The sequence below is a fragment of the Dermochelys coriacea genome, chromosome 3, assembly GCF_009764565.3.
Source record: "Dermochelys coriacea isolate rDerCor1 chromosome 3, rDerCor1.pri.v4, whole genome shotgun sequence".
Taxonomy (NCBI): Eukaryota; Metazoa; Chordata; order Testudines; family Dermochelyidae; genus Dermochelys; species Dermochelys coriacea.
The window spans coordinates 109,077,667-109,149,755 of NC_050070.1; the positions used below are offsets into that span (position 1 = coordinate 109,077,667).

Sequence of the window (72,089 nt, forward strand, 5' to 3'; positions counted from 1 at the left end):
TTAAGGCTAAGAAGTGTCAAATAGGCCTTAACAGAGTGACTTACCTTGGACACCAGGTGGATCAAGGAACTATCAACCCCCTACAGGCCAAAGTGGATGCTATCCAAAATTGGCCTGTCCCAAAGTCAGAGAAACAGGTCCAATCCTTCTTAGGCTTGGCCAGATAATACAGGCGATTTGTACCGCAATACAGCCAAATCGCTGCCCCACTGACAGACCTAACCAAAAAGAAACAGCCAAATGCAGTTCACTGGACTGAAGAGTGTCTGAAGGCCTTTAACCAGCTTAAAGCAACACTCATGTCTGACCCTGTGCTAAGGGCCCCAGACTTTGACAAACCGTTCCTAGTAACCACAGATGTATCCGAGCGTGGTGTGGGAGAAGTTTTAATGCAGGAAGGACCAGATCAAGAATTCCACCCTGTAGTGTTTCTTAGCAAGAAGCTGTCTGAGAGGGAAAGCAACTGGTCAGTCTGTGAGAAAGAATGTTACGCCATTGTCTATGCTCTGGAAAAGCTATGCCCATACATATGGGGACAGCGTTTCCACCTGCAAACTGACCATGCTGCGCTACAGTGGCTTCATACAGCCAAAGGAAATAACAAAAAACTTATTAGGTGGAGTTTAGGTCTCCAAGATTTTGATTTCAACATACAACACATCTCAGGAGCTTCTAACAAAGTGGCTAATGCACTCTCCTATGAAAGTTTCTCAGAATCAACTGGTTAAAATCATCCTTGAGATGTGAAAAATATTGTTAGTGTTTATACAGTTGGTAGTATATTTAGAGGTGCATGTGCCTTATTAACTCTGTTTTTTCTTAGAGCTCCAGGAAGAAATCACAGCCAGTGTTTTCACCCTATCTGTGATTTGGGGGGCATGTCATAAAAATAAAGGGAAGGGTAACCACCTTTCTGTATACAGTGCTATAAAATCCCTCCTGGCCAGAGGCAAAACCCTTTCACCTGTAAAGGGTTAAGAAGCTAAGATAACCTCGCTGGCACATGACCAAAATGACCAATGAGGAGACAAGATACTTTCATATCGGGAGGGGGAGGGAGCAAAGGGTCTACCTGTCTGTGTGATGCTTTTGCCAGGAACAGATCAGGAATGCAGTCTCAGAAACTTCTGTAAAGTTCGTAAGTAATCTAGCTAGAAATGAGTTAGATTTCCTTTTGTTTAATGGCTGGTAAAATACGCTGTGCTGAATGGAATGTATATTCCTGTTTTTGTGTCTTTTTGTAACTTAAGATTTTGCCTAGAGGGATTCTCTGTGTTTTGAATCTGATTACCCTGTAAGGTATTTACCATCCTTATTTTACAGAAGTGATTCTCTTACCTTTTCTTTAATTAAAATTCTTCTTTTAAGAACCTGATTGTTTTTAAGATCCAAGGGTTTGGGTCTGTGTTCACCTGTACAAATTGAGGTGAGGATTTTTATCAAGCCTTCTCCAGGAAAGGGGGTGTAGGGCTTGGGGGGATATTTTGGTGGAAGACGTCTCCAAGTAGGCTCTTTCCCTGTTCTTTGTTTAACACGCTTGGTGGTGGCAGCATAGGGTTCAAGGACAAGGCAAAGTTTGTACCTTAGGGAAGTTTTTAACCTAATCTGGTAAGAATAAGCTTAGGGGGTCTTTCATGCAGGTCCCCACATCTTTACCCTAGTGTTCAGAGTGGGGAAGGAACCTTGACCGTAGTAGATAGTAACATGCTCCTTCTTTTCATAAAAACATAACTTTTTCTACTAACATTATTTATTTTGCTCTATTTAACCTTTGGGGTTCTTTGCTCACAATTTTCTATACTTCAAACTACTTAACTCAAAATAATCAGCTTCTGGTGTGAAAGTATAATGGATGCATTATGTGTTTTTAATCCAATATATTTTTCATTTTTTCTCCTCAGTGTTCTAATAATTTCAGATTTCTAATGAGCAGACGTAGGGATGAAGGAATAATTAGTTCATAATGTGAGTCATATTACTGTGCAATGACTAGATGAAAAGTTCAGAAACCACATACTGGTGAAGCATATATGACTTTGTTGGCTTGACCCTATTTGCTATTCACTATGTATTAAATTTACATTTTGGTGTCCTAGTGAATCAGGGCTGCTATGGCAACCCTGAAAATGTGCCGTTCCTCCCAATTGGAAAACTGCTCAACATGCTTTTGCGTCTTCAGGGAAGTAATTCCTGCAGCTCTCTTCTTTTCCTGATAAAATTCAATGGTGTTTGCATGTAGCCTTTTACCCTCCCAACCCAGAAAACAACCATGAATCTTAAACTTTGAGCTGTCTGGATCAAAGCTTGTCTCTCCATTTTACTCATTTCTGCAGTGCCTAGAACAATAGGATCTTTTTCCACTGGGAAAGACATTGGGTTTACTTCTAATAATTTATGAATATTCTCCATGACATCATTATTGAGATAGGTACTTATGTCTATATCATAAGTTTACTATACTCATATTTTTAAGAGCAAGGCTATTAGAAAACAAACAGGAAGGCATCAGAATGGCTCCAGATGAGCAACCTCCTGGTAAACACATTGGGGATTATTAAGACAATGTCTGAGCTGTTGGTTGGGAAGACATTACTTCCAGGCTCCGGCCAATATTACAAGACTGGTTTTGGTCAGAGAGACAAGCTTTTGAGCTACCCAGAGCTCAGAAGAAGCTTGTCTCTTTTCACAACAGAAGTTGGGCCAATAAAAGTTGGCCAAAAGTTGGGCCAAAATAAAATTATCTCATCCACTTTGTTTTTCTAATATCTGAGGACCAATATGGCTACAACAACACTACAGATAAGACTTGTTTTGTCTGGGCTGGGAGCCAAAAAATCAGAAGGACAATGGGGAGTTAAAGACTGTCTCTGACTAGAGCAGAAAATTGTCAGGAAACTGTGGAGAACAAACTGGTACAGACTCTTGCTTGAGTTTCTGAAGAAGGTAAGCCTTCCTAAGTGTCTGGGAGATGCTTAGCTTTAGGTAAGATAGTCATAGGTGTAGGCTTTCTATTGTTTTAAAAATCCATTTTCAGCAAGCAGACAACAACCAACAAACTAACAGACAACAAACTCAGCCCAAGGGTAATGTAGTCGCTCCTCATTCAGCTGGAGAACTCCTGTGCAAAATTCCCCTGTTTGCTGTTCCCCTTTTCTAGCTTTCACTAAACAACACTTTGTTTTAAGAAGGCTGTTCGGGGTCACTGCACTCACCACTGCTCCCAAGCTCCCAAACGGAAGACTTGCATGTGTGTCTTCAGACCTGATCTTAAGAGTGGGAGAATCACAAAATTCCACTCTGAGAAAAGTTCAGGCACAACACCCAATACCTCTAGGTGACCAGAGAAAGGTTAAGAGGTATAGTTAGCTCTGAACCAGGACATCCACAATATAATCAGTAATAAGATTCAGAATATTGCTGCCAGTGTACTTCTGAATATGGTTCTCAGCATATGTTACTTCTGCTTTGTAATTGTTTCACTAGCTTTTGATTTACACATTGCATTGAATACAGAATCCCTCTTTTGGCTTATAAACTTGATACAAGTCTTATGTCTTCCAAGCTGCAGTACTGAATTTTATTTTAGTATATGTACTAAGCCACTTTGCCAGATCAGTTACTTACTCATTCATTAAAATATAGGTTTTATGCTATCAGTTTATACTTTTTTGAACTTATGAAAGAACACAGGATGCCTACAGAAAACAAATCTATTTCTGGTTATAATATACAATAGGGTTGCACGCTTCCAGAGACAGTGTTCTCTTCTACTGACAAACTTCAGTCTCAGAGACATAGCTTCTCTTGGTCATAATCTACTGATGGGATAATAGTAGAATCAGATCAAACAAATATGGAGCCCCCTGCAAAATCATTCATCTGGACTCACTGTCTGCTAGAAAGGTTAAGTTTCAAGATGTGACTTCCTAGTTGCTCCTCTACTCTCCATGGCAGCTGAGAAGCAAAGGACAGAACAGAGGGGAAAGTAACTTGTGGGGAGAGATTGAGACTGTCATTAGAGAAATAGTGGATCCAGATTTCCTGATAAACAAATGGTAAAACCCCCTTTGGCCTCAGTGGGACCATGATTTCACCCCTGATTTCTAGTGCACAGCTTTTTTAAGGGGGAGGAGAACAAACCCTGAATTGTACACTTGGGTTTTATATTTCGATTATGTGGACAGGGCAGTCTATTTGATTTTCTTTCTTTCTTCCTGAGTAACTTACACTTTAGATTCCATGAGGGTGAAACCATCTACTGAGTTTTCAGTATTAGTTTTGAATACTTAATAACGGGATCTAGTTTTGGCAAGTCCTAAGAAATTAAAAAAAAAAACCTTTTCCAGTTTTACTCATTTTTAGCTGGGTTTGTTTCCCACTCTGAGAATCATCACATTACACTAAGTAAGTCTGTGCTAAGCACACAAAAAGAAAAGAATCTAGAGTCCAATTCAGTGTCTACTGAGGTCAATGGAAATTCCTTCACTGACTTTAGTGGTCTTTGGCTTAAGCCCCTAATGTATGGTTTGGCAGGGTAGAATCCTCAAGTCTAAATCAACTTTTGTCCCTAGACTTTATGTCACTTTCATGATTCTCAATCAAGTATATTTTACATTTATCCATCCTTGATGTGAGAGAGGTCACTTATAGTTTTGAATGTAGGAAAATAATGTAGCATATGCATTGGTAACAGCTGTTTATTTTTTGAGCTATACCAATGAGCTCTTGCTTATTTGGAGTGAGTCACCTCTGCAAGAGCTTGATCCAAAGCCCATCAGAGTCATTAGGAGCCTGGGCATTCCATGGGCTTTGAACCAGACCTCAAGTATGAAACATACTATGCACAGTAAAATTAGAAAGTAATTAAATAGTAACTCATAGCAAATGGACATGCAGTGCAAAGGAAAGAAATGTAAAAGAAAAGGTGCTAAGGTACAATTACAGAAATGTCAAGGAAACATGAAATATAACACTGTCATGGCTTCTGCATCATTAGGAAGATTGGAGAGAGATTTTTTTTCAAAGGCACAAAGTAGGAGATGCCTAGCACTCACTGAAAGGCACCTAACTCCCATTTATGTCTTTGAAAATCTCCCCTTTAAACTCACCACCCCAGTCCCCTTGTCTCTTCCACCCATTACAGCTTATCTCTTAGATTGCAAGCTCTCTGATGCAGGGACTGTCATATATGTTTTTACAGTGCCTTGCACAATGGGGTCCAGGCCTGTAGGTGCATCTGCAGTCTAAATGTTTAATAATGATATGTTTCTTTGTTGGGAGATAATGAGGTGACAGTAGCACAGGAGCCTGTATCATAGTCTAATTTATTTACAGTTTCTCTGTGCTTCTTTCACCAAAGAGAAACAAAGTAGGTGAAACAGTATCTTTTATTGGACCAAATTTTGTTGGTGAGAAAGGGACAAGCTTATGAGCTTACACAGAGGTTGAGAAAGGACCAGGAGACCTAAAATCTTTCCTACTTTACTCCAAAAGCAGAAAGAACCTCTATTCTGGAATTAAGGGCCCCTCCCTCTTAATCTTCACAAAATAATTCAACTCTGCTGACTGGTTAACCATTCCTGTGGCTGCTAACCCATCTCAAGTAATTATTTTAATACATTTAATAGTGTCATATCTTTATCACTTTGCCACATTATAGATTATAATGACATATCATTAAATTGATACACCAAGAGCTATAATGTTATCAAAGGGTTTGAAATTTTGGGAACTGAGTCACCACTCCATGAAGTTACTCTGGCATAAAACAGGAGTAAAGAAGTGGCTGCTCATGTCAAAAAGGGTAACAGTATATTCATGTTTCTGTAACCGAATACTCATTATGATGTTGGACCAGGTCCTCAGTATGTCAGAGCAGTATTCTGTGCAGCTTGTTTGAGTTGCAAAGGTGTCACCCTAAGATGGTTTTAGGATAATAAAAAGCCACCCCCTTCCCACCTGGCCAGTCCACCTGCAACCCCACCCTTGGTGTAGGTGGTTCTGAGAGACATGCCTTGAACCCTCTGACATAGATCTAATTGAGCTACCTCTTCTGGACACTCACTACTCACTTGCTGTGAGGGAATCCAAACAGTGAACGTCACATGTCCTATGGTTGCTGAGGCCGGTCATGGTTTAGGCACTGTTCCTGGATTTGGACCTCTAGGCACACATTCCAGGTGCAGACCCCATATCTGATGCCCTCTCATAGTGAGGACCCCTTACCCTGCAGAACTTAATTTGTTCTGGGGCTTGCCAGGGCTCCAGCATCTCTTCTGTCAGTGGCATGCAAGGTATGAGCTCACACGCATGGTAAATGCAAGCTCACATTAAGAGGAGGATGCCATCATTACTGGAGAACCCCGGCACCTCTTCTTTTGCAAATTAAGCACTGGGGTTCCCATGATACAATTTCCTAGGCGTTGAAACTAGTCTCGTCTCACCTAAGCCTCCCCAGGAGCTCTTGCTCATTTCCCAGAATCCCACTACAGATGTGTGGCTTCTGGTTGACAGGTTAGCTCTTCAGGAGCGCATGCTAGTGAAAGCCAATGGACACAAAGACTTTACACCAGGATTCGAAAACCCCATTATACTTTTTACTTTATAGCATGAGAATACACAGATCAGTATGATATAATAAACACACCTGTACTCATTTCCCTGCCTCAGTTCTCACCACTCTGGAAAGCTCTTTCACTTTGAGCAGATACTGCTGGAGTAGCAGTGATTTGTTTTCCAAATCCATGCAGTCTTTCCAGCTCAGCTAGCTTTCTCTGATCTCAGCTGATCCACTGTTAAACAGGACCCCTTTGCTACCAAAGCATGTGCACATCTGCCTCTCTCTTGCCCAAAGCTTCCTATTCCTATCTCAGTCTCTTGAGTTCCCTCTACCAACCCCTGGTCTTTGGTGGTGTTTTTCAACTCTCTACTTCACCAACTCCCTGCTGACAAGTTGTTGTCACAACTTCAGCCAACCTCCTTAGAATACAAATTGTTCAGTCTAGAAGACAATCATTAAGGTTGACTCTCCATTATATTTGGTCTACGAGAGACATGCTTACAGCCTTGTCAGCAACTGGTGGATTCCACATCCATATATAGGCCTTCCCTGATATGAATTCTGGTAGAAGTTATTACTAAGTTGTACAGACAAATTCCCCATAGCATCACGCCTACTGCACTTTTTGTTAAATTTCAATCTAAATTCATGGGACATTTGTTGCAAAGTTACCTTCAATATGCCTTTTAGAATTCCTCACTCCCCCACTGACATCAACAAACAGATGTCATATTTTCAGGCACAGAGATTGTTTCCTAGTCTGAGTCAGAGCTCCATGGATGTAATGAAGTAGCAACTTTTTTTAACCTGGAGCTTTCTCATCATCCTGACAAAAGAGAATTCCCTCTCTGGACTAAGATACTTGGTCTCCAATCTATTAATTTGCAGTTGTTGTTTAAGGCAAAATAATAATTAAGACTAATATTAATTTAAATTCTATTAAAAATATCACAAGCTAGTTTTAATAGCAAAATAATACAATTAGTTTGAAATTACAAAAGTTAATTGATCTCTTAAATTGGATGAGGCACTCAGGAAAACATTTTTAATATTTGTAACAAACTGAATAACAAACATGAACATGTACTATAGCTATATTTTGAGATCCTAATAGAATTATTTGTTTTAATTTATTATAACATTGCTTACTTCCCAAAACATAGTTAAATCCATTTTGTTATAAGAAAAGGAGTACTTGTGGCACCTTAGAGACTCACAAATTTATTAGAGCATAAGCTTTCATGAGCTACAGCTCAAAGTGAGCTGTAGCTCACGAAAGCTTATGCTCTAATAAATTTGTGAGTCTCTAAGATGCCACAAGTACTCCTTTTCTTTTTGCGAATACAGATTAACACGGCTACTACTCTGAAACCTGTCATTTTGTTATAGGCAGTCAAACAAAAAATGAAAATCTTTATAATACTCTAAATTGTTAGGAGGGAGAGTTATCCTAGTGGTTCAACATAAATCAAAGTGCTCTGTACCTGTAACTCTAGATGCTGTGAATTTAAGTTGAATCTTAATGTGTGACCAAATGATGTAATGTGTGTGATCTCTTGCTTTGACCCCACTGACTGGCACTAAAAGTGACTAGATGTCCCGTAAAGGACTATTTGTGACTGATAGGGAATACTTGTTGTTGCAGATGTTTTCTGTGCTTGAGGAGATAATGACCTACTGAGTCATGTTTTTAGCTTGTTAGGAGTTGCATGTTGTCACAGTGTTTCTGTAATAATGACTTGGTTGAAGGTGTCTCTACGTTATTGGTTGTTAACTGGGATGTCTTGAAAGGAACTCCTAAGTAGCAAAGTTGTGAGAGAGAAAATTTCTTTGTGCTAAACATAGTAAATAAGGAGGAGAGTTTCTGAAAGTTAGTTAAAAGAAAAGGAGTACTTGTGGCACCTTAGAGACTCACAAATTTATTTGAGCATAAGCTTTCATGAGCTACAGCTCACTTCATCAGATGCATTCAGTGGAAAAGTTAGTTGAGAGACTTCTCCAGATCTGTTGGGTAAAATGTGACTTTCCGTTCTGTATTGTGCTGTATCAGTCGTTGACTAGTAATCTTTCATTGGTAAATACTGATTGAGCCTGGGTTATTGGACCTATAAATTGAACCTAACAAGCATGTGCTCCAGCTCTGCCCTCAAAATGCCCCCATACGTGGGTTGAGGTGGGTACATGTGGTGTAGAGCTGCCTACATCAGGGTAATCCTTGGCTGCCTCTATAGGGCAGTTTTTCACCTGCTTTGCACTGCCTCAGAAGTGCAAACAGCTGAAACAGACATTAAAGAGCTATGTGTGTTCTCAGACACATCTCAGAGGCCAAAACTTTCAAACTTACCCAAGGGAATTTTGGCACCTATGTGAGTAGAACTGATTTTTTTTTCAGAGGTATTAATTTTTGTTTGCATTATTGTAGCACTTAGTCATGAACTGGAGCCCCACTGTACAAACCTAGAGCAAACAAATGGTCCCTGCCCCAACGAGTTTACAACCTAAGTATAAGATCAGAGTGAAGGAAGTAAGTGTTGGGAGTAGGGCTGTCCCTAGGAAGTTGCGGGGCCCGGGACATTAGAAACATGGCACCTAGCTGCTGGAGGGCTGCTCCCCCCACTGCACCCCTTTCCCCAAGGCCCCACCCTTCCCCGCCCTACCTCTTCCTGCCCCTGCCGTGCCTCTTCCCCGCCCAGTTCTGCCCCTCCTCCAAGTTCACTTCACCCTCGCTTCTCCCCACAGCACCTCCTGATGCCGTGAAACAACTGATCCACAGCAGGTGGTAGGTGGTGGGAGGGAGGGGGAAGTGCTGATCAGCAGGATCCGCCAGTGAGCAGGAGGTGCTGGGGGGAGGGGGAGGGAGGAGGTAGGAGGGATCCACCTCGATCCTTCTACACGCCTGCCCACCTGCCGCTAGCCTCCCTGTTCGCCCCCATTCATCTCCTCACTCTGCTCACCCACTTGCCTCACCTCCCCACCCACGGGGCCCCTCAAAGTGCGGGGCCTGAGGTAGTCGCTCTGATTCACTGTACCCAAGGGATGGCTCTGGTTGGGAGTGAGCCAGGGCTTGGGGTTTCAGCCCCGCGGCGCACCTGCCGGAGCTCAGGGCTTCAGCCCCACTCCTGCTGAAGCCCTGAGACCTCCCCTCTTCCCTGGGCAGAAGACCCTAGCCCCATCATCACACTTCAGGGTAGATGCCATGAGCTCACCCCTTCCCCCGTCCAGTAGGCAGAGAATAGGGAGGAAAGTAGGGGCTCCACCAGCTGCACTTCAACTGCACTTCAAAAGCCACATGCAGCTCATGAGCCATGGTTTGGCCACCCCGGTATATAGATTAGATCTGAAAATCGGGCTCCATGGATTTGATTCAGACCAGCACACAAGCACCAAAATGGAAGTGCTGTCTGAGGTGGCTGATTTGGAAGTGGCTATAATATGGGATGTTAGTAAAGGTGAAGATATGGCCAGGATGCCAGTGCAGTTCCTGTGTAGTCTCAACATGCCCTCTGGGGAAGCCTTGTGGTCCAGCTGCTTCAGAAATTGCACCTCTTTGCACTGGTGAGGAACAATCAAATTCTAGCTCTTATAAACAACCCCCCGAGCTATCAAATCCCTCACTGTCCATATTTTCCTGCTGAGGGTGGGTAGTACCAATATAATACCCTTAGCGTGGATTTTATTTTCATTTTAAAGCTATCCTCAGATTATCTTTATTCCATGGTGCCAGAGTCCATGATCAGTCACTCTTTTACAAAGGCTTTCATGTGTATTCTGATGGGACACAAATAGACAGCTGTGAATTATGGAAAGAAGTCCCAGTTCAGACTGGAACCAAGGTTTCCAAATCCGTAGCTTCCCATAAAGGATTCTGCTGCTGAGGTAAAGCAGAAGATATGATGCTGTAGCCTAGCAACAGAGACTCACTTCTGTATGTAACTTTCTAATTTGACACCGCAGATATGATAGAAAGAATTAAAACTAATGCAGAGGAAGCCTATAGGCAGCAGATCATTACATCCCTCATGTCCTCTGCCAAGCAAGCCTGGCAACTTGGAACAGATCAAGGTTTGTCTAGGAGCATTTTTAACAGAAAATTTATTTTTAATCTATTCTGCTACTCTGAATGTTAACTCATTAATGACAGAAGTTTGAATTCTGCTTTCTTTACAGCACTCACAAAATTAGACATCTCACTACAGAATTTTCTCACTACAGAAAAATAGTGGTGGTTTAAAAGAAACATTTGTAGGGTTGCTCAGGAATTTTTCAACAAAACATTTTTTGTCAGAAAACTCTAGCTTGTTGAATCTGAAACTTTTTGCTGAAACATATCAGTTTGGACTAAAATTTTCTTGGGAAACCATCTCAGGGCCAGGATTGAATTTTGAGAGAGTGAGGGATCCAGAATAGCCAATGCCCTGGTGATTGGAGTACTCACATAGTTTGTGGGAGACTTAGATTGAAGTCCCTGCTGTGAATCAGGGTCTCCCACATCCCAGGTGAGTTCCATAACCATGAAGCTATGCTGGCGTGAGTTTCTCTCTCTCTCTCATTTTCTTTCATGAAAATATTTTAAAGGTCTCATTTTTATTCTGATGTGGAACAAAAACAAATTTTGAAGCCTCAACATTTTTTCTAATACAGAATTCTTCTTTTCCAGCCAGCCCCAATTATAGTGTTATGTTGAAAGGTGCCAACATAATAGGTGATTCTTGGATCCAAGGACAATCACAAACCTCATTAAAACCATGAGCCAAGCAACTTCATCCAGCTACAACTGCATCCAGTAACAACGATAGACTACAAGGGGGACAGCACAAAGCGATAGGCCAGAAGGCAGATCAGAGCCAAGTCACGTGCATTCATGGGTTTCCCTGGTGGTTAGGGGCTAGGATATTGGGATGTTGGCACTGTGTGGAGAAGGCAGAGAACCTGCAGAAGCAGTTGAGTATGACCTTGGGAGGAAGTAGAGGGACAGGGCTGCTTGACCTAGAGCTCACCGGAGTGGCAGGCTTGGGAATGTTTCAGCAAGAAAACTGCCTGCTGTTGTTTGTTTCTACTGTGTTTAGGGAAACAGGACTTTGTGTACATTTTTGTTAATAAATAGGATTGGACCAAGGATATACCTGGCTCATGTTTCTCATCCTAACAGAAACAACCCTGAAAGGCCCCAAATTTTGGCTAACCACTCAAGCCAAAAGGGCACCAGTATGAATGCAATAACTTAATTCATATCGAACCTGAATCTTGACAGCCTTACGCACACCAGGAAATACCTCATTTGGTGAGTAATCTTATTGACCTTACTGGAGCTATTCATGGAGTAACTTACTGCTCACACCATAAGAGTGGCTGAATCTGGCGTATTGAAGATATTATTTTTGTTTTCTACATGCAACCCAATTTTCTAGTCTAAATCCTAGTGTGATACATTTCTTAAGAAACTACTTCAGTGGGAGCAGGATGAGTCCAATAAGTATCAGGTCCCAGTGAAGTCAATCCCAGCAGCCATAGATCACTGGAGTGCTTTGTCTTACATTGAGTTCTTTGTTACATCTGCAGCTTGTGTATGTACCTATCTCCAGTTACAGCTAAAGAGGGAGAGGCATTCATCATAGGGACTGATCCCACAAAGTGCAGAGCCCACCCCCGTCCCAATAATGTCAATGAAGCTCAGCAGCTCATAAGACTGAGCCCAGAGAAGCAAATGAACAGCACTTTATATTGTTTTGTTAAAGCAATATCCTTATTTACACTAAGGTGCCTTTATACTACTATGGCAGAGCTCACTTTAAGGCCACTTTTCACTGCCCGAGTGGTGTAAAGGGACCTTAGAGTAAATGAAAATCAGAACCATTGTATTTCACCAGTTCATATTACAGCAAGGACAGTCCATGACAACAGATTCACACGATTCACTCTTCTGCATTAGCTGCCTAACTAAAGGAGACAGCTTCTTCACTGTCATTTGACGTCTTTCCTGTTAATTTTAATCCAATATTATTAAATATAATAACTGGTGGAAATAAATCATTTATATTGGATTGGAGTGTAATTTTCTCTGCTTTCAAACAATATAAAAGTACAATATAAGAAATCTAGAAATCTCCCCTTCTCCCATAATATAGCATTGTTTGTAAAAATCCAAGTGGATGCAAACCACATTTATTTCAGGAGTAAATACATATGTAGGGTCTGCTACCACTGTATGCATCTACTTCCATTGGCTCAGAGCTCTGCCAAAAGCAACAAGCTGTAGAGTGTGACACAAGCACTTCAATTTGGATGTTCAGCTTCAGATTTTCATTTTGAAGCTATTAGAAGAGGTGCTAATTGTAGCACACTAGGTAGAAAATTAATCTGAGACTCTGGGCCTTATTTTCATAGCAATTGCAGAGAAGCAGAGTTTGAAAGTCTGAGTTATATGAGGATCTAAAAGTCACAGTGCTTTAAGAACGACTTAACCTATCCACAAAGCTTTGGTATTCAATACCCAAACATTTTATTTACTAAGGTGACCAGATGTCCTGATTGTATGGGGACAGTCCTGATTTTTGGGTCTTTTTCTTATATAGGCTCCTATTAACCCCACCCCGTCCCATTTTTCTCATTTGCTCTCTGGTCACCCTATTATTTACTAAATAATTGTTTTACAAACATGCAACAAAAAGACATTTTGATCTGAAGACAGAGAGATTTGTAGTGTTTCACAGATCTCCCAGCAATGAGTCCAACAGATACAGGCCACTTGCCAAGGAAGTTCTGCCTATCTCCAGTGTATACAGTCTAACTCTTGAGACTGACAGTTCTTTGGTTCCAGTGGAGCACAGCTGTCATGAGAGCTCATGACCTCAGAGAATGAGGCAGTCCCTCAGGTAGTTTGGGCCAGTCTGATGGCGGAGTTTGAAGATGAGGAAGGAAATCTTGAATCTTCCTCTGTATTCAATGGGGAACAAAGGCAGACCATCAGTATGGTGTGGTTTCAGCAGCCTATGTTCTTGAATATGCAGGCTGCTTCATTTAAAAACAATATAGAAGCTTTTTTAAGGTCAGCAGTTTCAGTACTGTACAATCTTAATTCTTCTACTTCCATTCTGTGCTCTGAATGAGGCAGGGGTCTGTGAGAAAAATAGTAAGTGATTAAGCTGTTAAATATGGTATAATAATGCACATACATTAAAGTCAAATATGAATTAAAGTTGGCTGAGGAACTGTAAATGTCACTTCCTGGTGTTCAGGTGCTTGATTTTTGCAATCTAATAATAATTCTTTTAATGTTTTTATGTGCAATTTCCTAGGGTTGTTTTTTTTAAGGAAAAAGGTAAAGAAAATTCTATTATGTGCAATTATAATACTGCTGGTACTATGCATCATCATCAGTGGGGTCTGAACTCTGAACCTGTAGCACTGCAATATAGAATACTACTATTACTACCACCTGAGCTATAAGACTACATTAGCTCATGGCAGCAAAAGGCTGTGACCCCAGAGGAGGGGCTAGACTGCTAGGGCCAGATGTAAGTTCAGGAGGTTGGGTGGGAGGAGCCTGGTTTGTATCTTTCTCTCTCTCTCTCTCCCTATCCTCCTCATACACACTTTGGGAGGTGGGGGCAGGGCCAGTTTTAGGGATGGAAGAGTAGAGGGGGTTGTCCTGGGCACCAACCTCTGGGGGGCACCACATCACTATGTTGCTTGGGCTTTATTTTTCACAGCCACTCTAGGGGATGGAACCGGGGTGAGGCATTGAACAAAAAAAAAAATTCCACCTTAACCTGGTGTCAAGTGTGGTGCAAGGAGAGGGATCCCCAGCCTTGCTCCCCACTCCCCACAATTTAGAGCTGCTCTGTCAGCTCCCAGCTGTTCCCAATGTAATGAGGACATCATCTTCTGCTGACTGCTACTTTGTGAGCCTGGCCTCTTGGAATGCTGGTGTGTTCAGTTTGTATGCTGGCAGGCTGTTAACATTTTCCTGAAGAATGTAAGTGAGAGGGGGAAATGGCAACTTTTTTAATAGTTTATATATCAGCAAATGCTTCATGGGACGAAGTAAAAGCACCTCTATAGCCTGAGGGCATTCCTTCAGCTCTGCTGCAAAGGAGGCATGAGAGCTTCTTAAAGAAAAGATTACAAGAATCCTTTATCATGAGAAGTGTTGGGCAATCTAAATTTTAATTAAAGGGGTTGCTACCAGCTCCCCCCTTTAATGTTAATACTTGACTAGCTTTTAATTAGCACCTTTAAGATTGTCTCCCTGATGATTTCTCCATGTACACTTACTGACAGTGTTTTCTACAAATACCATATTGAGAAAATAAGATGATCGTCAGTCGTTGCCATTAGATTTTATAATGCATTTAACAAACAGAAACCTCACTAGTCATAGAGCACAAGCATGAAAAACATTGATGTCAATACTACACCAGTCTTGGAATACATAATGGCCAATATGGAAATGAAATGTGAAGTTAGTGACCAAACTAATCAGAATATAGAATAATTATCAGCACTCTAATCCTAAGCACTTCCAGTCAGACAGGAGAACAGATATCCTAAAGTTTTTAATTTCACTTTAGGCAGATTATCAGCCATTCTCAGTTATCACACTAAAATAATTATGCTGGGGAAAATATCTTGGATACAGTTAGATACATTTAAAAATTGATGTGCTGAAATCAAATCTTCATAAGACTTTTTTTTCTCTTGTCCCACATGCTAGCACCCATAAGCTGGTATAGGAGTCCCTGCAATGGCTTAGTGTCCCTCAAGAATGTCCCTACCATGGAGAAATCCTCCAGTGGCTAGTGTAAAGCTCCCCCAACATACCAATGAATCAGGCCCTATACATGATGGTGATAGCCATATGACAAATTATATTTAAATTAATCTCTGACTACCTCATTTTCTATCTGCCCATTCATCTAGCTCCCAGGGATTAATTCTGGCATTCCAAACCTCTGAGCAGCTTCAGATAGCTGTTGTTAAGAAATATCAGCCATCTGCTAGAGAAATATTTCCTTTTCCCTACTCCAAGATGTAGAATTCTTTCCTCAAATTGCATTTGCCCAAGATGAGCCATATTTATTGCTGTCTCAATGATTGGTTTAAAGTCTAATGTCTTCCCATATCTGAAGAGCTATGGAATTCCCGGAACTACTAGAGGATTGGACCCTTGAGTGCATTCACTTATGTGGGCCAGATTTTTCCAATGTGCCAAATTCACCTTTCATCTGTCGTGCAGCGCAAAGTGAGCTTAAAATGGTGGGAGCTTGTCCCAGTTGCAGGGGAAATCTCCACTGGTAGACCATTGGTGCAAAGCTGGTGGAGGTGGTGGAACAACATCCAACACCAACACTGCAACCCTGACCAAGCACTACCTCCCCTGCCTGCTGTAATGGGGAAAAGGACCGTGTCAGACAGGGCTGGCTCCAGCTTTTTTGCGTCTCAAGAGGCAAAGGAAAAAAAAAAAACCCAAGCCTGGTTGAGCTGCCGCCGAAGTGCCACCAAAGAGGAAGAGAGGGACTGGAGGGCCCGCCGCCAAATTGTCGCCAAAGACCAGGACGTGCCGCCCCGATGATGGACGGAGTGCCGCCCCTTTCTATTGGCTGCCCCAGGCACCTGCTTCCTTCGCTGGTGCCTGGAGCCAGCCCTGGTGTCAGGGAAGGGCAGAAAGCCCTGATCTTTGGCTGGTATAAGATTTTACACCAGAAGTTGCTCCACTAAAGCTTTAACTTATACTGGCAGCTGAGAATCAGGGAGCTACGACCAGTTCCCTGTCAGCTCTCTTCAGGCACAGTGGAAACTTAAGCCCCCTTCGTACAGAGGTGATGTGTTATTGTTTGCAAACTAGAGGAAAAAATACAGTAAAACTGTGATTGGCTAGGATGAGTTATCACTTGCTGTTGCCATGGTTTCCTCTACAGGAAAAAATGGCTTCCATTTCCAGTAACTGTGGACTTAAGGACGTGATCCAAAGCCTTTTCTAGTCAATGGGAGTCTTTCCAATCCATTAACATTACTGGGCTTTGGATCAGACCCGAACAGTGAAAAATCACATTGCATCAGTACATGGCTGCTAGAAAAGATAACATGTATCACGATTCTGAAGGGATTTAAAGGAACACAGAAGCATGCTGATTTTTTCCTCCCACCCCTTAAAATGCAGTGGTTCTGCATTTCAACTCTGACTTTTCATTCATGGTGAAGGAAGTTATTTCAAAAGACGTGCTAACTAGTGAGGCACTAAGTATCCACTTGGCTTTGCTAACTGAATTATTTCAAGTTCAAAGATAATAATCAGTTAGATGGGAGATGAAAGGATGATCACCATTATCTGTCTGTATAACTGCCCCTAGAGTAGCATTTATTTCACCTTAGAGATTCTTCAATAAATATAGCCTCAAAACATATAAACATAAACTATGCTTTAAAAATAATTCTCAGCTTGAAGAGATTTTGTTGGTAATTTCTCTCTCTCATTTCTTGGCCTCTAATAATAAATCTTTCATCATTCTCTTCTCTTGGGTGAATCCAGATGTAATTTTTATACATCTCTGCAGTGAATCCTTATGGCAGTAAGGAACCTATAAAGTGATTTTCTTTCTGACAGAAAGTGGAGTGTTTTGGGCCTAATCCTGCAAGGTGCTTAGCATGCTCAACTCCCATTGACTTCCCAGAAGAATCTGGGCAAGTGAGCAAAACCTTAGGTGAGCAAAGAGCTTGTAATATGTTCAAAATCATTTCTTCCCTGCCACTATTAGTGGTGGATAGCAAGTTAAGATCAAAGTTCCTGTTTGTCCCAGGAAAAGAGGGTTATGATTCTGATTTCCTTGTGAGAAAAGAGGTGGAGGATGAAATCCTGGAGTGGGAAGCCTAGGTACCAATGAAGATTCCTGTATTTGTAAGAATTAATGCATTCATGGAGTTGGTTGGTTTGTTTTTAGAGAATGAAGCCTCTTAACAACGTGATCACTGTACAACAAGACTTTTAAAAAAAAAAATACACCTGAAAGACACTCATTAGGAAAAATGAGTGTAAACAGAGTGTGTAGAAGATGGCCTCAGGCCCTGGCAAGGGAAGAAGATTCTGTAAGGTAAGGAGGGCAGAGTTAATCAGAGAAAGAAGCAGATGTATGTCATATAAACAGGCTTGTTTTTCCTGCAGAAGGGAAAGTAGCTAAAAGAGAAGGTAAAGGAAGAATCAGACCATGGCAAGCACAAAATGATTATACAAAAAATGAAAAGAGAAAATTAATAATTTACTGTACAACCAGAACATTTTAGGATTCTGCATCATAGCAATGTAGTTAAAAATAAAAACAAAGAGGGAAAACATGTTTCTAGAGACCATTCTTCCTTACCAAAATACATCCAGCACAAACTTATGCTCTTCATTCTGAAGGAAACCATCACTCAAATAGCTTAGCAATTGGTCTAAATTTAACATACATTGCCTTGCTTTCATTTATACAGTTAAGACTGTTAATATATAACAACATTAGGCCCAAATAACATATCACAATAACAACTTTCCATGTAGTTATTAAGAATAGCCTGTTGAAACATTCTTGGCATAAAATGAGTATTGTTGTATGATCATTGTGATGTCATTTGCAAGTTTATACTAATATTAAAGCCTAGGATAATAAAATCAAACAATTGATAAGTGATACATACAGTGTAGCAATATGTTTCTGAAGGGATATGTTTCACTAAGACTTCCTAAATATTAACAGATAGAAAAATATAATCAGAGAGCCGGATCATCAACTGTCATAAATTGGCAAAGATCCATAGACATCAGTGCAGCTACATTGATTTGCACCAGTTGATTTGGCTTTGAATATGTTATTTTCTCATTACCAATCACCTAGTATAATCTTATGAGGACACACAGTAGGGAGACTGAATTACCTAGTAGATTGAACAAAGCTGGGAGTCAGGAACTCTTGAGTACAAATCATATCTTTGCTCCTGATTTGTTGTGTGACCTTAGATAAGTAAAAAGAAAAGGAGTACTTGTGGCACCTTAGAGACTAACAAATTTATTAGAGCATAAGCTTTCGTGAGCTATAGCTCACTTCATCGGATGCGTTTGGTGGAAAAAACAGAGGGGAGATTGATATACACACACAGAGAACATGAAACAATGGGTTTATCATACACACTGTAAGGAGAGTGATCACTTAAGATAAGCCATCACCAGCAGCAGGGGGGGGGAAAGGAGGAAAACCTTTCATGGTGACAAGCAAGGTAGGCTATTTCCAGCAGTTAACAAGAATATCTGAGGAACAGTAGGGGGTGGGGTGGGGTGGGGTAGGGGGGAAAAATAACATGGGGAAATAGTTTTACTTTGTGCAATGACTCATCCATTCCCAGTCTCTATTCAAGCCTAAGTTAATTGTATCCAGTTTGCAAATTAATTCCAATTCAGCAGTCTCTTGTTGGAGTCTGTTTTTGAAGCTTTTTTGTTGAAGGATAGCCACTCTTAGGTCTTTAATCGAGTGACCAGAGAGATTGAAGTGTTCTCCAACTGGTTTTTGAATGTTATAATTCTTGACGTCTGATTTGTGTCCATTCATTCTTTTACGTAGAGACTGTCCAGTTTGACCAATGTACATGGCAGAGGGGCATTGCTGGCACATGATGGCATAGATCACATTGATAGATGCGCAGGTGAACAAGCCTCTGATAGTGTGGCTGATGTGATTAGGCCCTATGATGGTGTCCCCTGAATAGATATCTGGACAGAGTTGGCAACGGGCTTTGTTGCAAGGATAGGTTCCTGGATTGGTGGTTCTGTTGTGTGGTGTGTGGTTGCTGGTGAGTATTTGCTTCAGATTGGGGGGCTGTCTGTAAGCAAGGACTGGCCTGTCTCCCAAGATCTGTAAGAGTGATGGGTCGTCCTTCAGGATCGGTTGTAGATCCTTGATGATGCGTTGGAGAGGTTTTAGTTGGGGGCTGAAGGTGATGGCTAGTGGCGTTCTGTTATTTTCTTTGTTGGGCCTGTCCTGTAGTAGGTGACTTCTGGGTACTCTTCTGGCTCTGTCAATCTGTTTCTTCACTTCAGCAGGTGGGTATTGTAGTTGTAGGAATGCATGAGAGAGATCTTGTAGGTGTTTGTCTCTGTCTGAGGGGTTGGAGCAAATGCAGTTATATCGTAGAGCTTGGCTGTAGACAATGGATCGTGTGGTATGATCTGGATGAAAGCTAGAGGCACGTAGGTAGGAATAGCGGTCAGTAGGTTTCCGATATAGGGTGGTGTTTATGTGACCATTGCTTTTTAGCACCGTAGTGTCCAGGAAGTGGATCTCTTGTGTGGACTGGTCCAGGCTGAGGTTGATGGTGGGATGGAAATTGTTGAAATCATGGTGGAATTCCTCAAGGGCTTCTTTTCCATGGGTCCAGATGATGAACATGTCATCAATGTAGCGCAAGTAGAGTAGGGGCATTAGGAGACGAGAGCTGAGGAAGTGTTGTTCTAAGTCAGCCATAAAAATGTTGACATACTGTGGGGCCATGCGGGTACCCATCGCAGTGCCGCTGACTTGAAGGTATACATTGTCCCCAAATGTGAAATAGTTATGGGTGAGGACAAAGTCACAAAGTTCAGCCACCAGGTTAGCCGTGACAGTATCGGGGATACTGTTCCTGACGACTTGTAGCCCATCTTTGTGTGGAATGTTGGTGTAGAGGGCTTCTACATCCATAGTGGCTAGGATGGTGTTTTTAGGAAGATCACCAATGGACTGTAGTTTCCTCAGGAAGTCAGTGGTGTCTCGAAGATAGCTGGGAGTGCTGGTAACGTAGGGCCTGAGGAGGGAGTCTACATAGCCAGACAATCCTGCTGTCAGGGTGCCAATGCCTGAGATGATGGGGCGTCCAGGATTTCCAGGTTAATGGATCTTGGGTAGCAGATAGAATACCCCAGGTCGGGGTTCTAGGGGTGTGTCTGTGCAGATTTGTTCTTGTGCTTTTTCAGGGAGTTTTTTGAGCAAATGCTGTAGTTTCTTTTGGTAACTCTCAGTGGGATCAGAGGGTAATGGCTTGTAGAAAGTGGTGTTGGAGAGCTGCCTAGTAGCCTCTTGTTCATTCTCCAACCTATTCATGATGACGACAGCACCTCCTTTGTCAGCCTTTTTGATTATGATGTCAGAGTTGTTTCTGAGGCTGTGGATGGCATTGTGTTCTGCATGGCTGAGGTTATGGGGCAAGCGATGCTGCTTTTCCACAATTTCAGCTCGTGCACGTCGGCGGAAGCACTCTATGTAGAAGTCCAGGCTGCTGTTTCGACCTTCAGGAGGAGTCCACCCAGAATCCTTCTTTTTGTAGTGTTGGTAGGCAGGTCTCCGTGGGTTAATATGTTGGTCAGAGGTGTGTTGGAAATATTCCTTGAGTCGGAGACATCGAAAATAGGATTCCAGGTCACCACAGAACTGTATCATGTTCGTGGGGGTGGAGGGGCAAAAGGAGAGGCCCCGAGATAGGACAGATTCTTCTGCTGGGCTAAGAGTATAGTTGGGTAGATTAACAATATTGCTGGGTGGGTTACGGGAACCACTGTTATGGCCCCTTGTGGCATGTAGTAGTTTAGATAGCTTAATGTCCTTTTTCTTTTGTAGAGAAGCAAAGTGTGTGTTGTAAATGCCTTGTCTAGTTTTTGTAAAGTCCAGCCACGAAGAAGTTTGTGTGGAAGGCTCAGATTTTGAAAGATGACCACAAATTTTTGTTTTCTCAGATTTTGGGTACCCATATCGAGGCACTGATAGCTTGATTTTTTCAGAGATGCTGGGCATATTACGTTAGAATGAATCAGTTAATCTTCCATCTAGTCCATTTTTGCTAGGCCTCAGATTTAAAAAAAAAACTTCAGTTAGTTACATGCAGGGAGAGGTCACAATGTTTTAGCTATTTCCATTTAGTTATTCCAAGACATCTCACTTTTGAAAATTGCCATCACCATTTCAAAATCTTATACACTGGGTAATCTTATACACTCTTGTACAATGCAATCCCCCTGGCAACAGGAAACTGACTGGAGGGGGTTGAATTATTGACTGAGAATTTAATGTACGTCAGAGACCCACCTATTGCTGCACACCTGACAAAGCAAAACAATGATGAAGTTCTCCTGGCTGATTTTTCTTACCACTTAGATAAGGTAAGAGGAAGAGACAAGGGATAGAATTTTACTGTAATGCACGTTCTGTGGGAATGGGTGATAATAGCAGAGGCAATATAAAGAGAAAAGGGGATTGAGATCTTTCTCTTTCCAAATTTGTAAATTTGACATCATTCTGAGTTTTTCTTCAATCAGAGAATTTTTTAAAGAGAATTTACAAGGAATTTCCATGTCAAAGCTGAAATATTTCCATGTTGGATTTTACAAAAGAATGTATACAGCTATTTCTGAGTTGCTCCTGGAATAAATCAACATATAGGAAAGTCATTTAGGACTAGATAGATTGTGTCCCTAGGACACAGATCATAGTAAAGTATGTTACATTACAGCACCACCTCAGGAGAAGGGAGCTATAATTCCCTCCGTGCTCCCAGGGGATTGTAATTTACCTTTTGTCAGCAGTAAATTACTAGTCTTGGCATGCAGACTCAGCTGCAATGGCTGATGCATTTGTCAATTCCCCTCCCCTCCCTGCCCACATACCAAAGGGAGGGAAGAAGTAAGTGTATGTAGAGGATCTCTTATGCCTATTGTGACAGGATCGGGCCGGATGGCTACAGGAGAGTAATAGCAGGCAGATACATTGGCCCCAGGTTAAGTTGGTCCCTTTTCCCTGGGTAAGGGAACAGGGAAGGTTCCAGAACAATCAGGAACCTTCTGGAGACAATTAAGACAGACAGGCTGATTAGAACACCTTCAGCCAATCAAGAGCCTGCTAGAATCAATTAAGGCAGGCTAATCAGGGCAGCTGGGTTTAAAAAGGAGCTCACTTCAGTTTGTGGTGCGCATGTAAGGAGCTGGGAGCAAGAGGCACTAGGAGCTGAGGAGAATGCACACTGTTGGAGGACTGAGGAGCACAAGCATCATCAGACACCAGGAGGAAAGTCCTATGGTGAGGATAAAAAAGGTGTTGGGAGGAGGCCATGGGGAAGTAGCCCAGGGAATTATAGCTGTCACACAGCTGTTCCAGGAGGCACTCTAGACAGCTCCATTCAACAGGGTTCTGGGCTGGATCCTGGAGTAGAGGGTGGACTCGGGTTCCCCCCAAATCTCCCAACTCCTGGTCAAACACAGGAGGAGTTGACCTGGACTGTGGGTTCACGAAAACGGCCAAACTGAAGGCTGCCGTGAAGCTCCAAGGTGAGCAAATCCGCCAATAAGCGCAAGACCCACCAAGGTAGAGGAGGAACTTTGTCACAACTGGTGTTATCAGTGGGATCTGGTGTCCACAGCATGGTGGAAGAAGGACGGTGTTTGGAAGGGGAAAAAAAAAAAGAAAAGAAAAAAAAAAAAAAGGGAAAGCGTTTTTTTTTTTTTCACCACAATAGAGGAGGTAATGCAGGCACTGATACAAGCCACAGCTGCCCAGCAGGAGGCTACCTGTGTCCAGGCAGCCACCCAACAGGAGGCAGAGCGGCTGCAACAAGAAACTAATCACCTGCCGATGGACCAAGCTGCTCTAGACCGGGCTATGTTGTGGGAACTGGTAAACCAGTAAAGGCCCTTTCAGAGCTGAACCACGGCCATGATGGGATGCAGATCATATGGGCCAGCAATTGGCTGCAGAAAATAACGCAGGAGGATGATATAGAGGCATACCTCCTGGCCTGCGGGAGGCTTGACCCCGAGAACAGTGGTCTGGCATCCTCGCTCCATTCCCGTGTGGGGAGGCTCAGAAGGCCTACTATAATTTGCCTGAAGAGGCTACGGCAGACTACCCCCAACTGAAAGCAGAGATCCTGGCCAGATCTGGGGTAACAACCACAGTGCTGGCTCAGCAGTATCATGAGTGGAGGTACCAAGAAAACAAAACCCCCCGGTCCCAATTATATGACCTCATCCATCTGGCATGAAAATGGTTATGAACTGAGTTCCGGAGTCCAGAGGAGATACTAGAGGTTCTTGTCATCAACTGGTACATGAGAGGACTATCACCAGACCTTCACACCTGGGTAAGCCAGAACGAACCCTCCACCTATGACGAGATTGTCACGCTAGTAGAAGGGCGAAGGACAGCAAGGGAACTGACCCGACCACTTAAGGAAGAAGCACCCCTGGTTAAACTAGCAGCACCAAGCCTTAGAGCTTATGTGACTGGGCCACGAGGAAATCCCACATGGAAACAGAGAGGGGCTGAAGGCCCACCAGAAGCCACAAAAAGTTGGAGCACTGACAGGGAAGAGGATTGTGATGTTAGGCTACCCAAACCAAGAGACCAGGGAACGCCTAGGGCTCCATACAGATGTTACGCCTGCGGGGAATGGGGACACATAGCTGCACAGTGTCCCAATGCCGAGGAGCCTATGCAGTGTAACCTGGGGAACTGGGCAGATCCATGTTCCCTAATCCATCTTGTGGGGGTCTCACTAACCCCACATGTGTACACAAGACCAGTGAAGCTAAATGGGGTAGAGACCACAGCAATGGTTGATTCAGGGTGTGCTATCACGCTTGTCTCGGGGAAGCTTGTGAAGCATAGTCAGCTGCTGGGGATAACATGCATCCATGGGACAGTTGGTTATTACCCCACCATCCCAGTAAAAATCGAGATTCAGGGGAACACTACTGAAGTAGCAGCAGGTGTAGTCCCTAAACTCCCATACCCGGTGCTCATAGGGAGGGACTTCCCAGGGTTTGGAGACTTACTCCCGGTAGGGGAATTGGAGAAAAGGAGAAGCCCCTGCATCCGATGAAGTGAGCTGTAGCTCACGAAAGCTTATGCTCTAATAAATTTGTTAGTCTCTAAGGTGCCACAAGTACTCCTTTTCTTTTTGCAAATACAGACTAACACGGCTGCTACTCTGAAACCTGAAAAGTAGTGAGGCATCCACAGTAGACTGTCAACCCCAACCTTCTCTGAAATATCCCCAGATTTGTTCTCCACTCTCAGACAACGTAGAAAGATGAAAAGGGAAAGTAGGGCAGCTAAGGCCTTGGGAACCCAAATACTGGCCCAAAGCCAGAAGGTCGCTCTCATAGGTAGGCGGACCCGAGCAGCTGAAAAGGAGGCTACCCAGGAGGGAGAAGCACCCGAGTCTGACCCACACCCTAACGCCTCTGAACAGTAGAGGCAACAGAGACTGGCCCCCTAGATCTTGGGCAGATTAGCCCCGGGAGAGGAAATTTTGGACGGGACCAGGCTGAAGATTCAAGGTACGACAACATTAGGAAGGAGGTGACCAAAATAGATGGGGTCCCCGTGGAAAGGAAAACCCAGGGACCAGGATCCTACTTCATAATGAAGAAGAATCTCTTATACCAGGTTGCACCAGTACAGGGGCAGAAGGTAGAGCAGATCCTAGTACCTCAAAAACACTAGAATGCTGTATTAAGTCTGGCCCATAGTCATCTTTTTGGGGGGCATTTGGGGGTAGAGAAGACCCTGGCATGGGTCCTGCAATGATTCTTCTGGTCTGCAGTACATGAAGAAGTGCGGAGGTACTGTGCATCCTGCCCGGAGTGTCAGCTGCACAGTCTCCATCCCCACTTGAGGGCACCTTTAGTACCCCTTCCCATCATAGAGGTCCCCTTTGAGCAAATAGCCACGGACCTAGTGAGACCCCCTGGAGAAGACAGCCCGGGGCCCCCAATATATACTTGTCATTCTGGATTATGCTACTCCCTACCCAGAGGCCGTCCCCCTGCGGAACATGGCCTCTAAAACGATAGCTAAAGAGTTGGTGGGGATCTTTGCCCGAGTGGGGCTACCAAAGGAGATATTAACAGACCAAGGTACCCCATTTATGTCGAAGCTAATGAAGGACCTCTGTATGCAGCTCCATATACATAGACTGAGAACTTCAGTCTATCCTCCGCAAACCGATGGGCTGGTAGAAAGGTTTAACCAAACCCTCAAGGCAATGATAAGGAAAGTGGTAAGTTGGGACAGGAAGGATTGGGACACCCTACTACCCTACCTTATGTTTGCAATCCGGGAGGTACCTCAGGCCTCAACTGGGTTATTCCCCTTTGAATTATTATATGGACGCCACCCCCGTGGCATACTAGATATCGCAAAAGAAATCTGGGAAGAGGAACCCAATGAGGGGAGAAATATAATTGACCATGTGTTGCAGATGCATGAACGGATAGCCCGGGTCACCCCTATTGTACGGGAACATTTGGAAAAGGCGCAGGAGGCCCAGCAAACCCATTACAATCGCCAGGCAAAAGTCCGACAGTTCCAACCAGGGGATCGGGTGATAGTGTTGGTACCCACGGCAGAAAGCAAGCTTTTGGCCCAATGGCAGGGGCCCTATGAGGTGGTTGAGCCCTGGGGGAAGTAACCTACAAGGTGCGGCAGCCAGGACACTGGAAACAAAAACAAATTTATCACATTAACCTCTTAAAGCCTTGGCACAAATGAGAGGCGTGTTTAGTGGCCCAAGACACCCCGATCCAGGGAAATAACATGCAGGAGCAGATCAGGATATCCACTGATCTGACACCAAACCAGAAGAAGGAGGTAACTGAGATGATCAACCGATATCAGGATATGTTTTCAATCAAACCAGGTCGGGACCACTGAAGCCTATCACCACATTATCACAGACCCTGGGGAAAAGGTAACTTTAAGGCCCTATCGGGTCCCAGCAGCAAAAAGGGAGGAGATCAAGGCAGAGGTAAAAAGGATGTTGGAGCTGGGAGTAATCGAAGAATCCCACAGTCAGTGGTCAAGCCTGATTGTGTTGGTGCCCACACCCAATGGCACCACTAGGTTTTGTAATGACTTTCGCTGGCTGAATGAGAAATCCAAATTTGATGCATACCCCATATCGATGAGTTAGTTGACCGCCTGGGCAATGCCTGATTTTTGACCACCATTGATTTAACAAAGGGATACTGGCAGATTCCCCTTGCCATAGATGCGAAAGAAAAGATGGCATTCTCTACCCCAGAGGGTCTGTTTCAATATACTGTTCTTCCTTTTGGACTGCATGGGGCACCTGCCACCTTCCAGCGTCTTATGGACAAGCTCCTTTGGCCCTATACCAGTTATGCAGTGGTTATTCACACCCCCGACTGGGAAACCCACTTAGGAAAGATGGAAGTGGTTCTAGACACACTAAGATGAGCTGGCCTCACAGCCAGTCCGGCCAAGTGTGCTATAGGGCTAACCAAGGCTAAATACCTTAGCTACATTGTAGGAAGGGACATGGTCAAGCCCCAACTAAACAAACTAGAGGCTATCCAAAATTGGCCCTGGCCGAATCGGAAAAAGCACATTCAGCCATTTCTGGGTGTGATGGGGTACTACTGACGATTTATTCTCCATTTTGCGACCAGAGTGAGTCTCCTGATAGATCAGATAAAAGCCCAGGGTCCAGACATGGTGAAGTGGACAGATGCCACAGAGAAAGCATTCATGGATCTACGGACAGCCCTCTGCAGTAACCCCATGCTTATAGCCCCAGATTTCAACAAAGAATTCATTTTACAAACAGATGCATCTGAAGTAGGATTGGGAGCTGTCCTATCACAGATGGTCGGATATGAAGAACACCCAATCCTCTAACTCAGCAGGAAACTCCTCTCGAGAGAGCAGAAGTATGCCGTGGTTGAAAGAGAGTGCCTAGCTGTGAAATGGGCCATGGAAACACTATGTTGTTACCTTCTGGGATGATGGTTTACCCTTGTGACTGACCATGTACCCCTCCAGTGGATGCAGTGAAATAAAGAGAAGAATGCAAGGATGACCAGATGGTTCCCGTCCCTTCAGCCTTTCCAATTCACCATACAACACCGGGCTGGAAGCCACCATGGCAATGCAGATGGCTTGTCAGGAGTACACTGCCTGACGTCCCAAGTTGCCCACCCCATAGTGTTGAGCAGGATGAGGGATAGTGACAGGGTTGGGCCGGATGGCTATAGGAGAGTAATAGAAGGCAGATATATTAGCTCAAGATTAGGTAGGTCTCTTTTCCCTGGGTAAGGGAACAGGGAAGGTTCCAGAACAATCAGGAACCTTCTAGAGACAATTAAGACACAGGCTGATTAGAACACCTGCAGCCAATCAAGAAGCTGCTAGAATCAATTAAGGCAGGCTAATCAGGGCAGCTGGGTTTAAAAAGGAGCTCACTTCAGTTTGTGGTGTGCAGGGGAGGAGCTGGGAGCAAGAGGCGCTAGGAGCTGAGAGTGAGAATGCGGACTGTTGGAGGACTGAGGAGTACAAGCATTATCAGACATCAGGAGGAAGGTCCTATGGTGAGGATAAAGAAGGTGTTGGGAGGAGGCCATGGGGAAGTAGCCCAGGGAGTTATAGCTGTCACACAGCTGTTCCAGGAGGCACTCTAGACAGCTGCATTCCACAGGGTTCTGGGCTGGATCCTGGAGTAGAGGGCGGGCCCGGATTCCTCCCAAACCTCCCAACTCCTGGTCAGACACAGGAGGAATTGACCTGGACTGTGGGTTCACAAAAACGGCCAAACTGAGGGCTGCTGTGAAGCTCCAAGGCGAGCAAATCTGCCAATAAGCGCAAGACCCATCAAGATAGAGGAGGAACTTTGTCACATTACACACCCAGCCCCAAGGTCCAGGTAGCCTATGCAGGAGAATTAGGGAAAGTCTTCCTCCCTCTTAGGCCATGTCTACACTGCAGAGTTTTGCTGCTTTAATTAAACAGCTGTTGCATGTCCACACTGTGCTCTTTGTGTCAGCAGAGCGCATCCACACTAGCAGATCTTGCATCAACACAGAGAGCAGTGCACTGCGGTAGCTATCCCACTGTGCAACTGGCTGCAGGGTGCTTTGGGGAGGGTTTGCAATGCCTCCTGAGGCAGGTTCAGTGTCACATGATGCAGGTTTCTCAATTCCATTGTTAGGAGAGTGTGGAGCGCGTGTGTGGGGGAGGAGAGAGACAGAATCAGAGTCACTGTTCCCACTAAGCTGTGCACATGTGCGCGTGCATACAGATCCAAAACCCCATGCACACGGCGAAACACCGCACACACACAAATTTGCACAGATGAAATTTTTTGCACACACGGCCTGTCAAAAATTAGAGGGAACGTTGGTCAGAGTGTTTGTTGGGTGGGAGTGAGTGTGTCAGCACGCTGTCTTGTAAATTCAGACAGCTGCCAGAAGCAATCAATCCTGAGGCAAGGGGAGGGGAACACCCCTGACATCAGCCCCCGCCTCCCTCCCTGGCTCTGCACAGCACAGTAGTCTCATCCCCCGTTCTCCCCTTTCCCCACAGCAGCAGCCTGCCTGCTGCGGTGTTCCTATTGCCTGGGGAGAGCAAGATTTGCAAGTTAATGATTTGCTGTTTGCTGCTGGAGTGAAGCAGCGCGCTCAGTTATCAGAACTTTCCAGAGCTTTGAAAGGGAAGTGGCGCATGCCTGTGTAACTGGAATGCAGAGCAGCTGAGTTCAAAACACTGAGCAGAGCAGTCAGGCTAGTATTGTGGGATACGGGGGGGAGCCAGTTATGGCGATATAACGAACAGCAGCGTCTACACTGACACTTGGAAGCTTTAACTTCACGGCAAAAGGCTTTATGCCTCTTGTCAAGGTGTTTTTATTTTGTCGTCAAAACAGCAGAGTTTTGCTGACAAAACCAGCTTTGTAGTGTGTATATCTCCCCCGTTTTATCAGCAAAATCTGCCTTTTTTTGACAAAACTCTGTAGTGTAGACAAGGCTTTACTCACCTGTCTAGGTGCAAAGACTGAGCTACAATCTAGAATACTACTGCAAATCTATGCTAATCTTTTGCGTTCTGAAACACAATGGCAGAAGTTCTGCAAGTAGATTTATAAACCAAAATGTTAAAACCACATTTAGTACTATTAACAAACAAATCATGTTTTGTGGCAGGTAAGGTTGCATCAGAACACATCCCTTCCACCTCAAACTTTAAAAGCATGAAATCAAATTAAGGGGAAAGATATGTTCATTCTTTTCCTCCTTCATGTTCCCTACAACACTATTGATGACACACGCCATCACTCTAAAGCTTTATGTGTACCCACCTAAACAGTGACCTCATCTGCTTTTATAACAATTGTATGAACAAATCAGCACATCTGACTGTCACAGGTTCCATGCATTGGGGAAATAATTTTGCCTTGGCACTGCTGAAGTCACTAACCTCTGTATATCTGATATTCTCAGAAGCACCGCATGAGGAGCAACAGTGTGGACAAATGGACACATCCAGACTGCTTTAGAATTCTTGCAGAAGGGATGCAAAAAGAGTGAGATAACCAATGAAAAATTGCCAAAAAGGTAATTTTGAATTCTTATTTTACTCTTATGTTAATCCATTTTTCATCAACCTACCATGAAAAATTCAAATAGAAATTTTCAAAAGCTTACATTCAGTGTTTTGGTTTTTGTCATTTCAATGAGACTTTTACAAAATAAAGGTTTAAATCTCCTGTTAAGCTGAAATCTGTAACACAACTTTAACTATGTTGGTACCAATCCATCATAGAAAATCCTCAAAAAGCTCTGGATATCCCTGTAAAGCTCTGAGCTATTTCATTTCTAGTGCATGAAAAATATCTATAGTACAATATCTCTGCTAATGAAGAAAAATAAACACTTAACCATTGTTAATATTAGAAAATTATGTGCCAATTGAGGACTTAATGTAGGTGATGGAATCAGTAAATCAAGCAGCACATCTATATGCATGGAAAGAGAAGTCAGTATTTTTTTTAAGAAAATGGGGTAAGGAAAATTTCACATAATATCACTCCTGGTTGGTAGTGAAGTACACTCATTTCTATTTGATAATTGATGGCTCCTGAGAACTGGTGGACTCATGAATGAAAATCAGAGAACTGATTCAAGAAGTTACTCATCAGATAATTTTTCAAAATACGTTACACAGGATTAATTTAATCACCACTAAATTCACTAGAGATCCTAAAGAAGTATCTCTCCTCTGCCCCTGGTATCTGAAACTGGCCCTGAAATATAATTCCTGTTATGGGACTGTATGTATTATTGTATGCTTTCTCTTATGGGAATAAAAGGTGCCTTCAAGAAGTCTTCACAAAGTAATTTCAGGTTAATATGGTGAGATGTGAAACTGGGGGTATGCCAGATTTCCAAATGAGAAGGATACATTTCTTTGCCATAATCAATACCAAATGGATTTAAAACAAATAAAAGGAAGTATTTCTGCAGTGTTAACCTGTGGAACTCCTTGCCAGAGGATGTTGTGAAGGCCAAGACCATAACAGGGTTCAAAAAAGAACTAGATAAATTCATGGAGGATATGTCCATCATTGGCTATTAGATAGGATAGGCAGGGATGATGTCCCTAGCCTTTGTTTTCCAGAAGCTGGGAATGAGCGACAGGGGAAGGATCGCTTGATGATTACCTGTTCTGTTCATTCCCTTTGGGGCACCTGGCACTGGCCACTATCAGAAGACAGGATACTGGGCTAGATGGACCCTTGGTCTGACCCAGTAGGGCCATTCTTATGTTCTTATGGATACGTTTCTATTTCCCTGTCATATGTAAGATAAAAAACAATTTTAAAATCTCAAAATATTTTACTTTTAGGTTAGAGCCTACAGGCCTTGAATCAAAATACTATTAATTTGGGACAACATTGGTTGTAAAGCGTGAGCTTGTATTTATTGAAACACTGATGGTTTGCCAGCAGCTTTTGGCATTAAATGGAACACTTGCAATGAGGGTAGGTGGTAGTTTTGGATTCTCATTCTAGTACTTCCTCTCTGTTCCAGTTTCCTGGCTTCCTCATTTGTAAGTGCTTCAGACTTAATTGTCTCTTAGTTAATCTACTCTATAAAATTACACTGTGTTAGAACACTACCTTGAGGAGTTGTGATAATTAACATAATGTTAAGCACAATTGAGCACTAACTATAGTCAGAGCAGTTGTGCTCAACATTCTCTCATTTGGTTGTGGTTAACCCTAGATATGTTAACATGCCTGTGTTCTACACCGGTTTGATGATTTGTATTTGCTCTTCAAACCATGTATACATGGAACTTCCCTTTCCACTCTTTCAAACTCAACTGCTTGATATTGTTGCTTGTCTAGCTATGGCAGTATAGCTTTGAGACATGGACTCATTTTGTGATAGCTGTATGAAATAAACTAAGTTTTTGTCAGAGGGATTGGATGGCTTTGTGTGTCACATATTTGCCAAAGATTCATAGGTTTAATAAATCTGAAGTCCAGAAGGGGGCTATTATGATCAGAACACAGGCCACAGAATTTCATACAGTGACCCTTTAATTCAGTTTTCTTCTGATGCCATGTACTAACAGTGTGCCATGGAAGAATGCTTGTCAAGAGACTGATTTTTGTTTATATTCCCTGTCATATTGCATAACGTGAGCCAGATTTACACAGGACAGGGCTCAATATCTACTGATTCCAAGGGCTGCTGTTACTGCAGCGCTAGACTAAACCCAGAACTATTCTCCACCCTCTCCTGCAATTATAGTTGTTAAGAGCTTTATAGTGCTTTTGAGATAAAAGCATCTAATTAAATGTAAAAGGTTTTTAATGATTATTCACAAAATGTCACACCCAGGGACAAAAATTTTCCTGTCCCTGTTCCAGTAGCTTGTCCATCAAGAGTATTGGCTCTTAAGGGTACAATTTTATTTCAAATCCTGCCTCTTATGTTGAATGTCAGTGAGTAATTTAGAGAACATTTTTACACATGAGGCTGAGAGATCTTCAGATTCATTCATCATGTTGTCCTGGTCACTGTTGATAAGTGGAAGGATAGAAATGTTGTTGTGTGTTTCTTTAAGAGTCTCTCCTCGCTGCAGTATCTGTTAACATTCCAGACTCTCCTCCTCCTTTGATATTTTACCATGAGTTACTGTGAAAGTTCTGCAAATATGGTTCTAACACGGAACACTCATCATTGCAAGATGGCACCACAAAGCAATTTTGCTTTAGTCTACTGACAGTGTAACTACTAATGACTAGTAATGTTGTGGGCTAATGCATTTGTAATATAACCGTTAGATATGTTATGCTATCCTAGAATGGCTTTAGCTGACTTTCAATCCTTAAAACAGTCTTTTAAAAAGTGATAATTTACATATAAGTGACTATAAATTACTAGAAAGCATTTTCCACTAAATTTGAGGATGGCAAAAATTAGTTGTCATTCTTTTCTGAAGTGAGCAGAGCAATTAGCTCATAAAACTGTCTGTGAATATTTGTTCACATTCAAAAGCTCTTTTTGAAGGGCCCATATTCACAGCATTTCTATACTTACTTTCTACTGTGTTGGTTACATACAGAAGATATCCAGTCATGGAACAGAAGCAATACTATGTGCCTATTCCCAATCAGGTGTTAGTGAATAACTTGCAGACCAGGATTTATGTAGCTGAACGAGTTGATTTTGTGAATAATTTTGAACAAGTACATTGGAGAATTTAGCGATTTCCACAGTCAACCCCTCCACACACATTTTATCTGTTACAAGTGATTCATTCAGCTCTAGTTAAGGGAATTAATAGGTGGCCCTTTCAGGAGTCTCAAGAGCTTGATACGAAGGCGCAAGATGTCTTGATCTGCAACTGTGCAACTTTAATTGGTTATTATTTACTTTCAGCTCTTCCCAGTCATTAGAGTTAATGGGGCAGATCCTCAGGTAGTGTAATTTGCCATAGCTCCACAGTGGAACTATGGCAATTTACACCAAATCAGGATCTACCCCCATGTTTAGAATGCAGCATTCCTTAAGGTCATTTGATTTTATTAACGAAGAATGTGTATACTAAATACTAATCGTAGGAGAAAGAGGTTACAATATCAGTTACAATATCAGTCTCAATGGAAAACCTATCCAGTGCTTTCTTTCCAGAAATATTCTTCTACTTATTGTTCTGCTTATCTGTTGACTTGTGAGTCTGCTTCTTTTGCTTCTTATTTTCCATCTCTTTATATATCAGCAAAGGAGACGATACATACTATTACTGCCCTCGGATCTTTCTCTTCTTAGAATATTGTTTTTACCTGTAATTACTGTTCCTGCATTGTTAGGATGACAGCAGATGTCCTTCCATAGCAGCACTTTATGACTATCCTCCATGCACCTTATATGTTCAAGATCAAGAGGGCATTTCGTTTCCTCTAATCTTGATTCTTACACAGCACAGCTCAGTATATTATTCGAACAGCTCGATTTTGCTCCCTCTTTCCTTCTGTTTTCTGTTGAGTTCTTCTTTATGTAATATACCTACCCTGTATGTTTCTTGTCTGCTATTGAATTTGAACAAACTTAAAGCAGAATATCCCCAAATGCTACATGGCACTTTATGCATTTTGCAAAAACAATTTTTTTTTTTTTTTTTTGCAAAGATCCCCACCTTGTCTCACTGGCTGCCTAAGGTTTGGCATCTGCCTATCAGGTGGAGTACTAGACATTAACCTCATTAAAGCAGGGGAAAATACAATTCTGCCATGTTACTTTGTGGGGAACAAGGTGGGCAAGGTAATATCTTTTTATTGCTTCAAGCTCTGTTGATGAGAGAGACAAGCTTTCGAGCTACATAGAGCTCTTCTATGAGTCTCTTTCTGTGTGATACTGTATGACATTCCAGGATGCAATCCAGACCTGTGAGGGCGTTGTGTCACCACTTGCCTTGCAATTTGGGGTGCCTCACAATGCTTCGCTTCTGTAGTTTCCAACCTGGGCTCCTCACAAGCAGCCTGCAGGTTACACCCTGAGTGTCTGGGTGTAACTGCAGCCCTGATTCAGCAGCTCTGACCCCAGCAGCCTGTTAGGAAACCCAGCCACACTCTGGCTTCCAGCAGCCTTGGTTACCACTTGCAGGGTGTCCCCAAAACTTCCCATCCCAGATTTTCCCAAAAAAGTGTGTTTTGCATTGTCCATTCCTTTCCTGGATAATCCAGATATATTAGGTCTAAGGGGATCAATATACAACTTTCTGCTACCTTAAATAATGTTATTCAAACAATTCACAACACTGGATTAGTTTTGATTAATGAATAAAACATGTTTATTTAAAGAGATATGTTTTAAGTGAATACAAGTAATGAGACATTAAATTCAGAATGGTTGCAAGAAAAATAAAGATTAAAATGCTTTCTAAACTTAACAAGCTGGACTTGGTTTAAGGTGAAGTTCTTACCACAGGCTTACAATAACATTGCTGACCAAGTTTCAGATCAGGCTCTGCTCCAGAAGTCCATAGGCTGTTTCTTTTTGTTCTTAGATGAAAAAAGAGAGATGTATAGGGAGAGAGAAACTGGAGTGATTTCCCCCTCACTTTTATAGTCCAGTCCTCCTTTGACATGCATTTTCATAAAGGTTACTCAAAGCAAAATTTATCTTCATCACAATAGTGAAAAAGGTTCCATGACGTTTCTTATTACTTCTGTTTGCTGAAATGCAGATTTTGCTTGTTTTCTGTCCTCCCCCTCTTATTGTCTGAGGACCCTGTTTATATACAAAGTATTTGGAAACTGAGATAAACACACAGTCCTTCGTTTAAGATCTATTTGACCAGTTCTGCCTAACTGCAGCTACGTTTGAGTTTGAAACGTTCCACCAACATCATTTAGGGGGAATTCATAACTTTATATATAATGTTGCTAAATACATTTCACCATTATATTATTGACCAGTAAGTTATTAGTTTTCAAATGATACCTTATAGGGCAAAAATTATTATAATAGTGTATAGGATATGAATATAGGGGTGCATTCTGTCACATAGTAATACTGACATGCCTCCAACTAGATCATGAAAATTTGGATATGTAGATGATCTTGCCATGACAATCCAAGCACCAAACCTCCATAATACTGAGAAAGCATTAACTCCAAACTATGGAACAATACTTCTGGAAATGAAGGCTCACACCAAACCCTGGAAAAACAATAGTAAGCACATTTCATCTTGATAATAGTGCCAAAAACCTTGGAGCGAAACTCGACCACACCTTCCCCTTTCATGATCACCTGGAGAAGGTATCTGTAAAGATAAAAAAGAAAGGCAACAGAAACCTGAAACTATTAGGTGCAACCTGGAGTTCATCGGCATCAGTTGTGCAAACGTCTGCAATTAGCACCTGTATATTCAGCCGCTGAATATTGTGCCCCGGTATTAAGCAGATGCAGCCACACACAACTTGTTTACACCCCGCTGAATAGAGTCAGTTGGCTCCATCACTATGGCTACCTGTTCTGTCTAACATCGTTACACCAAACTGGTGCAACAGTCCACAGAGGTCAGCAAATCCAGGAAAACAGATGCCTTCCTATTCACCAAAACCTTTGAAAACACCAGCCACCCTGCCCCAACATCTTAAGTCCCACAAGCCTTTCTGGGAACATTTGCTTGGCCTCATGCAATCAGACTATGATCAGAAGGAGTCATGGAAAGCACATTGGACTAAACAAGACTTTAAAAATAAGCACCTTGTGCCAGATCCCACACAGAAGGCTCCTGGGTTCGACCTTCCATGGTCACTTTGGTCAACTCTGAACTGAATCCAAGCCAACCATGGTAAATGCGACCATCTAATGCACAAATGGAAAATCAAGGACTCCTCAGCATACACGTGCAGATCCCCATGATAGACCATCAAACATATCACCAACTATTGCCCAATTTATAATTATTAAGGAGGCATTAATACAATAAATTCTGCTACTCCTGATGTAACCATTTGGTTCAATCAACTTTGGGTGAAATTGTTGTTGCTGCTCTACACCAGCCATACAAAAGAAGAAGAAGTGACAAGAAGAATAATGTATATTGTGTCTATAAAGTTGTTAATGACTAAAGCATTTTACTGAAGTAATTGTATAAAATTTCAACATTGTTTAATTAGCTAAATGCTTTGAAGTGTTGCAACATCAGCAATGGTAAAAGCAATGCAACACAAGAAGTGATAGCACACCCTGGGGTACCATGATGGCTCATTTAGCTAATCATTCTGTTTACCATAATTATACAATGAAAACAGGACACAAATATATTGTGAAAACAAAAATATTATGTGCATAGATTACCATAATTTGGCCTACAAATTAAACCTCCCTTTTGGCCTTCTTGTCATTAGGTTGACTAAATAAACTCATCATCCATGTCATTCTAAAAGCCATTAAGTGGATAGAATGCTATGAATGGTATCTTACGTATTTGCAGTATGTTTAGTTATTTTCTGAGTCAGAACATGACTGCTTTTTCCTTAAAGTGCGTTGAAATAAAATACACTGGGAATGAGTCATACTTAAAATTTATAGGACCTCAGGGGCTTGTTCCAAAGCTCAGTGAAGTCAATGGAAAATTTTACACTGAATTCAGTGGACTTTGGACCTGCCATGAAAGGGAACTTAAATAGTACTTATTCACTGTCATTAATTGGTGTTTGAAAGGGACTGAAATTAGTTCTTGATACATGCGTCCTCAAATTTAGGGAGACAAAGTCTCATAATCAGAACCCAGATTTAAATCCAAACTTTTAAATTCTCCGCATCTCTGTAATGAGTTGAATTACACCAGTGGTTTTCAACCAGGGGTACGCGTACCTCTGGGGTTACACAGAGGTTTTTTGGGGTACATCAACTCATGTAAATATTTGTCTAGTTTTACAACAGGCTATATAAAAAGCACTAGCAAAGTTAGTACAAACAAAAATTTCATACAGACAATGACTTGTTTATACTGCTTTATATACTATACACTGAAATGTAAGTATAATATTTATAATCCAATTGATTTATTTATAATTATATGGTAAAAATGAGAAAGTAAGCACTTTTTCCATCACCCACTTTGAAATGTGAAAAAGTTAAGTTTTGGAAGGAAGTTAAGTAATGTGCACCTCTGCATTTCCAAGACCAGAAACAGAAGTATTGAAATAACGTGAGAGAGAATGCTTTACTTGTTATATTTTCAGTCTCCGTAGAAATTGGAATGCTGGAAATCTTGCAATAAAATTTGTTTTGAGCTCTCCACTCAATCTTTGCTTATCCAGCAGATTTGTATAGTTTGAATAAGCAACCAGACTTCTGCAAGTTTATCTTAACTGAACTTCACAGCTTTATGACTGAGGTTCACTCCTCCCTAATATTTAGCCATATCTTTAGAACTACTTCACTAGCAAGTTCCAGCTACCTTGTGCTTCAATACAAGTGCATAGATGCTTTAAACTGAGTTTACTCAGGTTTCAGAGTGGTATCCATGTTAGTCTGGATCAGCAAAAACAACAAGGAGTCCTTATGGCACCTTAGAGACTAAAATTTATTTGGGCATAAGCTTTTGTGGGCTAAAACCCACTTCATCAGATGCATGGAGTGGAAAATACAGTAGCAGGTGTATATATACACAGTACATGAAAAGATGGGAGTTGTCTTACCAAATGTGGGGTCAGTGCTAACGAGACAATTCAATTAACAGTAGAATACCAAGGGAGGAAAAAGAAAAGGAGTACTTGTGGCACCTTAGAGACTAACAAATTTATTAGAGCATAAGCTTTCGTGAGCTACAGCTCACTTCATCGGATGCATTTGGTGCATTTTCCACCAAATGCATCCGATGAAGTGAGCTGTAGCTCACGAAAGCTTATGCTCTAATAAATTTGTTAGTCTCTAAGGTGCCACAAGTACTCCTTTTCTTTTTAAGAAGGTTTGAGTAACAGTATGGAGAAATTAGTTTTTGTAATGACCCATTACAAAATGAATTACCCATCATTAGTCAGGTAGTTAAGCCAGGTTTCCAGCTGCTTTGCAGTGCCAGAGCAGCACAAAGTAGCTAGACCACAATGGTGAATCTCACCCTTCATTTTCAATCATTTTAATACTATATTTTTTTCACTAGATTACTACACGGAATACTTTCAATGATAGGCAGTTTAAATGTGTACTTGATGTAGTTATACTTGTTATCAAGTGACAACTGGTGGAAAATTATATTAGCAGACTTTAATTGAATGTAATTTTTCATCTTAAGGCATCCTGATAGTTTAACTTTGTCTTTGTGGTAAGTTGAACTTGAGGATAAGTGCAGCTACATAAGATATCCTTGAAAATTTTCATGAATATATATATATTAGCACAGGCACAAAATCTATTCACTCATCTTTACAAACAGGATAATATTAACTAAAAACTAATACCTTCATTCAGTCATCAGAAAAACTACTCCTTCAGGTCGAGGGAACAAGAAGAATTTTGCAAGACTGTAATAAGATGTCTGTGCTATAGGGAGGTAAGATCAAAGTGGTTATGATCAATAAGAAGAAGAGAGAAATATTTGTTCTGAAAATCTAGAATATTGGCTATTATACCAAGCAAATAAGTATAGGCAGCTTTATGATCTAGGTGCTCTTACTCACCTAGTACAACTGAAATGGAAAACTAACTGACTAACTTGATGCTCTATTTTACCATCTATGGTCAACTTGGAGAGTATTCTTAAGTTCTGAATTAGAATTGGTGACTAATACTTTTGTATGCAGACTCTTCTTCATTTACAATGGTTTAATAGGCAAATTGAACCTCAGTGATTTGGAGCCAGTAATTGCCAGTAAACACCATTTCAAATCCTGGAAGAGCCAAAAGAGTAGAACTGGTCAGAAAAATTTCAAATATTTCCCCCCCCCCTTATTCTAATTGACAAGACAGAAGAATTTAGGTACACAAAATATCTAATTGGGAAACTTGCCAACTAGCATTAACATTGTAATAGTCTGATTGTATTTTAATTGTAGCACCTTGTGGTAATTGTTCAGAAACAACATTTATATAAGTTAACTAGGCTAAATAGGTGTAGAGAATGAGGGAGTCCTCTGTATTATTTTTATGACTATCATATATATCTGAGTTTACCAGCTTGATATTATTCTGCCTGACTTCCCAGAGTTAAATCAAAGAATCTGTTGGGGAGAATAAGCAGGAAACAAAACAATTACAGAGATAAAAGATACCTCTAGAGAAGATACTAAGGGCATTAAGAGAATAATAGAGGGACTGTTAATTGGGATCACATATTTACTTTCCTAAGGGCCAAGCTGAGGATCAAAGGGTCACTCCGACAGAGAGACACTGGAGAATAAAAAAGAAAAGGAGTTCTTGTGGCACCTTAGAGACGAACAAATTTATTTGAGCATAAGCTTTCGTGAGCTTCATCGGATGCTGGAGAATGTGGCAGTGCAGTGTGTTTCTCTCAGTCCAGAGGTAGGGGTCCAGCATTGGTGGAACTTACCAAACACTTGCATGGAAAGGATATGGTTTAGGTAAGACTGAGTCATATAGAACACTTGTTGTTTTAACCCTTTTCTCTGCTCACTATGTACCTTTATGTGAATAAACAATGTTTGTGTTGATACCTTGTTTTGAGACACTGTTAATCTGCCACTGGTCACAGACTCCTAGAGAGTTTACTTGACGGTGTCAAATACAGTTGGGCCTGTTAGGTTTTTACACTGTAGGGAAACAGAAGGCCTGCAGTCCAGAGATCCAGTCTATTATTGTTTGAATGGTTCCACCTTTGAGAGAGGTCAAGGAAGTAAAGTCTGCCACCTCAAAGATGCATTTGAGAAGGACTGCAAAGGGGTCTAAAATTCAGCTCACCTAGTAACTATGACACTGGATAATTATGAAATGATACTTAGGGATGTCATTGTAGTACAGTGAAGGAGTACTGGTGGCACCTTAGAGACTAACAAATTTATTAGAGCATAAGCTTTCGTGAGCTACAGCTCACTTCATCGGATGCATTTGGTGGAAAAAACAGAGGAGAGATTTATATACACACACACAGAGAACATGAAACAATGGGTTTATCATACACACTGTAAGGAGAGTGATCACTTAAGATAAGCCATCACCAGCAGCAGGGGGGGGAAAGGAGGAAAACCTTTCATGGTGACAAGCAAGGTAGGCTAATTCCAGCAGTTAACAAGAATATCAGAGGAACAGTGGGGGGTGGGGTGGGAGGGAGAAATACCATGGGGAAATAGTTTTACTTTGTGTAATGACTCATCCATTCCCAGTCTCTATTCAAGCCTAAATTAATTGTATCCAGTTTGCAAATTAATTCCAATTCAGCAGTCTCTCCTTGGAGTCTGTTTTTGAAGCTTTTTTGTTGAAGTATAGCCACTTTAAGATCTGTGATCGAGTGACCAGAGAGACTGAAGTGTTCTCCAACTGGTTTTTGAATGCTATAATTCTTGACGTCTGATTTGTGTCCATTCATTCTTTTACGTAGAGACTGTCCAATTTGGCCAATGTACATGGCAGAGGGGCATTGCTGGCACATGATGGCATATATCACATTGGTAGATGCGCAAGTGAAGGAGCCTCTGATAGTGTGGCTGATGTGATTAGGCCCTATGATGGTATCCCCTGAATAGATATGTGGACAGAGTTGGCAACGGGCTTTGTTGCAAGGATAGGTTCCTGGGTTAGTGGTTCTGTTGTGTGGTGTGTGGTTGCTGGTGAGTATTTGCTTCAGATTGGGGGGCTGTCTGTAAGCAAGGACTGGTCTGTCTCCCAAGATCTGTGAGAGTGATGGGTCGTCCTTCAGGATAGGTTGTAGATCCTTGATGATGCGTTGGAGAGGTTTTAGTTGGGGGCTGAAGGTGATGGCTAGTGGCGTTCTGTTGTTTTCTTTGTTGGGCCTGTCCTGTAGTAGGTGACTTCTGGGTAGTACAGTGTTTGTCTCGCAGGTGCTAGGCATTATATACAAAATAGCTTGATATTATAAAATTAATATTTGCATACCATTTTGCTAAAAGTTTGTTTCTGAATGATGAAAGGAGATTAACTGTCTAATATGTATTAATTGAAAACTAATTGTCTTTTTTGCCCTTTATACAACAGTAATAATATGAAGAAACCACATGGGCACGATGGGATCCAAACAATCTTATTTACTAAATATACACAACATACAAGGTCTAGTTACATATATCCACTACTGCTCTGGCTGGTTTCTGTAACATAAAACACAGTGAGCACCATGAAAGAACTCACAAACTATTTAAAGGGATAATGCCCTATTTCTATGCACTAAGTTGAGGCTGAATCTTCGCAGGCAGACAAGTGGATGAGGAAGGTTGGCATCCTTGGTGGAGCAAAGCAGTGACCCAGTAAGGCCCAAAAGTAGATAAGTAAATGAAGGCAAGGTTAACAATATTATCCCCAAATATGTAATTGCATCCCAGGATTAGTACCTTTTCTGGCTCAGAAAATTTAGCTGAAGTTCAGAGATGAAGGGTAGTACAAAGTCAGTGCAATTACTACTGACAATTACAGGAGATTCTTCGTTAGCTCGGTGGATAGAATAGTTGCTGATCCTTGACATAATTAAGAAGTGTAGAGAATAATGAAAAATAGAAAAAAGTTAAATGAACTTTTCAAATCTCAAAAAGATTTGAGGCCACAGCCTCAGTGGGTGTAAATGAAGTTGCATCCATTCACATCAGCTGAGGATCTTACTCTTAGTTTTGGCATGAGTGTAGGGTGACAATTTGATCCAAAACGCTACTTTGAAAAATACTAGTGTCTGTATGATTGGTTTCTACTCCTATGAATTTTAAAACCTTGGGAGAAATATTTAGGTTTCCATAACATAACACATTTCCCTCCTCTGACTGAGTCACTGAAGGATTTTGTCTCTTAAGATGTAGCTTCTTAGAGCTCTTTTAATTAAAATCATCAAGGCAATAGTCTCTGACAGGGGTGCCATTTAGGAGGGACAGGGAGGCTTCTGCCCCACCCTCTCCAATTTCAGACAGGAAGTGTTCTCCTAGTCAGAGCTCTTAACTGCAGCATAAGCATTAGTGTGGGAATGGGAATGGGAATTCTGCAGAGGAGAGGTTGTGCTCCCAGCTTGTGGCCCTGGAGCAGGGAGTCAAGATTTTGTTTACAAACAGGGACACAGTGATTAAAATAAGAAAGGGCGGGTAATTTAATTAAGTGTTAGATGAGCCTGTAAAATAAATCCCTCTGCAGTATTGAAGAGAGAATGCAGGGGACTCAGAAGAAATATAGCCAAACCCTATGAGCCAAATTTACATTCAGAAAAGAGGAAGATTTGAGGGGTGTAAGTCAAAAGAAGGGGCCAAAACCAAGGGAAGGGATAGCAGTGGTATAGAGAAGTTCCCACTCTACCTGTGATATTTATGTGGCCCCATCACCATAGTATCTGAACCATAGGCTGTGCGTAATGGAGGCTGGGAGAGGCTAAGCCTCCCCAAACCTTGCGCCACTGTGGACAGGCAGTGGCAGATTTGGGGCCCCAGGAAAAATCTCCCCCTGCCACAGCTGTGGCACTGGAGGAGCTCTCACTCCCCACCATGGCACCAGGACTGTGACGGGGACACATAGCTTTTCCGGTCTCAGGGCCGCGGGGGCGGGGGAGTGAGCAGGGGACAGAGCCTCAGTGGGGGAAGAGGTGGAATGGGGACAGGGCTGGAGGGGAAGAAGCAGGATGGGGCTGTGGGTGGAACAGGGGAGGGGCTCCAGCCAGGACCAAGAGCTCTGCTGTGGTCACAGCTGAGGCTAAGAGCTCCAGCCAGGTCCAGGGAGGGCCTAAGAGCAGCGAGCGGTGCTGTGGCCTTGCCTGGAAAAGGTAGGAAAGCGGCAGGGCAGAGGGCTAACTTCCCCAAAGGGAAGCTTCACCCGCTGTCCATGATCTGAGCACTTCACAAATGTCTAACCTATTTCTCCTCACAGCTCCTCTGTGAGGTAGAGCAGTGATGTTATCTCCATTGCATAGATGGGGCACTGAGGCACAGAGAGGCTAAAGGCCAGATTTTCAAAAGTATTTAGGCACCTAGTGAGATTTTCAAAAATGTCTAGAAAGCTAGGAGCTTTGTAACCCCCACAAGATGCCTAGGTGCATCTTTGGGTGCCTAAAAACCTTTGAAACTCTGTCCCTAAGACACTGGCCTGTGGTCATACAGGAAGTCTATGTGGGGAGTAGAACCCAGGCTTCTGGGGGCTAGCTCACTATCCGCTAGACCAGGTTCTGTCTCTGCTTTAAAAAAAAAAAAAAAAGAGAGAGAGAGAGAGAGACCACCGATGGATGGGAGCAAAACCAAGAAGGCCAGTTCTCTGAAACTCAAGCAAATGGTCCCAGGTGATTGGGAACAATGTCATGGTTGACAGCATGACAAGCAGCACAGAGGTCAGGAAGGATGAAGAAAGAGAGAGAGAGAGAATAAGAGTCACATGAGAAGATGATGATTTAACCCCCAAGGAATGGCAGGTTCTTCTCCATGCTGGGTTGTAGAGCTATGGCTGCAGTGAAAATTTATATTTTAACTGAAACCCATTTTGTTGTAAAAAGAAAAGCAGTACTTGTGGCACCTTAGAGACTAACAAATTTATTAGAACATAAGCTTTCATGAGCTACAGCTCACTTCATCGGATGCATTTGGTGGAAAAAACAGAGGAGAGATTTAGATACACACACACAGAGAACATGAAACAATGGGTTTATCATACACACTGTAAGGAGAGTGATCACTTAAGATAAGCCATCACCAGCAGCAGGGGGGGGGGAGGAGGAAAACCTTTCATGGTGACAAGCAAGGTAGGCTATTTCCAGCAGTTAACAAGAATATCAGAGGAACAGTGGGGGGTGGGGGGGAGAATAAACATGGTGAAATAGCTTTATTTTGTGTAATGACCCATCCACTCCCAGTCTCTATTCAAGCCTAAGTTAATTGTATCCAGTTTGCAAATTAATTCCAATTCAGCAGTCTCTTGTTGGAGTCTGTTTTTGAAGCTTTTTTGTTGAAGGATAGCCTTCTTAGGTCTGGGGATACCATCATAGGGCCTAATCACATCAGCCACACTATCAGAGGCTCCTTCACCTGCGCATCTACCAATGTGATATATGCCATCATGTGCCAGCAATGCCCCTCTGCCATGTACATTGGCCAAACTGGACAGTCTCTACGTAAAAGAATGAATGGACACAAATCAGACATCAAGAATTATAACATTCAAAAACCAGTTGGAGAACACTTCAATCTCTCTGGTCACTCAATTACAGACCTAAGAGTGGCTATCCTTCAGCAAAAAAGCTTCAAAAACAGACTCCAACGAGAGACTGCTGAATTGGAATTAATTTGCAAACTGGATACAATTAACTTAGGCTTGAATAGAGACTGGGAATGGATGAGTCATTACACAAAGGAAAACTATTTCCCCATGAAGAAAAGGAGTACTTGTGGCACCTTAGAGACTAACAAATTTATTAGAGCATAAGCTTTCGTGAGCTACAGCTCACTTCATCGGATGCATTTGGTGGAAAACTCCCCACCAAATTTCCCCATGATATTTCTCCCCCCACCCCACCCCCCACTGTTCCTCTGATATTCTTGTTAACTGCTGGAATTAGCCTACCTTGCTTGTCACCATGAAAGGTTTTCCTCCTTCCCCCCCCGCTGCTGGTAATGGCTTATCTTAAGTGATCACTCTCCTTACAGTGTGTATGATAAACCCATTGTTTCATGTTCTCTGTGTGTGTATATCAATCTCCCCTCTGTTTTTTCCACCAAACGCATCCGATGAAGTGAGCTGTAGCTCACGAAAGCTTATGCTCTAATAAATTTGTTAGTCTCTAAGGTGCCACAAGTACTGCTTTTCTTTTTGCGAATACAGACTAACAGGGCTGCTACTCTGAAACCTGCCATTTTGTTGTGTCATTTTTGTTCTGAGTTTGAAAAAAGGAAGGAATGAGAAAGTGTTGTATGAGTATCAGATGTGTTTATGCCTCAAATTCTTAGGGTGTCAGCTGTATCCAGGCCAATTCCAGAACAAAGAACAAAAATTGCATCCACAGAATCCATAAAGTCAACAATTATTGTCATGATTTGTCTTATTCACTGGGCACCATCTGTGTGCTCAACACTGTTCAGAATATGGCAGAAAATGTAGCCCCTAAGCCAATGTATATAAGATGTGTAGCCCTGGATAAGATAGCTCAAATATTTAAGTATGAAGTGTATAATTGTTGAGCACATGTTAATATCTGAGTGGAGTTGCTGATGATAAACGTTTTACTTAATTAGCAACTAGAAGGTTTGACCCTCCAACTTTCTTTCAAGAGGAAGAGCTACCAATAGCTCCTGTGCCTGTTTGTTTTCCTTTCCTGCCTATAGTGGCCCTGATATACCTCAGAAGTCTCAATTTTCTTCTCAACTTTAAAATGTGGAATTTTCTTGGTGTTTGATTTTAAATATTCTCCATTGAGAACTGCATCTCAACCACTGTAGTGTTGTGTTTAAGAGCTTTCTGGAGAGTAACTAGCCTTTAAACAGAAGAGAAAGCTGTGTTGCCAACTCTCATGATTTTGTCATGAGTCTCATGATAATTATTGTTTTCCTTGAAGCCCCAGCTTCTGGGAGTCAAGTGGGCATGTGATGATTTCAGCCTTCATTCTTAAAGAAAAATGAAGTTTCTTACCCTCGTGACTGTGGAGAAAGCTTCAAAATGTGACTCTAGTGCACTCTAAAAACTCAAAAAGCTGAAGGCAATTAAAGAACAGCAAAACTATTATGTTTTCATAATCATGATTTTAAAACCAATCTTAAGATTTTTGGTGAGCCTCACTCATGATTTTTGAACATTTGGGGTTGGCAATACTGTGAAAGTTTCACTCCTGTTTAAAGTCACTGACACTTTCAAGTCAGTTTCTAGTCTATTATTTGTAGTGGGGTAATATCCCTAGAGCCCCAGGCAGGTGCAGTATAAATTCACAGGAGCTTGCCCTAATAGGATGTTTCCAAAGTTAAAAGATCTATTCCAAGCTTGGTGAACTGCAAAAAAATGATAGAAAGTAATCTAGATTTTTCTACAATTGTTTCAATTGTTGTGTTCAAGAGTTAGTAACAAAGTAAGAATATACATTAAAATTTTAAACTTAGCCACCTGTTAGTATTAGAGCTGAGTAGGTCTAATATTTATTTAATTTTCTTTCTTTATATAGGAATCAGAAACAGTGCTCCTGTCAGCTAATTTCTAAGTTATCATTTGCAAAAAAAAAAAAAAAACTAGGGTTTTTGGTGCCTAAGTCGCCACCGGAATCACAGTTAAAGTTGCCCTCCCTCCCCCGCCAAATCTGAAATGGTGCCCCTAGTCACTGCCTGTCTCATATGCAGATGGGGGCTAAACTGACATGCAAACTTTGTCACTGCCAGCAAGACCAAAAGGGAAGGGGGGAGAGAACATTAAGATCAAAAGGATCTCAAATGAAAGCACGTAAAAGCAATGTTTAGCTTTTAGAAAGAGGTTAAAATTATAGTAGTCAAATTCAGAATAATGAGTTTCCTGTTGAGCCTCAATACTTAATCTGTATAGTTCTTTGATTTATTAAAATACGTGATAGAGGAGAAAAAGAACATTTTCTTAATACTCCTATATTTTAAAAACTGATCCATTAAAATATATTCATATACGCTTCATTCCTGGGTTGTATGCTAAATTTCACCCAATATGAATTTACAATGGTAGAGTGAATAATACCTAATAAGATGGTATACAACTTAATGCAGTTTGGACAATATCCCTGTAAAGAAAGTAATATAAAGGGTATTAGTCTAGGTAGCAGAGTGAACTGCACATATCAGTTCATCTCTGGAGACCAAATTGTAAACCCTATGTAAACACAAATGGATATAAAGCTAGTGGTTCCACACTAGTGTCAGTCAAAAATCCACCATAATTTGGCTTATTTGACTGGTCAGGAGAAACCCAAGTCTGAAATAGCAAAAGGCATGACAGGTTAGGATTGAGGTACCAGCAGACCGGTCCTTCCTGACTTTCTACACTGTTCATTTTAGCAGTGTAGTGTTCTGCTGCCTCCCTACCCCTGCCAGGGCCTTTCACAGCTGCATGTAGCTACACACCACAGCATGGACATAGCCTGCTTTTAACTGAGGTGTGTAGCTACATGTACCCTACACGCTGTTGCCAGCGTAGATGAGGCTTTCGACTACGAAGTCTTCAGAGCAAGGACTGTCTTAATCTTTGTGTTTTGTACAGTATTGAGCACACGGTCTGTGCTAAGCAGATAAATAGTTATGACAAACAGAGGCAGGGTGAGATTAATTACATTTGTAAATCCAGGGTCACACTGCAAGAAGTATTGGCTACAACACTGCCCACAGCAAATTAGTGACAGAGTTGGATCCCAGCTCATCTTATTCTCACTCTCTGTTATAGCCTCTTTGTATTGTATTTATAAGCCAGAGCCGTGTTGTGATGATGATTAAGCTTTTGCGCCATTAATATTTTATTTCTGTTCAACACATTTTTGTATCCACTGAGAAGTGTAATATAGGACATTAGACCCATAAGAAATCTTCAGAGGAAATACTTATGGAAGATGGGATGTATTTCTATGGGTACCATTATAATACAAACAATACTTGAATAGTTGAAGCCTACTCAAATCATTAGTTTCTTTTAGTTATTAACACAATAAACTATAATTTTGAGAAAAACAAGTGGTAGCTAATGGTTAATCAAAAAAGCAAATGTAAGTTTTGGAGATTTACTAACTATTTCTTCCTGAGGCAATTATCTGTTTGGTTCAAGAATTCATAACCCTGTATCATAATTCTGGCCACCTCCTGATCTGTATTAATTATATGGCTCTAATGTTAGTCAGAATAGAGTATGCACTGATGTCACACACTTAGGCATGGAAGTGCATTTTCACCAAACCCATTCAATTTAGTGTCCTTATTAACATACTCTATAGCCTCTCTGTTTACAAAACAAACTGCTATTAACGCTTGTTAAGCCATTATTTCAGCAGATGCTTTTTTGCATGCTTAAGAGAAGAAAGTTTCTTGTTCTATGTAGATAATGGAAATTCCTTGTTTATCTTTCAGTATCTATATTACAATGCTCTCCTCAGCAGGTCAGTATCCCTTTATTGTGACATGAAGGCATGATCACAGGAGAACAGTACATGCATCAATTTAATGGGATCTTGCTTCCTACACTATTTGCTAATCCTTAGAAGAAAATGTTATTCTTCAGGAGATACTTTCAATGGCAGGTGCTGAAACAGGCACAAAGTTAATTATACCACATGTGATTGACAATTCCGTTTTTATAGAGAAATCTGGATTTGTTTTGCAGTTGCTTTGTTGACAGCCAAGCAAATGTTATTGATTGGTTTTAGCCTTGCATTGAGGAAGATGTCATCACAGAGCAAACTGACATACCTATAGCATTATGTGATAGAATTTGAAAGGAGCCAGTTGTTAAGATCTAGCACAGACATCTGATGACTTTAGCAAAACACAAAAGATGAAAACAAACACCTTATTCCTTTTCAGGGGACAAGTAAAAAGGAATGCCAATGTCTAGCCCGGTGCGTCAATGAAATATCTTCAGATATTGCTTGTCAAGTAAATCTAGATATGACAAAAAGAAAAGGAGTACTTGTGGCACCTTAGAGACTAACAAATTTATTTGAGCATAAGCTTTCGTGAGCTACAGCTCACTTCATCGGATGCATTTGGTGGAAATGATATGAGAGTCTATCCTCTGTAATAAGAGTAATAATGAGCTGGGGTTGCTACCTGCTGGTCAGATGCCAGATTACGCAAGTCACAGAGTTTATTTAAAGATGTCATGTCAAACAGAAGCAAAACAGCAGCAAACCAATACTGGGATATCATATCTGCTTTGGAAGTCAACCTAATCACAGTTGGTTAAAAAAAATAATGAAGCTTTGGAATTGACAAATTAACACTGATGGATTCTTTGAAACTAAATCAAATGCTCCAGTAGGTATGTGTATTGTCTGGATGGAACGATAGAAAGTAAGTGGTGTAACGAGTTCTAGCACTAGACTTTTCTGTAGACTTGGCTTTCATCACAAACTCAAAATAAGTTTCATGTTCTTGGCTTATTCTTTACCAGACTTTTTGTCCACATCAAATAATCACCACATTTGATTAGTATAATTTTGCACAAATGAGACTTTGATTAGAAGAATGAAAAGTGCTTTTATGAGGAAGAAGAAGCCCTGTGCTTTCTCAGTGCACAGTTCACACATGATTGATTGAATGACCCATCATCAGCAAGGAAGGTGGCTTGTACCAGTATGCTGATTAGATGCTTGATTCAAAGTCAATTAACATCAATGGCAAATAAGTTAATTTTTATGAACACCCAGGATCAGTCCCTAGAGTTGGTAAGAAGGAAGAGGAAAATATGGAAGGGGAGGACAAGAACATTATCTTGTGGAAAACAGGGAGTCTGTAGAAGAATTAATGTAAATGGAAATTTTATACATGGGATAGTGCAGAATATGCAACAGTGACCTGCAGTGCTGATAAATCTGCATTGTGAATAATAGTTTTGCATGCATGTGAGTTAGAGAAAGAACTTTCCATTCACATATCTGAATTTCAGATGTTTGCCATGCTGTTGTAGCTATTTTGGTCCAAGGATATAAGAGACACAAGGTGGGTGAGGTAATATCTTATTGAACCAACTTCTGTTAGTGAAAGAGGGAAGCTTTCAAGCTTATACAGAGCTCTTCAGGTCTGGGTTTGCAGATGGCATATTATAGGATTAAGCCTTAGACATAGCACACCATATGGGTAAAATTTTAAAAACAACCTAAATTACTTAGGGCAGGTCTACATATACAATGCTGCAACTGCGCTGCTGTAGCACTTCAGTGAAGATGCTACCTACGTCAACAGGAGAGCTTCTCCCATCAGCAAAGGTACTCCACCTCCCTGAGAGCGCTTTCTACATTGGGGAGTTAGGTCAGGACAATTACGTCGCTTAGGGGGATAGATTTTCCACACCCCTGAGCAACATCATTATGCTGACATAAGTTCCTAGTCTCATAGACTTCCAATGGAACATAGGTGCTTTTGAAAATTTTACCATTTTTCTTTTGGAAATAAGTTGGGTGGTGTCATCACAAGCAAACAAAGCATTCCAATTATATAGCAGGTCATTCCCAAACAAGTGGACGGAAATGCTCGTTGCAAACTGATTTTCCTTCTGAAGTGCACAAACCCTGCCAAAAGAAAAGGATTTTTCTCTCAATTTATCGTTGATGCATCTGTTGAACTGAGGTTGCCCTACAGTCCAGGATTCTTTTAGTACAATTTAGAAATCTTCTGCAATTTGTGCTCACAAAAATTGTACTAGAACTATACTAGAAAATGTTCGGGGAGGTGGGGGTGGTTTAAAAACTCCATCTGCATTGCAAACGTGCTGTTTCCAAACTGTAGTCAGGGTCTCGGTGCTAAAAACCTGACCTTGATGACGACAGTCACGCTGTTATTGATTACAGTTCATTTGCTTCTTTTTAGGTGCTAAATGGTATTTTACATGTGAGAGAATAAATTAATCACTATGAATAGCAGCAGTTTCAGGCCAGGTCGACACTAGAAAGTTAAGTCAACCCAGCTACATCACTGAGGGGTGTGAAAAGTCCATACCACTGAACTACGTAGTCAAGCAGACCTAACCTGGTGCAGACAGCAGTAGGTCAACAGAATAATTCTTCCATCGAGCTAGCTACCGCCTCTTGATGATAGAACCTGCAGGGCTGGAACCTTGGAGGTTCTGGCTCCTGACACCTCTGCATCGCTATGGGAGTCTTAGGCTTGGGCTCCCCCAGAAGGGCACTCTAAGGCTGGGCTTGGCAGGAAGTATCATACAGCAGGACCTGAGTGGCAACCCCTCAAAGCCCATTTATTGGCCAGTACCAATACTTAAACCAGGAAGCCCTGCAGGGGAGCTGTCTAAGCAACTATACAGACTGCCTGCCTGTCTCTGCTCCAAACCCTGCTTGCAATAGACTCTGGCTTCTGACCCTGGTTTGTCCTTGACTTTGCTATTCAATTACTTTCTGAAACCTGGCACCTGACCCCAGTCTCCTGGTAACCTGACCCTACCAGCCTCCTGGTGCTGGACTCTCAATTCATCCTCTGACCTGTCTTGGATTCTGTCCTCCGGTACCTGACTCAGCCTGATTCCTGCTCTGACCACTAAGTCTGACCACCCACATCCTGGTCATGTAACTCAGGGAGGTGGATTAACTATAGCAATGGGTGAATACCTGTCATCGCTGTAGTGAGTGTCTACTCTAAAGCACTTAGGATGACCAGACAGCAAATGTGAAAAATCGGGATGGGGGTGGGAGGTAATAGGAGCCTATATAAGAAAAAGACCCAAAAATCGGGACTGTCCCTATAAAACTGGGACATCTGGTCACCCTAAAAGCACTAAAGGGGTGCAGTTGCAGCTGTGCCAATATAGCAGTTCAAGTATAGACTCAGGCCTGGTCTACACTTGAAAATTAGGTTGGTCAGGGCTGTGAAAAATCCCACTGAAGCTGACCTAAGTCCCTGTGTAAACAGCATTGGATTAATTAAATAATTCTTCCATTGACCTAGTTGCGACCTCTCAGGGAGGTGGATTTCCTTTGCCAACAGGTAACATGATGTAGGTAGTGGCTACCCTGAAGCGCTACAGTGGCATTGCTGCAGCAACACAGCTGTTTTAAGTGTAGACAAGCCCATAGAGTCAGTAACTTCAGATATTCCTCCTGGTCTTAACTGGTGCTTAGCTGGTATGTGAAGCAACAGCAATCCCCTTTAATTGGCAGATGCCCCCACGACCTTGTCCTCCTGTGTGGCTGTTGTACCACCCCCAGCCCTGCCCCCATGCCCCTGTCCGCCAGTGGGGCTGCTGTTCAGACCTCAGGCAGGAGGACTCAGGAGACACAGCTGCGTGGAAGGGCTGGGGGTGGGTCTGGAGGCAGAACAGCAGCCGCACCGAAGGAGCTGCCGGCGTGGGCTGCCCGGCGGCCCCATGTTCTTCTGCTCCTTTCGCTGCTGCGGTTCCAGAGAGCCCTGATCTCCCGGGAACTGCCACAGCAAAAGGAGCAGAACATGGGGCTGCTTGGTGGCCCCACGCCGGCAGCTCCTTCGGTGCAGCTGTGACCGCCCCCAGCCCAGCCCCCAGCCCTTCCACACAGCTGCATCTCCTAAGTCCTCCTGCCTGGGGTCTGTACAGCAGAAGTCTCTGGCACAGCGGGAGGAGGAAAAAGCCCCCCGCCCCAATAACATGGGATGGGGAGAGAGTGTGGGGGCCCTGAGCTGGGGGGCGGAGCAGGGAGGAGTCATGTGGGAAGGTCACATGCCTCCCCTTTGTGTCCCTCCCATGAGTGCAGTGTACCAGCAAGAAATGATTTCTACTTGCACCACTGTAGATCATATATCCTCTCAGTTACTAACTGAGGGAAGGACCCAAACCAGAACACCAAATCCAAATATCACTGCAATTTGAGAGTGTTCATAAACTGAGTCACATCCAAATCTTGCAGCTGAGGCACATCTATGCCTATAAATCTCTTGTGATTTTGCAATGTGTGTAGTGCTGTATTTTTTTATTCCAACTCAAACCGTTAATTACAACTATCTGTACCATTCAGATTTGGATGCTTTGTTATGTAACTATGGTTCCCTTTGTTGTATTGTTGAGCAAAATCCAGTGAAAAGAATTTTGTTAAAAGAAATCACCCTCTTGCTTCTTCTCAACAGGAGATAATTCATTGCGATATTTCAATTTTGCGCTGATTGTATTGTCTTAATGTCTCAGAGTATTATGGCTTTTCATCAAGAGACAACAATGAAAAAACAGAAAGCTGTTCTTGAAACAGATATAATTCAGCATGAAAACACTGTGTTAAAATGATATGAAAGTTGTGACAAAAACCAACAAAAGCCAGGAAAGTGAAGTTAAAGCATGTCACTCTGTACTAACATTATAGGTCTGAGCTAAGGAAGAAGAATGAACCTTCTTTTTTAATTTGGTTATGTCTACACTGCAAATAGACACCTATGGCTGGCCCATGCTGGGTTCGGGGCTCGTGCTGCAGGGCTCTTTAATTGCAGTGTAGACTTTCTTGCTTGGACTGGAGCCAGACCTCTTCCCCCTTCCCCCTGGAGCCCAGGCTCCAGCCCAAGCCCGAACATCTATGCTGCAATTAAACAGCCCCTTACCCTGAGCGCGAGTCAGCTAGCACAGACCAGCCATCGGTTTAATTGTAGTGCAGGCATACCCTTTACTTTTAAAAATAGGAATAAAATTTAAGGAAGGAAAGAACTAGGACTCTGTGGAATACCTTCAAATTGAAAAACTTTGTATGATTTGAGTTTTACCTTTTAAAAAAAAAAGTAAATGTTACCATTTCATGGGAAACCTTCACAATGTTGCAGTTTTGCACAGAAAGTATTTAAAAGTTCAACATTTTTATAAACATTTGTGAAAAGCAAAGTGGCCAGGTATATATGCTGAAATATATTTTTGTCAGATTATATGGTATATCAAATGTTATGGTATATTCACTATTTTTCCCACTTCTATGGAAGACCAGTATTTCATTTAGACCATCCATGTTGCCTTCTGCCAGGATCACCTAAATCTCAGTAGAAAATGTGAACTACATATTTTAACTCCTAGTACAATTTGATGTCATTGAGATGTCTAACTCCCTGGTATGTGAATGCATTCACTTAGATGTCTGCATATCATGAATTGCACCCACGCCGAAGAACCAGTGTTGTGGGCACAGAAGGGGAAACTTAAAGTCCCTAGTCCTCACATCCAGCTGGGCTGTGTTCATTGCAGGACCCACGTGTGATGGGGACATGTGTAGGTGGCTGTATGCACTGAGGCATCTGTGCCACTCATTTCTCCTCTTAGATCAGGCAGAGAGAAGTAGCCAGCAGTAGGACTGGAACTTGAGACACACAACCCTATTCTCTGATGGCACAGTGAACCGGTGTAGTTAGCATAATTTAGAGAAACCCTTAAACTATTCTAAGCTATGGCAAGGGCCCATTTTCGACAATAGCCCCTAGAGTGGAGAAGATACAAAGGTGGCTACATTTTTCCTCCCCTCCTCTCAACTGGGCCAAAGGTGAGTTCTACACAGTTAAGGATTCACCCTTGGGTACCTAATGGGTGTCTCACTGACTATTTAGGGGTAGTAAATGTATGCCCAGAAAATAAACACAGAATCAATGTTACTGTTTATTATCAAATTATCGTACCACCTAGGAGCCCCAGTCACAGACCAGGACCCCATTGTCATAGGTGCTGTACAAACACAGAACAAAAAGATGGTCCGTCCCCCAAAGAGCTTACAATTGAAGTATAAGACAAAAGATGGATACAGACTGACGTGAGTGCAAGGAAATAATGACACGATATTGGTCAGTTTGATCGGTAGCTGACTCAATATGCCAGCAGCCTATAATATGACATATTGTTAGTTCCTCAATAATTGAAGAAAGTCATTCACTGCATTTCTGTCACACCCAGGGCAGGTTACAGAATACCACTGTTCACATCTACCTTGACATACCTTTATGACCCACAACACACTATTATTTGGCATAACTCTCAGAAGTTCTGGGAATAATGTGTAAAACATAGGGCTCCCTCCAGAAGGAAATAAATGCAATATCCCGCCATCTGCTTTACCCTTAGGTCAGTTTGCATCCTTCAGCTCTGTTTAACATCTACATTTGTAAGTCACACACTTTAGTAACTTGACAAAAGATTCTCAAGTGGAATGAGTTTTTCCAAGGTTTTTCCACAAAGGCACAGCATTAGAATTCTATTACACAATAAGGGAAGAGCTGTGTTCACACACAGTAATGTCAAATCATGTTCAGACTGAAAATTAATGTTCATGCACTCCAGCATCTATCAAGCTAGTCTGTAATAAACTCTCTTCAGAGAAAAAATTATGTTGGCCCAAGAAGTGTTATCAGTACATATTTTGTTAAATATCTATACATTTCAGAGCGAAGTTTTATAGCTCATTTAAATTATTCTGTTAAAATGTTTGCCATGACTTGTTGCCTGATGATTGAGATGATTAGCAGCATGGCTGGTTTAAATTCCAGGTTGTACTACGTGGCGTCACTTCTAACTATTGCACTGGCAGTTTAACCATAGTAGACACAGACAGGCCTGATGGGAGTTACGGTCAGGGGAGGTGGGCAACAGCTCCCTGACTCTGCGGCCCGATTGGGCTCAACTTCTGTAGCGATACCTTTCCTTTCCCTTCAGCAGCGGTTGGTGAAGCAAAGATTGGAGAATCAATCAGAATCCAAGAGAAACTGAAGTGCCAGCTTTGGGAAGAGCTGCGTGCAGAGTTTCTGGAATTCCATGACTTTCTACCACTGTGTGAAGCAGCAGTACCTGACAGGAAAGTAGAGAATGAGAATTGCTGCTTCCTGTTTGCCTCTGCAACACAAATCTGTCTCCTCATCACAGCGGAGAAGGAAAGGAAGACCCTGCCTTCTTCAAAGGGGTTGATGGGAAAAGGGACAACCTCCACAACCATTTCATCCTCCACTCTAGAGAGAAGATCGCAACAGCAACAAACAAGGACTGACAGCTCCCACTCTCCTCCTGGCATTCCACAGTAGGGTTGGGAGTGGGAATGTATTTATAAGAGGTGGAGAGGAGTATCTGGCAGGTGAGAGTGAATAAGGGAGGACAGAAGAGAAGGAGGGAAATGGAGGAGAAAGAGGACAGAGGAGGGATTTAGACAGAGAAAGAGGGTAAAAGTTAACCATAGGGAAAACTGAAAAACAAAGAAAAAGATTGACACAGGAACCAAACAAAGGGTGCGGGGGGAAAAGATTACCTGGAAAACACAGTGTGTCTTTAAAATATTTTGAATATTTGTATACATAGTCTGCCTAGTAGTTTGTAAAGCTGCTTGTTAATTCTAACCTTCACTAGTCCGTTGGAACATAAAATTCTTTTCACATTCTCTGTACAACATGGTCAGCTACACTATCCACTAAAGTATCATTCATGCATTAGCCTCCACTGCTAAGGTTAGAAGTAGAGCCCTCTGTGAGTGCTACAGCTTTAAAATACAGTGCAAGTGGGTCTGTGTCTCAACTGAAAGCAATCCTCAAATCCTTTGTGTCCCAACTGAGAGCAGATGAAAGGATATATGTTCATCAGCTGAACTCTCATAAGGATGACTAAGAACGCACATCCACCTGAACCTGATGAAAGGAAGGCTTGCTTTTTTCAGAAGCTCAGCCAAATGCAGTTACTCATGCAGCCAGCTTAGGATCCTGTAGTAAATTGTAATTGGAGCAGAACTCCAGTGATCAATGTAATTATGAATTTGATCAAGCATGCAAACCTGATGTCTAAATTGGCATTAGACACTGTGTATGGTTTCCCATTATAGTAATACATCCCACCTCTTCAGTTAGAGGAATTGCATAAACAAAAGTAATCAGACTTCTGTAAAAGCCTGTAAAGGAGAAGGAAGCTTGTGCTTCAACTAAAGAGATGATAATTGAAGCTCTCATGTCCCGTGTAAGACCCCAATGTATGTTTAAAGCAGGATGTTAGAGGGTGCTGTAATGCTGAAGACACCCCCTTTCAGATGAGACTGAAAAGTGAGTCCTGACAGTTATTAAAAAGTTCCTTTTGTACTTTTCACAAGAGTAAAAATGTTGTGTCCATGGCAGTTACCCCTAAGTGAGTGAAAATAGAATTGGGCCTATTCTCTCTGGTGGCCTAGGCAAATTCCGATTAAAGTAATTCATATATTCATAGGATTTAAATCCAGAAGGGACCATTTTGAGCATATATTCTGACCTCCTGCACAACGCAGGCCATAGAATTTTATCCAATAATTCCTGTATCAAATCCATATCTTGTAGTTGAACAAGAAAATTTGTTTAGAAAGACATCCAAGACTTAAAGTGAGGAAGAATCTTGCATCCCTTGATAAATTGTTCTAAGTACATTCTGCCTTGTACATATTGTAATCACAGTTGCAACCAATTGAAACCATGTCCCTCATTTCATGCCTAATTAGGTGATGTTAGATGGTTGTTGCAGCGCATCCTGGAGGTGATTATAATATTGGTTATGAGCAGGTTGTGTAATGTAAGCCATATTATACAGTATTTCAGAGGAGCTATTTATTTTTGAGCCTGCCAAAAGTTTTTTAAACAAGTTATAGCCCAAATGTGAGACATGATATGTGACAACACCAAATAAAGGACACCAAATAATGATTAATTCGGGCAAGTTAGAGTGCTGGGAGAATCCACCCTTTTAGTGTAAGGAACTCTTTCAATAACCTCACTGTTTTGATTTTGTATTTCTGATATAGATAGTTTTCAACAATAATAGCAAGAGTGCACCAAATTTTCATGGAACACAGTCAACTATGGGACTAAAATGAATGAAATTAGGTGTTTCAAAGATATGTCTTTTGTTGCCAAGCTGCTGGCTGTTTCCAGTTAAGAGCACACTCTGTGTAAGGGTGGTGTGACAGGACCACTCACCTCATGTGAGCGCCCCTGCTTGCTGGGCGTGTTTGCACCTGCCCTCTCAGGTTTGCTCTGCCTACAGTGACCCCTGTTGATAAACTTCTTGAGCAGGATTTCAGTGACTCAGCCCCCTGAGTCACATACAGTCTGTAGGTGTATAAACAAAACAGCCCTTTTCCACAGTACAAGTCCAATAGTGCCTCTCATGATGCCCCCGTAATGTCTCAGTCCGTAGCTCTGTCTCCTGTCTCAGTTCTCAGTCAGTCCAACAGGGTCTATCACAGCATCCTGATTAGCCTCAGCCCCTCCCAGGCAAGCTTTCAAACTGTCCCTCAGCCCCTCCTAGGCTAGCTTCCAATGGTACCTTCTCTGTTATCGAGCAGTACCCCAGTGCCCCTCCCTGGTGACTCTTCATTCTGTAGCAAGCCTGCCTGACCCCAGCTCTCCAGATGATTTAGATAGTTCAGTTCAATCCCCTTCCAGGGTTTCCTGCATTTAATTGAAATGCAGTTCAATTAAATGCTCACCCTCTTTGGAGTCTTCTGCCCCCTGCTCTGAGCTTAGGCCTCTCTGCTTGTACGTGGTGGTGGTGGTGGTGTGGAGATCTGGGCCTACCAACTGTGACAGGTCCCAACCCAGGAATCCTATAAGTAACAGGTGCCAGCTGCTTCCCTTTAGCTACTTGCTGCTGCATTTCCCTAGACCACTTCCCTTCTTAGCGTCAGCACTTTCGGCTTCACCCTTACCTCAGGGCTGAAGTCTTGCTTGAGTCCAATCATCAGCAAGGAACAGATCAGTCAGCCTCACCTCAGCCCCTGGAAAAATCATGGAGCAGGTCCTTAAGGAAACCATTTTGAAGCACTTGGAGGAAAGGAAGGTGATCAGGAATAGTCAACATGGATTCACCAAGGGCAAGTCATGCCTGACCAACCTGATTGCCTTCTATGATGAGATAAATGGCTCTGTGGATATGGGGAAAGCAATGGATGTGATATATCTTGACTTTAGCAAATCTTTTGATACACTCTCCCACAGTATTCTTGCCAGCAAGTTAAAGAAGTATGGATTGGATGAATGGACTATAAGGTGGATAGAAAGCTGGCTAGATCGTCGGACTCAATAGGTAGTGATCAATGGCTTGATGTCTAGTCAGCAATGTGCCCCTGTTGCCAAGAAGGCTAATGGCATATTGGGCTGCATTAGTAGGAGCATTGCCAGCAGATCGAGGGAAGTGATTATTCCTCTCTATTCAGCACTGGTGAGGCCACATCTGGAGTATTGCATCCAGTTTTGGGGCCCCCACTACAGAAAGGATGTGGACAAATTGGAGAGAGTCCAGCGGAGGGTGGACGAATATGATCAGCGGTCTGGGACACATGACTTATGAGGAGAAGCTGAGGGAACTGGGCTTGTTTAGTCTGCAGAAGAGAAGAGTGAGGGGGGGATTTGATAGCAGCCTTCAACTACCTGAAGGGGGGTTCCAAAGAGAATGGAGCTCGGCTGTTCTCAATGGTGGCAGATGACAGAACAAGGAGCAATGGTCTCAAGTTGCAGTGGAGGACGTTTAGGTTGGATATTAGGAAACACTATTTCACTAGGAGGGTGGTGAAGCACTGGAATGGGTTACCTAGGGAGGTGGTGGAATCTCCATCCTTAGAGGTTTGTAAGGTCCAGCTAGAGAAAGCCTTGGCTGGGCTGATTTAGTTGGCGTTGGTCCTGCTTTGAGACCTGAGGTCTCTTCCTGAGGTCTCTTCCAACCCCGATCTTCTATGATTATATGATTCTTACTCCTCTAGCTCTAGCCAGCAACTGCTCTGTCCAGGTACTGCAATTCCTGTACCTAGCCAGAAGCATCAACCTTGCTCCCCTGGCTCCAGCCAGCAACTGATCTTCTCTGTCCAGCAAGTCCTTTTAAATGAACCTGCTGGGCTCTGACTGGTTGTTCCATACAGCTGCTCTCTGATTGGCTGATTTCCCGCAGCCTCACTAAGCAGCCTGGAGGACCCAGTTCTACTGCTCTTTCCTGGTGCTGGGTGTGGTATGACGATGAAGCCTCCAGCAGAGTGCCTGATACACCCCATCACATGTGGGTGTGCATTGGAATATTTGTGTACAAGCTTTGGGATGGAGTAATGAGGGATGTAAAAATTTCAGATTGCCAGCTCCACTCCTGGCTGCACTTCAGTGAAGGATAAAAGTGACTCCTTAGGAAATCAATTTGTACTACACTTTGGGGCCCTTGTACATGAAAGGGGACAGCTAAGTCATGGTCACCTTTGCTGGTTCCCCATAAACTGTTTCTCTTCAGTTAAATTCAAGCTGATGAAATATGAGTCTAATCCCCTAAAAACCACTTCCAACATAACTTTTTTTTTGTAGAATAACATCTAGGGGTGGAAAAACCCTCTGAAGTTTGCAATTTTGTTAACCATACCAATTATGTTGGAAATTTGAAGTTCACAGCATTAAATCAAATGTGAAAAACTTTCCTTTTTGTAATATAAGCATAGGCTCAAATCCTCAGTTGGCATAAATTGTCATAGCTCCATTGATACTGAAGGAGCTATGCTGATTTTCACCACTAAGAATCAGTCCATTATATATAGATTATTTCTCTCTCCCACTCAGTTCCTTTTTTCTACACAATCTCTCCCTCCCTCCCTGTGCTTTTTCATTCTGCTCACTCTCTGCTGTTACAATAACAATAATGTTGATAAACTTCAGCTCTTTCGAATATTACTTGACTTGACTTATGCCTTTCTATTCCATGTGGAACATTGGGCTTTCACCATTGCTTTCTATCTTTGCTGGCTTCTTGCTGTAGTCATTGCTTTTTCCAATGTCATTTAGATAGCTTTCAATTCTACTTCTATTGAGAGTTTCCATGTTATCCTTGGTCTACCTTGTCATCAAATATGGTACAGTGTTAATGTGACTAACAACGTGATTAACAAAGCTGTTACAATATCTTGATTGTGCATAGGAAAAAAGTGTTTCTCTAAGTACATCGTGCTGTGTTACTGTGCATATAAATAGCAATACTGTATGGCAACTGTGTTGTACTAATATGCAGAAGATACAGTGGAATAGAGTAGAATCAGCATTGTATTTAATGTGCCTGTGATTAGGGTTTGTTTTATTCCCAACCAAAGAAATCAAGTGCCCTTAATTTGATTACAAACCAATGTTATGTTGAAAAGCCAATGGTTTTTGCAAATTCATCAAAGCACTCCTACTTCCTTAGATCTAAATGAAAGATATTTCATTTAAAACCATGAAGCATTTGTCCTTTGCTATAATTGCATGTTCTGTAATCAGAGGTATTTGACTTCTTCTTATTACATTACACAAAATGAGTTTGCCTAACCCTTTTATCATCATTTATAAGTCATCTCGTGGAGGAAATAGGTTTCATTTCTCATGTTCAGTTTAGGCGTGACTAAGGCCTTGTCTTCACAAGGGAAAAAGATGCACTGTATTCTTACCTTGTACTAGCTACGATGGAGTAACTAACACAAGGTAAAATCCTATTGAAGACAGAGTTGTTGTAGTTTTCTCGCAAGTTAATAGATCAAGGTAAATCCAAGACTTCTCTATAGTCTTTTTACCTTGACGTACCAATATATGAAAAATACAAACTGCCTTCTCTTTGCTGGGGTTTTTCTGGGACTTAGTTATCATGTGAATGATAGCTAATATGTGGTGAGAACGCATCTTTTTTTGTTAGGGAAGATGTACCGAAAAAGCCATATCCTGGTTCTTCAGTGGCCTACATGAAATAGATTGGTGGTTTTATTCTAAGTCCTATGAGATAATAATCCACATTACAGGGGATGCTATCAAGGAATGAATGGGGCCAAACCTTTTTATCATTAGACGTGGCTCCTCCAAGTCAGGGTTGAGAATCATTGAGAAGCTTGCACTGCTGCTGCCCTGTGCTAGCACCGGATGGAATTTTTCTGATAAAACAGTTTAATCAGAAAATGCCAGCTCATTGAATCAAACATTTCTCATGAGAACCCAGTCAGGTTTGATGAACTCTGGCTGAATCACAGGAAGGGCTCCAGCCAAACCGTATTGATTTCCCTGGTTCCATGCCTGCTTGCCTTGCAGCTAGTACTACTAATATCCAAATCATGTACAGACCATACCATATGTTGTTTGTACTTATAAGAACTGATACTTTGTAACTGGAGACTGAACTCTCATCATTACTGTTCTGGCAATACGTCTTGTGAACATCACATAGTTTTAATCAGATAATTGAAGCTTATTAAACTGTCAGAATAATAGGTTTTTATAATATTCTTAGTTTAAGAAGCAGGAAACAATTATTACTGGGCTGTTGCCAGTATGGATTTACTGTTTTAGTAAAAATTATTCTCTGACACTTATAACACTTTAAGGGATGTCTTCCCTGCACCAAGATCCACTCTTGCAGAAAGTGGGTATAGGGGGCATCAGGGTGTTGCTTATGGCTACAACTGGCCAGAAAATAGAATTTCCTTCCCCTGGAAAACTTAAGTTTTTTATTATTTTATTTTAATCAATCCCAAATCAAGTAAAAAAAAATACTGAATGGAAAGGCTTGCTCCCAGCTGCTCAGTTCCTTGGGCAGCTGTTTCCCAGGGCTGTCTGGATTCCCAGGAGATGGAAGCTTGGAGAATTGGACGGCCCCAAGAGGCACCAGTGCAGAAGTTAGAGAGATGGAGGAGACTGGGCTTTCAGAAAATCAAGCAAGGAGGTCTCTGCCTCATTGACATGGAAAGTTTTGACAGAATCAGCACATTCTCATGGAAGGGCTTCCATTCCAACATATTCTGGTGGAAAAGCATTACATTGGAAAATTTCCAGCTAGCTCCACTTATGGCTCCCTTATTCTGTGGGCTGATCTGTGCCAGCCCTAAGGTCCCACACACCAGATGAGCACTGAGAGAGCACAGCTGGGCTCTCCTCCTGGCCCCAGCAGGCCCCCCTACACCAACGTGGGAGAGGAAGCTGGTTCTGGAGCTGGCTAGGCCAGCTTTATGCTAGCATATAGATGTCCTATGGGGAGAATTATAAGCTAGCTAGCAACATTCAGCTTCTACTAAGCCATCCGAGCAAAAAAGATTTAAGCTAGACAAATTCAGCCTGGAAATAAGAACATACATTTTTAACAGTTTGTGTAATTGACTATTGGAGCAATTTATCAAGGATTGTGGTGGATTCTCCATCACTGACAACTTTTAAAGCAAGTTTTTAAAAATATATGCTGTAGTTCAAAAGGAATAATATTGAGGACGTTTTGTGGCCTGTGTCATACTAGATGATCTCAGTGGCCCCTTCTGGCCTTGGAATCAATAAGCCTAGGAAATGGGCTGAATTGGAGTGGAGAATCTGACCCTAAATCTTCAAAGCATGGTACAAACCTAAACTAATCAGTCCGGACTTCGTCTGTGAGGTGCTTATTGATCAGACACATTTATAAGGTGCCTGTCACTCTGTAATAGCTAGATAAATATAACATTGTCATTGCTAAGAATGACTGAGTTACTGACCAGTGCAAGAAGGAGATGCAATATTGCCATGCAGTATTGTGTATATTCTGCCTACTGCCTTCAGAATGGATTGTGCTAAACACTGTGCTGTTATACACTTTCTTCTGTAATAAAATCATGATTTGTAGGTATCCTCTGTTTTTTGTTTTCTCTCATGTTTCTGGAATACTATTGGGTTTGGGGTTGCTGTATTTCGTTGTTTGTTTGTTTTTTAATTCTATTATATTGATAACAACCTTTCAAAATATAATATAAGGAATATTTGAGAATATTGTTGCTGCTTGTACAAACTTGATTTAACAAGCTTTTCTTATCTGTTAGCTCTTGAAAGATATTGAAGCAAAAGTGGGTGAAATAATATATTTTATTGGACCAGCTTCTGTTGGTGAAAGAGACAAGCCTTTGAGCTTACATAGAGCTCTTCATCAGGTCTGGGAATTTTGCATAATCTCAAAGGGCTTGTCTCTTTCATCAACTGCAGTTGGTCCAATAAAAGTTATTACCTCATCCACTTTGTCTATCTCATATCCTGGATCCACCACAGCTACAACAACACTGCAAATATCAATATCTTTTGGGTATTTAAGTGTTTGAGTATGCATAGCAGACTTCATTTGGGATACATTTAATTAACCAAATGGATTTACTTAAAGGAAGCAAGGATCTTTAATCTGTATCCAGTGATTAAGAACTGTCTTTCTCTAGTCTTCCATCAGTGTGGAGACAGAGAGGGAGAGATTCGGTAAGGCCTTCTGAAAACTGATGTCTCCTACTCTGTATCACTTGAAAAGTTGACTCCTTTAACTGCTTGTTAACATTTGCAGCACAAGATGAAATTTTGTGCATAATACTCCCATCTGGAAATGACAGAATTTTCATCCAACTTGTCACTTGCTCCTGTTTCAGCCTTGGCTTAAACTAATATTTCAGCATATCCCTTGACAAATTCCATTTTGGCATGGTTTTCTTTGCCTGTTGAAAGAAAGAAAGAAAGAAAGAAAGAAAGAAAGAAAGAAAAAGAGCATGTGCCTAGTCCATTCTCTATTAAATTTGGCATGGATTACAAAGATCTTATTGCATCAAGTGAGATGCCCTCTTTGTGGTTGCTTGCAAATCTGCAGCCTTTTCATTTCTTGAGTGATAGATTGTGGAACTCAACCCTGCAGCAATTATTACTTATAATCCTTCACATTCTGTATTTATACTAGTAGCATCACAAAGCTCAGACAACCAGTGTATCCATCCTACCCAAGGAAGAGAAGTTCCTTCTGCCACTCGAAACTATAGAGCTCCAATTTTCCCTTTCAAGAAGCTTGAGTCTTCTCCATATTGACATGACTTAACACATTTAGGATAACAATTAGTCATGCCAGAGTAACAATCATGTTTCTGAAGTGAATTGGCAGGGAAGGTTACTGAATGAATCCTGCACAAACTTATGTCGTAAACTCTTTGGGGCAGGAACAATGTCTTCTTTTGTGTTTGTACAGCACCTAGCGTAATGGGGTCCTGATCCTGGCAGGAACTTCTGGGCACTGTCACAAAACAAATAATAAGTGAAAATGACCCTGCTAAGACCATACCTGTGCCCTAACCTTTTGAAAAAAAGAATGAATAACTGTATGTCAGTCTGTTATGTATGTTGTGAGATGTAGTGCTGGAAAAGGGAGCTGCCAGACTGTAGGGCCAGATGCTCAGAGTGTGTAAACCAGCATTGACTTCAGTAAAGCTCTGCTGCTATACACCAGCAAAGGATCTGGTCCATTATATTTTACTATAGGAGAATATGAAGCAGATACACTGGTAAAGAAAAAACTGTTACTAGAATTGCCATCATAATGAGCATTAATCATCACATCCCTGCTGGCAGCTGTTGGTGTTCAGTCAATGACTGACTGAGCATGAAATCTGGCAACCACAGAGCTGCTAACAACTTTCTGAACTGAATACTGCAATGCATACCCAGCTATTGAATCTACTGATTATTTATTATATGCTTAGAAGGGGAGGAGTATAGAAATGTGCATATAGTAGTTATGCTTTTGGTGTTTCATCTTCTTTTCCTAATATATATTTCATTCATAGTGAAACATTCTTATGCATGCCAGTTTCCTACCTTTCGGTACAGTGGTGATCTCAGCCAAATTAGTTCATTTTAGATAAAAATATCTGGAAACTATGCACCACACTGGTTGCCTCTCTCATCAGAGAAGACAAGGACTGAATGGCCATGACGCTACAGCCCAGAGATACACTTCCAGATCAAGAGTAAGGCACATTGTTCAGGCCAGCACTGTTCCTTTTAAAAAGTCTCGACCCAAACTGCTTAACAAGATTAAATATAGGAAGTACAACTAGAAAAATACTTGAGGCCATTTCACATCGGAAAAGAACAAAGTAAAGCAATATGTATGAGTTAATAGTGCATCAATTCTCTGATAAGTACAGCAGACTATAAATCTGAGTTTATAAAATATTCTCGTAGAAATAAACTGCAAGGCCAGTAAAACTCAGGCTCACACACCTCACTGTGGTATTGACATGAATATTAGACCAGTGGGAGCCATCAAATACCCAAAATGTAAGCATTCTGCAGACCAACTTTTACAGAGTAAAATACATTCAGAAAACACACACTTGGAGTAGGATGCAATGAAAACATGTCTCATAATATTAATTGCAGAATTCAGAAGTAAGTACCATTTATTTATTTAGTATTTCAGAAGAGCCTAGAGACCCCCCGCTGGGGCTTCATTGTACTATGTACTCTTCTTACATATAGTAAGAGACAGTCCCTGCCCCCCAAAGAGTTCGCAAATTAAATAGATAAAACAGACAAAGACAGTGAAATGAAACAGAGGCACTGAGCAGCAAAGTCACTTTCCTAAGGTCACATGACAGAGCCTGAAATAGTCCCTCCTGGTTATGACTCCAAGTCCAGCATCCTATGCACTGGACCATACTGCTTCTCTATAGAATATTGTATTTATATCCATAACCAGAACTTGCTAGAGGCTTGGGACAATGACTAACAGAGGTCAGTTACACAAGTGCAGGAAAACAGAGAATGAATGTTTTAAACTAAAATCTTCCATAATAAAAGTTACTGTTGAGCTTCATCCTTTTCATCTGCACTGTCTACTCAGGAATCCCTCTTCTTATTATTACTAATTATTTGTATTACCATAGTTCTTGGGACCTCTAATCATGGATCAGGATCCCATTCTGCTAGGCATTATACAAACAGCACAAAAAGACACTCCCTCCTCCAAGGATTTACAATCTAAGTATCAGACAAGAGACAACAGATGGACACAGCAAAACCAACAGGGGAATGCAATGAGACAACGTTGCTCAGCATGATAGGCAGTGGACTCAGTATTTCTTGCAACATTTTTCTCTCAGCATGCTATAAACAATAAACTCAATTTTAAAAAAGATAGAGATTAAAACCTCATTAGATTAAGTGTATAGAGAGAAATCCATCATTTTAACTGCTATGGCAATAAACAAAATTGGTCAGACATTTACTATGGCCCAGGGTACTAAAATACTTGAATTTTGAATTGAAAGTCCCTAGTGCAACCACAGGGATGAACCTTGGAGATTTTTAAATGTGATCATTCTTTTGTACTGATATTTACATAAATCTTTGCCTTCACATACAATATTTGTTATGGATCCAGTGCATATATTTGTCTTGTTATGTCACCCCTGCTTTGTTTATATACATAATTATTAAATCAGTAAGTTGTTATCCGTTTATCTTCTTTTATTTTTGTCATACAGCCTGATTCCTCAGCCTGGTCTCTTGCATAGTATGGGTAGCCCACAGGTGAATGTGTATTATGAGTCCCCCTTTTGTGTCAGGCTTCAGAGTAGTAGCCGTGTTAGTCGGTATTCGCAAAAAGAAAAGGAGTACTTGTGGCACCTTAGACACTAACAAATTTATTTGAGCATAAACTTTCGTGAGCTACAGCTCACTTTATTGGATGCATTCAGTGTCAATTCACACAGGAGATGAGTTGTTTCAGCCCCCAGCTATAGAGGCTTGGCTCTTCAGTGCCACTTGAAGCAGCTCATACTTTTAGCTCTGGAGGTCCCTGGTTCATCCCTAGTGCACTGGCCAAGGGGTAGCTACCACTTTAGCACCTGTGCAAAGGAAGTGCAAAGGCTGTGCACTGTGTTACAAAATCAGAATTCTCTGCTCATTGACACCAGACATAACATTTTACACTCACGAGGCAGGGGTGTAAATGACTATAGAAGGTGCAGGGCATTGGAAGTTTATGTCTATGTTGTTCCCAGGTTCAAAAACTGTTCATGAACTGGGGCTGATTTCTGCACACAAAGAAGTACTCAAACTCACCCTGATTTGAAATCAATTCCTGATTCTATATGAACCCACACAGCCTTACATCCAACAAGAATTACTGAAAGGTGATTTGTACAATGAGGAAACATCTCAAAGATTTGGATCTATAGATATCATTTAAAATTGTATCCAATGTGAATGTGAATTGTATCCAAGTGCCGCCTGCTTGATATGTTCATACTTACGCCAAGGGAAATTGCTCTTTCCATTCAAAACTGACTCATAGCACTGCTATGTAGCAAGCTCTGGGAGCAAACTCAAAGGTTTTGATAGGTCTGTGTCCACTGAATTCACTTCTACAGTGTTCTTTGCAAGTAAGAATTAAAATTGGAAACAAAACAAAATTGTTATTCTTTTGAATTGATTCAAGATGAAATTTTTAATTTCAAATTATCTGGAGAAATTTTTGAACAAAACAATTTTTTTAAATGTTGTTCAAATGTCTTCCTAGAAAAGGATTCCCATTTTTTCAGACTACCCTACTATAAACCTTGTTCCCAGAGTCATACACCTGGCCTAGGATACCCTGGTTCAATTTTCAGCTGCTATTTGTTGTAGCTGCACCAGATATGGGAATTCTAGAAGCCAAGTTATATGAATCAATGGGTTTTAAACAGATTTATGACAGCAAACATTTGCCAACATTAACTCAGCTCAAAAAATAAAGCATCTAAGATTTAATTATGTTAACATCCATTTTCCAAAAGCAAAATTTAATTACAGCTTAATTATATAGAAATTGGCATCACTGCTGAGGTAGTACAATGACTACTCAATCCCATCTGGTCTGGTTTATTATCCACAGACCCTTTGAGATCACTTATTGTCCTCTCTTTGTGTGCATGCAGCTCCTATTAATATCAATGAGAATTATGGGTGTTTATGAAAAGAATACACCCTATTTTACTGTATGTTTATTTGAGAAGAATTTTAAATAAAGTAAGTTATTGAAGAACCTTTGTTCTATTCCATGTTCATTATGGCTATATGTAGTCAAGACTGAACCTGCATAATTTACTGTTAAATTTCATTGCTTCAAAGCTCACATTAATAAGCTAAATGGGAGACGAAAGAATCTGTTAGAAACAGTAGCTTTTTTTTAGGTGTGCAGTACATATAGTTTTTCTTACAAAAATACAGTGTAAATAGGCCAAATTCTCTGCTCAGTTACAGCAGTGTGAATCCAAAGTAACTCTGCTGACTTCATGACTTCAGTGGAGTTACTCTAGTATTATGCTGGAATAATTGTATGTAGTTCCATGTATGACCAAGCACAATCTTAAGCTCCTGATCCTGTGCTCACCAAGGGCAATGGTAGTGTTGCCATGAAACATGGATAGCCACTTCCTTGACCCTTGATTAGTCACATAAACTTGTGCAAAGTGGGTGTAAGATATTATGGGCCTGCGCCTCTTTTCATGAAAATCAGATCTAACTCCACCAAACATCAGATAAAATTATACCTAGGACTAGCTGGAAGCAGTTTTCCCATCCTGCTCATATTTTTGAGATTCAGAAAAAGCCCATCCTGAATCGGGACAAAAAGTCAATCTCAAAATTTTTCACAAATCAACAAACTGAAAAAAAATCAAACAAAACAGGACAATCAGAATGTTTCATTTGGGACGATTTTGAAATGTTTTGTTTCTATTTCAACCTTTCTGTTTTTTAAACCTTTTTTCAGTCTAAATGTACTAAAAATTTTGAAACAAAAAATCATTCTCACTTGAGAAAATAGAATTCCCTCCCCCAACAATTTTTTTTAGTTGGGAGATTTTTCCAAACTGATGTTTCATAAACAGTTGTGACAAATAGGCTTTTTGGGGGCTTAAAAATAGTTAACCAACTAGCTTGAATTATACCAGTGTCTTTTATTTTAATTTGGTAGATTTCACATTTACTTTACATTCACTTTGCACGGGTGTAAATGAATCCAGCCCAAGAGCAGAAGTACCCAAACTGTGGGTCATGACCCCAAATGGGGATGCACCATCAGAAGATGGAGTTGTGGTAATCCATAGGTGTGGAGGATGCCATTTTGTTCTGCACAGCATGTACAATGTATGCAAGGTCATGATGCATGGAGGACACCATTTTACTTTACAAAATGGCATCTTAACACAGCATGACCTTGCACTCAGCATACATATGAGGTTGCACTGTGCTCCAGATGCCATTTTGTGGAGCAAAATAGTGTCCTCTGCACACCATGACCCCACACATATGGTGTGTGCAAGGTCACGCTGTGCAGAGGACACCCATTTTGCTCTTCAGAATGGTGTCCTCTATAATGTCTGAGGTCCCAGCAGGAATACTTCATTCAAATGGGGTCATGCTAGCAAAAAGTTTGGGTATCTATGCCCTTTAGGAACAGGAAAGGGCTTATAGGCCTCCAGAGAGAGTCCTTCTTGACACATGCTCAATATTGTTTTCAGTGAAAGATGAGGTTAGAAGTAGCTGTCTTCACTCATTCTTTAGCATTGAACAGGCTGTTCTTACAGTAATGTTTATCCCTAAGAGATAAGAGTTTCTTATGAATAAATCTATTTTGTTTTGCAGTCTTATGTTAGCTATGTACTATTGAGATATTGTCTATGGAGAAGGTTGTCTTGTGTTTGTACATTTTGAAACAGGGTGGGTGAGGGGGTATATCTAAAAACAAGTTAGTTTTATGTCAGTGGTCAGGTGACACAAGGAAGCAAGCTGGCAAGATGATATGTTTATGATGTTAAATCTGTATTTTGCCAAGATAACAGGTTCTAACAAAGCCCTTTACCTCTCGCTCTAGCTTCCTGGAGGAACAAAGTCTTCTCCAAGAAATAAGACTCTTGAAAATGTACTTTTCATTGTATCCAGTTTTTCCAATTGCATCTCTAAGCCCTGTCCTCTGAAGAGATACAGCATATCTCAACAGAAGTTATCATATCACACATACTACTCTGTGGTCCACACTACGCTGCAGAATGGATGGTATTGTAGAGCTTCCCCATAAATCATTATTGACCTGGAGTGATGTATTCTTGATTAGAGCTTGTAGAAAACAGGGCAGAAAAAAAAATTTCATCCCTTTTTAGTCCTGGCCAAAATGTCATTGAAATTTGGATTGGTTTTATTAGTTCTGTAGTCGGTTCAAAAATGAGAAGCGGAGGAGGGAGATTACAAATACTGGTAAACTATGTGTCCTATATTTGCCCATGCAGAAAAGACCAGAAGGTTCAAGCACTGATACTAAAGCTGTCGGTATAAAAAGAGGTCTCCCTCTCTTCCCCATATGTGCTTCCCCTCCCTTCTTCTAGGCAAGAAGAACCACACTTTGTGAATGTGCCTCTTTGGGGGTTTAATAATTTTACTACTTGGAAATAGATCCCTTCAGTCTGTATTATTTGGTCTAAAATGAATGCCTCTTCTAATGAGAGTTTCTGGGCAGTCACTGCTGAGTTCTGGTCATGTATAAGCTGGTTTGGAAATTTGAGTCTATTGTTGGCATTAGCCAGTTTGCTGGAATATGTTTTGACTTCTTATGACACTAGCTGTCTTTCTGTGAGTCACCTTGCCTAATCTTGAATAATGGCTAAAGGAACTGTGTGGTATAAATATCAATTGTAACAGTCAAAAATATATTAAAAGAACAGAATTTAGTGCAAGGTGAAGCACTCAAAAGTTAGCAAATGCCAGATTTACAGTTATCTTTGCAATCTGAATTCACTCCCATCTGTACTGGACATGGAATAAATGGCAATCCTATGGATGCATACACACAAGGAAACAGAATTAGGGGTTCACGGGCAACCATAAATGTAGCATTTCCTAGTGTCTGACTGTTTAGTTATGCACAATAATGAGGTTATTTTAGCATAATTTCAGATGTAATTTCCCAGATGTGTGTTTTTAAATGAAAAAGGTTAAAACAAATTATATTATGTGCAGAGGGGGTACAGGTCACTAGGGAAGTTTGCTGGGCCTGAAGTGGTGATATGGAGGAGTCTAACTGCTATCTTACTCTTGTATTCATGGTATTTACAGGTTTCAGAGTAGCAGCCGTGAAGTGAGCTGTAGCTCACGAAAGCTTATGCTCTAATAAATTTGTTAGTCTCTAAGGTGCCACAAGTACTCCTTT

General features: G+C 41.5%; 1 long non-coding RNA gene across 1 annotated transcript; it reads left to right on the plus strand.

Moving 5' to 3' along the window:
- The first annotated feature begins 11,783 nt into the window (after positions 1-11,783).
- Positions 11,784-55,873, plus strand: LOC122459100. The gene is made up of 3 exons (XR_006279564.1): positions 11,784-11,840; positions 29,844-29,957; positions 55,815-55,873. It is a non-coding gene; the product is annotated as an uncharacterized LOC122459100 (long non-coding RNA).
- Positions 55,874-72,089: the final 16,216 nt, after the last annotated feature.